The 72,089-nt window shown below is 36.2% G+C and overlaps 2 protein-coding genes across 2 annotated transcripts; both read right to left on the minus strand.

Annotated features, from left to right (window-relative positions):
* Positions 1-6,630: 6,630 nt before the first annotated feature.
* LOC113199053 (E3 ubiquitin-protein ligase makorin-3-like) lies at positions 6,631-22,411 on the minus strand. The gene is made up of 2 exons (XM_026411934.2): positions 22,023-22,411; positions 6,631-7,415 (listed from the first exon to the last, which is right to left on the minus strand). The coding sequence occupies exons 1-2, from the start codon at positions 22,325-22,327 to the stop codon at positions 7,367-7,369; spliced, it is 354 nt and encodes a 117-aa protein (XP_026267719.1). The 5' UTR covers positions 22,328-22,411; the 3' UTR covers positions 6,631-7,366.
* Mkrn3 (makorin ring finger protein 3) lies at positions 20,801-21,952 on the minus strand. Its single transcript, XM_026411927.2, has one exon. The coding sequence runs from the start codon at positions 21,950-21,952 to the stop codon at positions 20,801-20,803; it is 1,152 nt and encodes a 383-aa protein (XP_026267712.1).
* Positions 22,412-72,089: the final 49,678 nt, after the last annotated feature.

Raw genomic sequence — 72,089 nt, forward strand, 5'->3', positions numbered from 1 at the left:
AGGAAATCACACAGAAGAGGCATTCTCCAAAATGGGTGAAAATATTCACAAACTACCCATCTGCAAGGGGTTAATGTTGAGAATACATAAGGAACTAAAACAAAACAAAACATAACTTCATCAGTAAAACCCAAATAATTTGATTTGATAAATAACCTTATTTTAAAAATATAAACGTTTCTTTGCTTTTCATAGAGGTGTTTGATTTCCTCGTATATTAGATCACTCTTCCCTCTCTTTCTTTCTTGATACTGGGGATTGAACCTAGGGACAATATATTGCCTAGGTACATCTCAAACACTTTTAATTTTTATCTTTATATAGGGTCATGCTATGTTGTAGGGGATGGCCTCAAACTTGCGATTCTCCTGCAATTCTCCTAGCCTGCCTAGTTGCTAGGATTACAAGCATGCACCACTACATCTGGCTATATTGTATATTAACTCAGTTGTAGAAACTCAGTTGGGGTAGGTGTGGTGGCACATGCATGTAATCCCAGCAACTTGGGAGGTTGAGGCAGGAGGATTGCAAGTTAAAAGCCAGCCTCAGCAATTTAGCAAGGCCCTAAACAACTTACTGAGACATTGTCTCAAAATAAAAAGAAAAGGGTTGAAGATTTGCTCAGTGGCTAAGTGCCCCTGGGTTCAATCTCTGTACAAACAAAACTTTAAAACAAACAAAAACCCCTCAATTGGCCATATATGCATGAAGTCATTTCTGGGTTCTTTATTCTGTTTTATTACTTGATGAGTCTCTTTTTATGCCCATATGCTTATGTTTTAATTAATACTGCTTTGTAGTATTGTTTGAAATTAGGTAGTGTGATGTTTTAAGCTTTATTAATTTTGTTTATGATTTTCCCTAGCTCTTTTTTTCTTCTTTTCCTTTGCCTCCTCCTCCTCCTCCCTCTCCCCTTCCATCCGCGTGTGTGTGTGTGTGTGTGTGTGTGTGTTTGTGTGTGTACTTGGTAGCTCCCAGGGAATAATAGAGTAAGAGACTGATGACTCTAGTAACTTCCTACAGTGTGCTCTTATGTGAACATGCATTTAGATTATGTCCCAAACATAAAGATGTTACAAGGAGCTCAAAAGACAATAAGTAGCAGGATATAATCAGGAGGCAATGCTACAGTAAAAAGTTATGTGGTTATAGGTCTGCTGAAGCATAAGAGAAATCATAGTTTTGCTGAAGGATAAGTGTCATGAGCCACCACCTTCCCCACATGAATATAAATGTTGGTGGCATTGATACAAATCCATTGGACCAGGAAAGGGCAATTAAATGTGTTATTGTGGAAATTAGTTATATCTCATGGAAAGCCTACTGGAAAGGTGATTTGAATGAAGAGTCTTATAGTAATCTTAAATAGTCTTATGGTAATCCCATCAGGTGGATGTCTCTGTAATAGACTACAGAGAAAGGGAAGGTCAGGAATAGAGGAGTTGAGACTGCATTGTGGGGGTGTATTGAAAGGTCTCCCCTGTGTGGTGAAATTTAAGACATACTGTTTGGTTTTCAAAAGAATGTAAATAAAGTGTAAATGGCTCTGCAATTAGCAGGTTTATTACTCACATTTTGGCAAACTTTTGAAGGGTAGGTAGTTGGAACTAGAGTCTAGCAGTAAGCAATTTTAGATAGGTAATAATCCAAGGATTCTTTCTTCCATAGGTCCAAGCACTGGCACAGTTCCTGAAGCAAATCTGTATGATCCACCACTGATGATGTGTGAGGCTTACTCTAGGGGACAGTTGTAAGGTGTCTGCCAGGATCCTTAAGGTGATATGAGTTTATATGCCTAGGACCATTGTGTGGGGCACAATTTCCAGGTACAAAGTCATCTCCATCAGGGACCTCTATGGCCAGGGTTCTGTTGGTTGCTGGAGTACTGTTCTATCTTACATCCAGCATATCTTTACAAGTGTGAAAAGGCCTTTGTTGCCCCCAGCCTAGATAAACCTGTGGTCTCCACTGATAGTTGGCATTTTGGCCATTACAGTATATCAATGGAAGGGATGTTTTATGGAGTCCTTCTCAGAAATGTTGGAATGTTTGAACAAAGTGTGTCTAGATGAGAGGGTTTAATTTGGTTACATTAAGAAGGGCATTCTTGGAGAAAAAATAACTAGATTATGTGGTGGAACATAATTGGGCACTGTTACCACATGTGCTATTTGTTGTGGAAGGCAGGCTCTTCTAGTGATGGTAAGATGGCTGGAGAAAATTGAGGAGGGAACTTCAATATTCTGTCTTATGACTCAGTGGTACAATGTAAGAAGTGCTGGCACACAGCATTGCAACTAAGGACAAGCCTTAGGGACTGGTGATTAGCCACCGCAGCCATTCTGCAATAAAAACTAAGACCCTAAGCCAAGGTGAACATATCAGGGGAGAGAAATCTTTTGGGCTTTGGTTTGGGAGAGGAACTTGGAACAGTCACTGCAGCTGTCTGTTCATCTTCTCCTAGGGCAGGTGTCAGACACATGTCTAGGGTCTGTTTGATCATGGGTGTTTCTCACGTGGGGTGTTGAGAATTTTGTTTGTAACAAGCCAAAATCATGGGACAGATGATTTCCTAATATGACTGATAATCACTAGATATTCACTAGACATATATTTCCTAATATGACTGATATTTACTAGATGGGAATTTATATTCATCTCTGTGACATAGATCACTCCACTGCGAGTATTTGGAACCATGATCTCCAATTCCTGTCTTGGGTTCATTAACCAGCTTTTAGATGCCCAAAACTTAGGTATTCCGTGTACTAGGGGCAGTTTGTTCTGGATATGAATATCAACCATAAGAAGTATTAATTTTATTTCAATTATTTGGAATTCAGATTTTAGCATTCATCTGTGATCAGGCTGCCAACATACAGGGTTTGGTGGAATGCTAGAAAAATTAAAAAATGTAAAATGTTTTATCTAGGGAATGAATGTGGATGCAGTCCTTCCCCACACCGAATTAGGTAGGTAATTAATGTATGCCAACATGTGCAGTAGTGTGCCAATAACACATTTCTTACAGAGAACTATAACTCAGAAGAGAATGGGAGCTAGGAGCTGAGGTTCAAACTTCCATAGGAAGTTTGTACAAAATAAATACTTGGATCAACCACACTGCGAAACTGAGAGGGGGCAGAGAACTAGAAACTGTCAGGGACTTGTATATGCTAGGCAAGCATTCTGTGGATTGAGCTACATCCAAAGCCCAGACCTGTTGTTGTTTTCTAAATCTCTTCAATAGTACTGAAATGAGCTCCCAGGATATAGTGACATTTAGGTAGAAAGTACATGTGATATTAAGGTATTCCAAGAGACCTTGTCTTGAGATTAAAAGGAATGTGGTAGTTTTGACCACTGTTGGTGAATCAGTAGGAATGTGAAGCTCTGCCAGTCCATTTTTGGGGTATCTCTTGGAACCAAGCTGGCTGGAACAAATTCTGCTAACAGGGTGGACCAAGGATGCAGTTCTCTAGTACTGAGATTTGAGGCAGGGTGGTGAGTGTGCTATGGTCCTCCAACAGGCTACATGAATACAAATGCAGGTATTACCATCCCAAAACTCTCCCCATGACAGACTGTTGGTCCCAAGGGGTATCCCGTTTTGGGAGAGGTGGTGATTAGGCAGTCTTTCCCTGTTTAGGTGTAGCAGCCATAGGGCTAAGCTTTGAGGAAGACTTTCCCTCCAAAAGTGGCCTCTCATGTAATGGTATAAATAGGCCTAAATAATAGAGAACAGTCTGTGTTGCCTCCAGGGCATGAAAAGCCCCACATGTTATAAAAGTTATGAGTTCTCTTTATTCCATCTCTTTGGAGGTTCCCTTAAGTAATATAGTCAAAACAATGCCAAAAATTGCAGTGGATGCATATAAAACTCTAAATCATTCTGATGAAGACCATGCACAAGGACAGTATTGTTAAATTATCCCATAGGCAACTGTGTGAATGTATATTGTGTTTCTTTGGAAGTCAAATTGACATTGATAATCCATGTCAAGAGGATTGAGTAAAATGTGCCAACTAAATTGATGGCTGTGAATCATGTTTTGATTATTATCAATTACAACATTTGAAGTTGAAGCCATTATTATTATTCTTATTATATTATATTCTTATTATTCTTATGGTACTAGGGATTGAACCCAAGGGTGTTTAACCACTAGCAACATCCCTAGGCATTTTTAATATTTTATTTAGAGACAGGGTCTCATTGAGTTGTTTAGGGCCTCATTAAGTTTCTGAAGCTGGCTTTGAACTCTCCATCCTCCTGCCTCAGCCTCCTGAACTGCTGGGATTACAGGTGTGCACCACTGCACCTGGTGGTGAAGTTGGAGCCCTTATTAACTCAGCTTTTCAACTATGATAGTCCACGGTTAATCATCACTCATTTGTAGAGTCTTTTACTACAGGCCAGATGGACTATTAAAGGGTAGGAGCAATGATACCCTCCTTAAGGAGGCATAAATGACAGGGTATAAGCCATAATTAGCCTCTTTTAGCTGATATTGGTTAGTAATAATTCTGATCCATATTAAAAACATGTGAACAACAAACTAGCCCCCTTATCTATTGTGAATTTCCTATAATTTGGTCTTGATTCTCCCTCTGGAGAGTGGCCATGATTCTAGTCCAATCCTCACAGAGTTATAGGAGATTTGGCTGTGGATGTTTATAGTGTACCTGTCATAAAATACTATATTCTGGAAGGCAGCTTAAGTGCCTGACCAGCTACCCATGTATCTCCCATAGACACATATCACTTTGTGTGTGTGTGTGTGTGTGTGTGTGTATGTGTGCGCACGCGTACATGCGCGCATGTGGTTCTTTTATGATCTATGTCCATTCTATTCCTACCAAGATAGCCATTCTCCAAGAAAGCCATTCTCCAAGAAAGCCTTGATCAGGAGTTAGTGTTGAGTATGTTGTTCAAGTAATACAGAAATAAGGCTGTAAACAAAACACATGAAATAACAGAAGCAGAATTTATTACTTACGGATCCCAGAGAGAAGAGGGCAGCATGCTCAATAAGGCCAAGGAAGGAGGAGCTGTCCAGACACGTTGAGTCAACCAGCGTGAGGAAAAGGAGGGGCTGTGGGTCAAAGCCTTTATTTGATTCCAGGATATTATACAAGCAGGTTTTCTGTGGGTATCGTTAATCAGTTGGCTGACAAAAATCAAGCACAATTCCCAGGAGATCATGGTGAGACTGAAAGGTAGTCATCATGCCATATCTGTATTGTCCACAAGTGGTGTAGAGGCCAGTGGGGCAAGTAGGCTGTATCTAGTTGTTCCATAGGAAGTTTGTACAAAATAAATACTTGGATCAACCACACTGAGAAACTGATAGGGGGCAGAGAACTAGAAACTGTCAGGGGTGATTGCCTTTATCTTGTATGATATTCACATGGATACCATGACAACATAACATTTTAAGAATGCTTTACATTTTCACTTTTGCTTTGCCCAAGATCTCTAATAAGAGTTATTTGGGTTTCTATTTGGGTTGGCAAATGGACTCTGGGGAACAACGGACTCTATTTTCAAAAATCCACAAATTAGAGTAGGAGTCTTGGCAGAACTCAATAAGGTACCACCCAGAAGTGCAGAGCAGTATGACCCAACCTTAGCAGGCCACCCAGTCTTAGTTACTGTGGTTAGAAAGTTAGCCAAGAGCAGTCAGAAGGAATTCCAGGGCATCCCTCATGACAATAACTGCATCATCCTTAACTGACAATATTGCTTGTGATTTATTAAGTGAGCTACTTAAGTATGGCTTGGTGTGGTCAACTGCTGCACAATTAGGGATACTCAGATGGAACGGGCAAAACATTACTTATAGATATCAAAGAAACGGGGTCAGGGTATCTTAGAGCAGAAAAGAGGGGTCTGTTTGGAACATGTGTTCAACAGCAACTGCAGAGCAAGAGGGACAGGGAGAATCCTATGATCTGAAGACTTTATTGGGGCTCAGAGTGTTATGTAGGTGAGTTTCCAACAAGGTTACACTGGTTAATTTGGGGGAGATCAAGAGCAATAGTGTGGCATTCAGGGGTTACAGTATTGTATTCACCAGGCTTAAAGCAGAAGTAAAGAGGTAAAGCCATTCAGGGTATATGGCCTTTTCTATCTAGAACATAAAAATGAGAAATGCCTGAAAATATGTAGGCTAAGTTTGACAAGCCAAGCACAGGTCAAGTTGAATGCTAGGTCAGCATTAGTGTGAATGAATTATGACATCCCATCTCTTAAATGTTTAATTATGAACACAAAATGTAGTGACTTATTACTATAGTATTTATGTATTACCAGTTTTACTTTACAGAATTTAAGTCAAAGGGTACCATGGAAAAAAGTAAACATCACCTGAGGGCTTTCCCCTTCTCTTCTGGGGAATGGACTGCTGCATTTTCAGTTGTATGTACAGTAGGGTAGCTGTATCATATTAGGTGGAGCATGACTTATTGTCTTCATTTAGAGATTAATTGTGGTTTAAGGAAATGGGTAGGAGAGTGGCAAGTTGATGCGGTGATCTCGTGATTGTTAATTTTAGGTGTTATCCTGATTTCCCCATGGGGTGTTCAGGTATTTGGTAAATATTTTACTGGATATGTCTATAAGGATGTTTCTTGAAGAGATTAATATTTGATGTGTCAACAAAGTAAAACAGATTGCCCATCCCAAATAGGTGCAGGCCTTATTGGATCCAGCTGAGAGAAGTCTTATTAGAAGAAAGGCAAGGTAAAAGATAATATTCTTTCCCTGCCTGTATTCATACGGGGACATCAGACTGCAACTGGTATCATTGGTTTTCCTGGTTCTCCATCCCTTGCACTTGGACTGGAACTATACCAACAAGCTTGTGGGTCTTCAGTTTTTAGACAGAAGATCATGGAATTTCTCAGCCTCCATAATATCACCGTGAATAGCAGCACAGGTGGAACATTTAAGACTTTCTGGTTCATTAGATGGTCATATCATCTACAAGAAGTTTAATTCACCAAGGGCACTAGCTACAGTGATCTAAAATCTTTGATATTTGTGCCGTAGTCATATTTCTCATGGCCTGTTCCCAGCTATGACTGAGTCTGACTAGGCCTATTTATGACAGATGGAGGACTCCAATAAAAGGATATCATGGCTTAGCAATACATGGATGGCCTTGCTGAACTTCCATCACAATGCATACGTCCAGGATGCTTCAATCTTGCTTTCCTTATATATTTATTCTTCACTCATGTCAGATTTGTCTTGTGGTTTGCAGTGTTTCCAAGCCTTCCTGAACATTTTCTCTCATGTAAACACTCCCAAATAAAATTACTGCATACACTGTCTTGGTGTCTGCTTCCTCAGAGAATCAGACTACCACTCCTTGTTAACGATTTGGGTGACCACGTTGAAATGAACAATGCTGGAAGAAGCAAAGCCACAATTACAGAGGCTGAACCACTGACCCAGGGGAAAAAAAGGTGCTTAGCAAGAAGAAAGTTGTTGCACAAATGTGAGGAATTAGGCCTACTGTAGGCAGTAGAACAAGTGGCCCCTCTAGAGACAGATGAGATGGATGATAAGATTTGAAGAGTCCAGCAGGTTTTTTTTTTTTTTCCAGAAACTCAGGGATGCTCAGCCCTTGTTTCATTTTCTACAATGAAAGAACATATATTTTAACCAAGTAGTTTTTGGTAGGTATTATGATTTAGAAATTAGGTGTCCCCCAAAAGCTCATGTATGAAATAAAACAAAGTTTCAAAATGAGATATTTGGGTAAGGATAGTTTTAACCTAATCCGTGCATGTGCATTAATCCTGAGAGGGTAGAAACTAATGGCAGGTAGAGTATGGCTGGGGATTGGGGTGTGCCTTTAGGATATATATTTTGTGCTTCCTTGGTGCTAGGATCTAAGCTGCTTTCCTCCACTCTTCTGTCATGATATTCTGCTTCACCTTGGGCCCAGACAATTTGAGCCAGCTGCTGTGGATAGAGACCTCTGAAACTGTGAGCCTCAAATAAACTTTTCCTCCTCTGAAGTTGTTCTTGTCATGTTTTTTGGTCACAAAGACAAAAAAAAAAAGGTGACCAAAACAGAAACTGGCACCTAGAGGTCATTGCTGTGACTAAGTTGACCACATGGTCAAGAAGCTCTTGGAGCTTTTTGGAGTTTATGGGAGGAATTTTGCAAAGTTTAGAGATGAAGATTGAAAATCTTTAGATTGTTCTACAAGATGCTTAATGGCCAATTCTGGTAGGACCTCAAAGGAACAGAATGCCAACATAGCTGTGAATGGTAAAGACAGGGTTAATGCGATTTCACTGGAGGAGAACTCTACTGGAAATTGGATTAGAAGACATTCATGTTACATACTGCCTAAGAAGTTGTCTGCATCTTGACTAGGTCTTGACATTTTCTGTGAAACTAAATTTAAATGTGGTGGACTTCTTATATATGGAAGAAATTTCTAGATAGCACAGTATTTAGGCGGTGGCATGGATATTGGTGGTGGTGTTAAACCAAGTTTTTCCTGCTAATCAGGAATAAGAAAGCAAAGTATAAAAGCAGAATGATTTGAGAAACTTGCAGTTTGGTCAGAGAACTCTGATTACAATTTGGGTTAATGAATGTGTGGTTAAGACATTATAGCCACTAAAGAAATGCTAAAGACTTTCCCCAGAGACAATAAGATAGTCTGAGGGCATCTCAGAAATTGACCTTGCCCATTGCAGAATCAAGGATGTAAAAGTAAAAGTTCCCCTGAGAAGAGACCAGTGAGGTACCCTGCTTGTGCACTAGAAAGTGTTTCACCATTGGGGCCTAGGAAGTGTTTCACTGTGCTAACCCATGCAGGGATTCAGAAGCTGCTGCAGCCATGGCCCCTGGAAGCTTGGCTACTGGTGGAGATGGTGGCAGATCTTGGCATCAACCATGTGGTGCTGGTTCGCAGGAATGCAACATGCTGCAGTTAGGGTGTCATGAAGCCTTCCTCCAAGATTTCAAAGGAGACCAGGCAAAGTGAAGCAGGGCTGGAGTCTCTGAAGGCACACCTTGTGAGAGCAAAGCCTGGAGACGTGAGGAGGAAGCTGAAGCTGCAGAGGAGAAGCCCAGGATTAAGAAATTCCAGTACAATGAAATGTCTGCCAAGGAAAGTGCAGGAATTGAGCAAAGACAAGACAAAAGAGAGGATTTGTGCGCTGCAACCAGCAAAGCCATAGGGGTGCACAAGCCCTTTGGAGAGAACATCACAATACCATGACACCAGCTGCTGGATATGGTGCTACAAGACTTGTTTGCTCAGCTGGATTTTGGTCTTGCTTTGGGCCCATCCTTTGTCTCTAGCCCCCAATTCTCCATTTGAAATAAAAATGTATAATCTGTGTCTTTATATAATGGATATATTTAACTTGCTTTTGATTTTTGCAGGGGTTAATGCTGAGAATTTGCCTTGAGTCTTAGAGAACACTTTGGACTTGGACTTTTGTGCAGTCAGGGGAACTCTCTGCCCAACTCTTCCCACATTCTAGAACAAAAGAGATGGATGATGGGAGGAGGCAGTCAACTCAAGTGTTCTGGATTAGACAACTCAGATTAAAATGCCACTTTTTGGATATGGGCCTGTCCATGTATAAATTACTTATTTCTGCCCATTTTCTGATCTAGTTAATGAGAACAATAATTGAACACTGCTCTCTGTGTTATGTCAAATAAGATCATCCTATAGACGTTTCTGCACATTCCCTGCTACCTGCTCAACATATTTTATGGTATCCTGCTATCTAACTAATGAAATGATTTGAAACATTTGGTGGGTGCAGGGCACTAAATATGACAATTAAATTCATGGTTTTCACTGTAATTCTAATCATCTCTACCCTTACTGCTTTTAAAGTAAGTGAATGTATATGATAAGTTAAAAATATATGCTGAGATTGTAGGATCTTGAACATCAGTTTTGTTATTTCTTTGTATATTTTGAGGCTATGTAATTCTGTGAAAACAAATTTAAAATGCTTTTAACTTTCTAAGACACTGCAAAAAAACCCCTCACTTTTAGGGAGTCAGATGAATACAGAATAAAAATGAATACAAAGACCTAGGTATCTTTGTACTCAAATTTATTATTTTAATATTACATGGCAATACCAGATAGTTCTGAGCCTTATCAGTAAAACAATATCTATATCTGTGGGTGCCCTGGATCCAGATTTTTTTTAATTTTTTAAAAATTTTTATTAGTCAATGATGGAATTAATTAATTAATTAATTTATATGTGGTGCTGAGAATCTAACCCAGTGCCTCACACATGCTAGGCAAGTGCTCTATCACTGAGCAACAACCCCAGCCCCCCATGGATCCAGTTTTGTCCTTGAAATGATTAAAACCTATCAATCACTGTTTAAATTATTAATAATTGTTTAAATCATTTAATCCAAATATCCCTGTGATGTTTCTCACTGGAGATTCCTCAACCATATAGTTGCATCTTCACAAAACTCACACTTCTAAAGGAATCAAATGTACTATCAAAAACTGACAGTTTTGGGTTCTGCACGAATACACACACACACACACAGACATACTCACATACTTGTCCATATTCTTATGTGTAGTCACTTATAAAGTTATGTATGTATACATCCGTATAAATATACATTTTACAAATTTTGGGTTTTCTCTTTTTGGTTTTGTATTTGCTAGCTTGATTTTTTTGCTCTGAGATTGCTCATGTCAAATTTGTAAGGTTTATTTTAAGGTGGTTATATTCGTAAGATGATGTAGTGGCTAAGAAGTCAGACCCTGGTGTTTGATGGATTGCCATTAACCTTATAGCCATGGGCATATCTTGTCTTGGTCTCTCAGCTTCTACAAGGTATGATTAGGATGATTGGGATAATTAAATGAGATACTATATATTGGAACAAAGTATGGCCCACATTAAGCTACATGCAATTACATGCTATGGATATTCTAAATTTTTTAAACATTTGTTCCAAATATGTCATAGAAAGGCATTCTTGACTATAAGACTTTAACATAATATCCTATGTTGTTGCTGTACATTTTTGTTTCATATTTATATTTGAAATTTTGCTGTGCTATCTATAATGGTGTATAAAATCTACATATCCCACATACTTGTTTTCTAGATGACTTCTGAACTCACTCTACAACTTTTGTTAAATAATCCCAATTATTTTTTCATCTTTATCATAAAATCAATTCCAACAAATGTGACAATTAACGAACCTTTTCAACATACATCTTTGATATATTAATTCAAATGCTACTACTTTCCTCTTCATGTTGCAGCTTTTGGTTTGGAAGATTCATCGACTTGTGCGTGTGTGTGTGTGTGTGTGTGTGTGTGTGTATGTGTGTCAGGGTCTCACGTTTTTGTCCAGGTTGACCTCAAGAGATTTTCCTGCCCAGTAGCTGGGATGACAGGTATGTGCCATAGAAGCCTTTGAGATTTTTAAATTCTAAAATACTCAGGTTCTACTGGACATTTTTCTCTTCAATAAATGAAGTGTCATAAGTTCCTTTTCTTTTTTTAAGTATGCCCACTTTGTACTTTATTAGGATATTGTCAAATACATAATTGACAAATTGATGCTACTGAATTTCTCTATCAAATTTAGTGGCATATATTTTCATGTGTTGTTTAAATTCCCAAGTGTGAAAGTTTCTTTTTGTAGCGTTTACACACTGATACTTAGTTTATTCCTATGAATTTTATTGTTGCCATTACAAAAATAGGTCTTCCAGGGCTGGGGTTGTGGCTCAGTGATAGAGTGCTTGCCTAGCATGCATAAGGCAATGGGTTCGATCCTCAGCAGCACATAAAAACAAAATAATGTGTCCACCTAAAACTAAAGATACATAAATAAAAATAGGTCTTCCATTATATTTTCTGTGTGGTTTGTGCTTTATAGCAGTTTATTATTATGCAGATTTTTCATAGTACCTTAATGATTTCTGTTTTGAAGTTTTGCATTTTCAACACACAATACATCATTTGCTGAGCAATGAATCTGCCTCCTTATTTGAAAGACCTCATTTTTTGGTCTCAAATGCAATTTTGTTGATCAATATATCAAAATAATGGTGACTGATAAGAAAGAGACTTTTTAACCTTATCAAATAAATGATTATATGATCATTTACTTTTGATTTAATAAAGGGATTAAAATGATAAATATGATTCTCATTCTATTTCTTTTTGCATCACTAAATTTGATCATTAGTTCTTGTGCATGTTTGAATATGTATGTTACATATGGTTAGAGTTACTATAAATTACATCATTCCTATTTTATATGAAGGTGCATCGTGTTTTAATTTGCTGATTTCTGGATTATATATCACTAAAAAGACTTGTTTCTCTGAAGATTTTATGATAATTCCAATTTTTAGGGAAAATTATGACAATTATTGTCCTGACTGTATGTTAACAGGAAGGCTTCTTTTTCATAGATTTTATAAGCAATGATTGATAAAAGACAATAATTAGGAAATTACCCATTTTCAGTTGATTGTCATCTGGTTGAGCAATAGTAATGCTTTATTCTTTTGTTTAATAGATTCTCTATTTGTAAATTCTTCCTACTGGATATGTTGTGTGTGTGTGTGTGTGTGTGTGTGTGTGTGTGTGTGTGTATGTGTGTACTTTTTGTTTTCATTTTTTTTCTTGATACCAGAGATTGAACCCAGGGTCATAAAATCACTGAGCCACATCCCCAGCCATTTTTATATTTAATTTGGTGACAAGGTCTCAGTGAGTTGCTTGCTCAGTGCCTCGCTAAGTTGCCTATGTTGGGTTTGAACTTTCAATCCTTCTGCCCCAGCCTACTGAGCTTCTGGGATTACAGGCATGAGCCACTGCACCTGGCTCTTCCTCATTTTTTAAATTAAGTTGTATATTTTGTAAATTGTTTTTAAAGACTCAGACTTTATATTTAATCATTTAATTTCCCTCTATTTTTGTTTTCATCTTTCTTTGCTTTCCTAAGTTACATGCTTCATATGTGCATTTAAAAAGAGCATAAATCGGGGCTGGGGATGTGGCTCAAGCGGTAGCGCGCCATGCCTGGCCTGCGTGCGGCCCGGGTTCGATCCTCAGCACCACATACCAACAAAGATGTTGTGTCCGCCGAGAACTAAAAAATAAATATTAAAAATTCTCTCTCTCTCTCTCTCTCTCTCCTCTCTCACTCTCTCTTTAAAAAAAATAAAAAGAGCATAAATCAAAGCAAATATGTATGCACATTTATATCCCATTCATCTGTAATATATATACATATGCATATATACACTTTAAGAAATCCTTATAGTCTATTTTTGGAACCACTAATTTTTGCATTAATCTTTTTTTCTTCTGCTTACCACAGCTGTGTTTGTTCATACTGTGGTATTTTCTAAATTTTAAGATGTGGCTGCATATTATGCTCTTAGTAACACACCAAGTAAAAACATTATAATAGCAGAAAAATAAGTAAAATAGATGGAAGAGAACAGGGGAAGGGAGAAGGGCAGGGAAAGAAGAAGTATTGGTGACTGAATTTGAATAAATTCTATTCCATGTGTTTGTAATTATGTCAGAATAAATCTGGATGCTGTGTATAATTAAAATAACCTATAAAAGAGAATGCATATTAGAATTTAAAATTAGGAGTTTTACTCTAGCACAGATACAACAGGTATGATGTTGGTTAAGGTAGCACAATGTCATTATCATATTCTATCCTGCTAAATGATATTGAATTCACACTTATCAAGTGATAGTGGCTTATTGACTTCAGAGAATATTGTCTATATACTCATAATTTCTCAATGTAACTAAGAGTTACACTGTAGTCTATTACATAAATTTTTGCTAGTGTTTCATCTATACTAGAGAATGTGATATATATGCTATATATAGTATATATATACTAGAAAATGTTATACATTTTTGACATGTGTTACTTCTTTCTGCTAGAGCTGGATTATTTCCCAGTGATTCCTTTTCCCAGCCCCAACCCAACTCCAACCCATACTGAGTGTAATATGGCATCAGCTGTGGCATATGCCTGTGTGAGGTAAATAATTTTTTTAAAAATTGGATTTCTTGTTCCCTCCTCAGTTTACTCAAAAAGAGATCAAATGATAGGTTCCACTTCCACTATGACTACATGCAATGTTCTCAACTGCTTTCCCATGAAGGCAGCCAGGCCATTTAAAAGCTACTACTTATTTTTATTTGAGTTTTTTCTTTTTTACTATTATATATTTGATCATCATAATAATCCTGCAGAACAGGTACTACTGTACTCATTTCTCATATGAAGAAACTGAAGTGTACAAAATTTAACCAACTTGCTTAGAATGAAAGGCTGGTAAGAAGCATATCCAGAGAAATCATACTCCCAAGTGTTTATAAAAGTGCTAAGTGGAGGTGCATATGGATACTGATTACGTCCTAGAAATGTTTCCTTTTAAGTCAATGAAATTCAGTAAATGGATTTACTGATATGGGAGCCATGACACTAAGTGGCTTCTTTATCTTCAGGAGAGTGATTATTAGGAACATTTCCTTTAGCATATTTGTATGTGTGCACATCCACCAAATTTACACACATGAGACATAAGCAAATTAACCTTGCTTCACAGGCTTTTTTCTGTTACAGTTGGAGTGATAACTTCTGTATGAACCCCAGGACAAAATTCCTGAGTCCTTGTGGGGATGGGGGAGAGCACACACTGTGAATCACTCACAGAGCAAACTCTGTGTGGCAAGGGCTCCTTTGTTCCTGACTACAGCAGAGTGGCCCAGCAGCCATTATGTCATCTGTCATTTGACCTCTCTGAATAAGCTGAAGAGGAAACAAGGAATCCCATGTTTTAAAAATATCTTCTTATTTTTTTGAATAAGTATATGTCACAAATAATATGCTGTTTGCTATATTTTAAGTAACCGAATAGCACATTGACTTTTACATATATGATCTTTGCTAAAAATAGATTATTTGAAATTATTAATGTGAGGGTACTAGGTATTATTATGTCCCCTGCCTACAAAATAATCAGAAAATAATAACTCTATCTTAACACCACTTCCAAAGATTCCCCCAAAGAAAACTTGGTGGAGCATTAGTTCTTGAATAACAGCTTCTTAGGTCTATAAATATTCACAAACTCCACCTTTATACATAACATTTTAATACATCAACTATGCTTTAAGTTTTTTGTCTATTCTATATTTAGTCATCACAATAATCCTGCAGAACAGGAACTACTGTACCCATTTCTCATATGAAGAAACTGAGGTGTACAAAATTTAACCAACTTGCTTACAACCCATGGCTGGTAAGAAGCATAGCCAGAGAAATCACATTCCCAAGTGTTTATAAAGGTGCAAAGCAGAGGAACACTTGGATACTGATTACGTCCTAGAAATGTTTCCTTTTAAGTCAATGAAATTCAGTAAATGGATTTACTGATATGGGAGCCATGACACTAAGTGGCTTCTTTATCTTCAGGAGAGTGATTATTAGGAACATTTCCTTTAGCATATTTGTATGTGTGCACATCCACCAAATTTACACACATGAGACATAAGCAAATTAACCTTGCTTCACAGGCTTTTTTCTGTTACAGTTGGAGTGATAACTTCTGTATGAACCCCAGGACAAAATTCCTGAGTCCTTGTGGGGATGGGGGAGAGCACACACTGTGAATCACTCACAGAGCAAACTCTGTGTGGCAAGGGCTCCTTTGTTCCTGACTACAGCAGAGTGGCCCAGCAGCCATTATGTCATCTGTCATTTGACCTCTCTGAATAAGCTGAAGAGGAAACAAGGAATCCCATGTTTTAAAAATATCTTCTTATTTTTTTGAATAAGTATATGTCACAAATAATATGCTGTTTGCTATATTTTAAGTAACCGAATAGCACATTGACTTTTACATATATGATCTTTGCTAAAAATAGATTATTTGAAATTATTAATGTGAGGGTACTAGGTATTATTATGTCCCCTGCCTACAAAATAATCAGAAAATAATAACTCTATCTTAACACCACTTCCAAAGATTCCCCCAAAGAAAACTTGGTGGAGCATTAGTTCTTGAATAACAGCTTCTTAGGTCTATAAATATTCACAAACTCCACCTTTATACATAACATTTTAATACATCAACTATGCTTTAAGTTTTTTGTCTATTCTATATTTAGTCATCACAATAATCCTGCAGAACAGGAACTACTGTACCCATTTCTCATATGAAGAAACTGAGGTGTACAAAATTTAACCAACTTGCTTACAACCCATGGCTGGTAAGAAGCATAGCCAGAGAAATCACATTCCCAAGTGTTTATAAAGGTGCAAAGCAGAGGAACACTTGGATACTGATTACGTCCTAGAAATGTTTCCTTTTAAGTCAATGAAATTCAGTAAATGGATTTACTGATATGGGAGCCATGACACTAAGTGGCTTCTTTATCTTCAGGAGAGTGATTATTAGGAACATTTCCTTTAGCATATTTGTATGTGTGCACATCCACCAAATTTACACACATGAGACATAAGCAAATTAACCTTGCTTCACAGGCTTTTTTCTGTTACAGTTGGAGTGATAACTTCTGTATGAACCCCAGGACAAAATTCCTGAGTCCTTGTGGGGATGGGGGAGAGCACACACTGTGAATCACTCACAGAGCAAACTCTGTGTGGCAAGGGCTCCTTTGTTCCTGACTACAGCAGAGTGGCCCAGCAGCCATTATGTCATCTGTCATTTGACCTCTCTGAATAAGCTGAAGAGGAAACAAGGAATCCCATGTTTTAAAAATATCTTCTTATTTTTTTGAATAAGTATATGTCACAAATAATATGCTGTTTGCTATATTTTAAGTAACCGAATAGCACATTGACTTTTACATATATGATCTTTGCTAAAAATAGATTATTTGAAATTATTAATGTGAGGGTACTAGGTATTATTATGTCCCCTGCCTACAAAATAATCAGAAAATAATAACTCTATCTTAACACCACTTCCAAAGATTCCCCCAAAGAAAACTTGGTGGAGCATTAGTTCTTGAATAACAGCTTCTTAGGTCTATAAATATTCACAAACTCCACCTTTATACATAACATTTTAATACATCAACTATGCTTTAAGTTTTTTGTCTATTCTATATTTAGTCATCACAATAATCCTGCAGAACAGGAACTACTGTACCCATTTCTCATATGAAGAAACTGAGGTGTACAAAATTTAACCAACTTGCTTACAACCCATGGCTGGTAAGAAGCATAGCCAGAGAAATCACATTCCCAAGTGTTTATAAAGGTGCAAAGCAGAGGAACACTTGGATACTGATAGTGCCCTAGCAATGTTTGTTTTCAAGTCAATGAAATTCAGTAAATGGATTTAATGATATGGGAGCCAGGATACTAAGTGGCTTCTTTATCTTCAGGAGAGTCATTACCAGGGATGTTCCCTTTAGCATATTTGTATGTGTGCACATCCACCAAATTTACACACATGAGACATAAGCAAATTAACCTTGCTTCACAGGCTTTTTCTGTTACAGTTGGAGTGATAACTTCTGTATGGACCCCAGGACAAAATTCCTGAGTCCTGTGGGGATGGGGGACAGCACATACTATGAATCACTCACAGAGCAAAACTCTGTGTGGCAAGGGCTCCTTTGTTCCTGAATGCAGCAGAGTGGCCCAGCAGCCATTATGTCATCTGTCATTTGACCTCTCTGAAAAAACTAAAGAGGGAACAAGGAATCCATGTTTTAAAAATATCTTATTTGTAATTTTTCTTGAATAAGTATATGTCACAAATAATATGCTGTTTGCTATATTTTAAGTAACCGAATAGCACATTGACTTTTACATATATGATCTTTGCTAAAAATAGATTATTTGAAATTATTAATGTAAGGGTACTAGATATCATTATGTTCCTTGCCTACAAAATAATCTGAAAATAATAAATTTATCTTAATACCACTTCCAAAGATTCCCCCAAAGAAAACTTGGTGGAGCATTAATTCTTATATAATAGCTGATTAGGTCTATAAATATTCACAAACTCCACTTTTATGTATATAGAATTTTAAAATACCACCTATGCTTCAAGCTTTTTGCCAGACTATATTAGATCCTCACAACAATTCTATAAAAGAGGTGCTATTGTACCCATTTCTCATATGAAGAAACTGAGGTAAACAGAATTTAAATAACTTATACCATATGGCTGGTAGGAAGCAAAGTCAGGATTTTAATTGTCCTTTATCTGCCTCCCCAGCCCACTTTTTCTACTGACAGTTGATTCACTATATTCATAAAACCTAATTAAGATTGTCTGGTTTGAAATACTATTTGAGTAAAACATGATATTTCATGTGGTTGGGCAGTGTACATTAAGGATAAAATTTCTAGAGTTCCCCAGGCTCAGCTTAGAAACACCTTCCTGACAGCTTAGCTGCTACCAAAGCTGTTTTGAGATTTTAGTATCAGTATGGTTTTTGAAAATGCTCCATCAAGTCCCAATTTTGATTGCTTTGTTTACCTGCGATCTTCTTTTCCCACATGGATGAGGAAATAGGTGAAACAAGGAATCACATAAGGTAGAGGTAATGTTAAATTATGGGAGGCTGAGGCACATTCAGAAAGTAGAATAAGAAACACTGAGACTGGCAGCCTCTTGATAAAATAGCTAATTTATGCTCCCATTTGCCCCTCCTAGCTGAACTATCTAGACTTACATGCTTTATATACATTGCTACATGAAGCTGGTCAACCTGCTCCTGTGTAGGGGTAGAGACAGCAGGGGAAGTCAAGCTCTAGAAATTACCATTTGAGTTTCACCCCTTGTTTTACAAATTCATACCTACTAAGTTTTACCTTATTTACCTCTTAAGTATGAGAAAATTTGTGATCTGAAAATTAAATCAGTATTTTTAAATATGCTTAGAACATGAAATAAATTCTGTAAATGTGCCTGGCTTTGTTGGATAGTCACGGCAGTCTGAAAATCCTCAAGCTCCCATTATATTTTTTCAGCTATCTTAGCCAAGAGCCAAGGTAGGTGTACTCTGCAGTTTGTGTATTGTTATGTATTATTCTATACAAATCAATTACATCAAGTACTTAAAATTGTGTTGTCTAACTCTTTGATAGTCTTTGCTGTTCAGTTACTAAACTATGGATTAAATTATCCAATAAGCATTTGATTTTTTTGCACTTTATATTTTTTTTTATCAATTATCTGCACACTTAGCACAATGTTATACTACTAGCACAAAATTTGAATATCATATATTTCTGGTGAATTATAACTTAATGTTTATACATCATTCCTCTTTATTTCCAGCAATGTTTATGCTTAATATAAATCTGTCTGTCATAAAGAGGCACAGTACCTGTTTAATTTTTTTTCTAGTTTGCCAATATGCTTCTGTATTTTATACTCTTAAGTATGCATTTTAAACAGCATGTTGTTCCACTTTAATTTTAAGCACTTTTTATAGCATTTGATTTTTCACATTTAAACAACTTTTATTTAATGTAATTATAGCCTGTATTAAAGTTTTTCTAAATTTAATATTTGGTCTTTTCTTCATTCTTTTATTTTTCCATTCTTGCATGCTTAATGGTTTCATCATTTTCATTGTTTTTCCTTTTTTTTTCATCTATTACTCTTATTTGTAAATTCCATCACAAGCCAGTGACTTGGAAAGTCTACAGCTATCTAGCTATTCATAAGATATTAAATACAAAGAACTGTTTCCCTGAGCCCAGAATTTACTGTCAGTAAGAATCATAAGATTGTGGTTAAATTGCATAGAAACAGACATTCTGTATTTATAAAAGCATAGTATGCACTTAATGCCATCATAGGCATTACTAATAAAATGCTTTCTAAGTCCTTTAAGATTTCAGTGTGTTAAAATTGGCTGGAGACACGGAGTCATTTTCATTAGATGCTAATCACTGACATCTATGCAGGGACAGAAAGATTATGCACACAACTCACACAATAGCCCATATTGCTAGCCTTTGATTTTTAACTTTCATCTCTGCATTTATTTTATTACATAACATATATATTATGGGGTATATTATTTTATATATATTTTCAAATACATAACTTTAATACTTATACACATATTGTATATATATATGTCATTCTTAAATATATACTTCCAAATATAAATAATTTCACATCAAGCTAAACAGGATAAAAACATGTAAACATATGCACTTGGGTTTGGTCAAGTAAAACACGAAATCACAAAGTAACCACAAGTTAACAAGTGCACTTGAAGAGGAAAGAGGGAAAAAACAGACATGTAAACAAGACAGCAGCTGCAAGGCCCTGCAAGGGTGCATTTTTTAAGGCTATTGTGGCAAAAAGCTCCTAATTCAATAAGACTTCTCTTTTCACACTGTCACAATTATTCTTGAGGAACTTCACAATGAGTAGAAATTCTGTAAACACTACACTATAACTGAGTAAATACTGTTGGAAACAGACATAACAAAACAAACCATCAACTGACAGAAATATTCATTTCACCAAACAGTAACTGTAAGGACATTTTGTTATTTTTTTTAACACAGAAAACATCATAATCCTTGTGGGGAGAAACAGGGAATAGACAAGAAAACAGAGAAACACTGCATAAAGATTGCCTCAATAGCCCCTGAAAGCAATAGGCATGTCAATCAATAAAGGGAGAACAGGCAGCAGAACAGCAGATGACAGAGCCTCAGCAGACTAGACCATGTGCCACAGCATGATACTACGGATTAAAATTGAAATATTCTTCCAGCTGATAATAAAGCCAAGACCACTGATCATCAGAGAAAGGAAAACCAACTCTCATTGCAAGAAACCGCTTAAACAACAGATTGGCCAGGCAACGTATGACAAGCTCCTTTTTACTGCTTTTAAAGAGCATGTTGCTCTCTGACACCCGCACAGGCTCCAAAACTTGATGCCAGTATATGCCGGATGGGCCACCACCTCGCCTATGATGGCCCCAGTGGTATGTATGCTTGTAAAAACAGTTCTCTCCAAATGGGCAGTAACCCCTGCCATGAGCAAAATATCTGCAGTCCTTCTTTCTCATTCCCTCCTTGTATCGCTGAATAAGTTTCTCCTTCTCTTCCTCATCCTCCACCCAGAACTCACTGGGAGTGACAAAGCTGGAGGGCACCCTGCACTGTGGGCAGGACTTACTGATTCTGTTCTCAAACTGTCTGACACTTCTCCACCTGCGGATACATTGAATACAGAAGGTGTGGTTGCAGTTGTAAAGGATGCCAAAGCGGCGGTCGCAGGGGTTGGCTTTCTCATAGACAACCTCCATGCAGATGCCACACACTTTGTCCATGCTGCGCTGCACAGCAAACGAGAGCTCCATATCTCTCTCGTGTGCTTCCATGCAGGCACTTATATGAGCTTCCCGCTGAGCAGCATCCACGGGGTGTAAGGCCCGCAGCCCACACATGTCGCATATATCTCCGTGGAGGTAAAAACAGCTCTCCCCATTAATGCATCGTCCCCTGGCAGCATAGCGGCAAAGCTGCATCCCCATGCCCACAGCCATCTGCTCTCTCTCAGGCACAGGCCTCTGTAGAGGAGCCTCGGGACCATACGGTGGGACCATGCGGCCTCGGTAGGGCTGCCCAGGAACAAACTCAACGGCACCCTCCCAGCCTTGTGCACCTGCTCCTCCGGCAGCTTCAAGGCCTGCATTGTCTGTCTCAGCTTCAAAGAAACCCCTTTCAGCAGCCCAGCCAATCAGAGGCAAGGAGCTTGAGGATGCAGCAGGAGGGGCTTCCGCCACTTCCTGAGTCGGGGGCTCGCTCTGCGCAGCCGCAGCCGCAGCCATACTAGGTCCTCTGTCTGCAGAGGCCTCAGGCGGTGAAACGTGGCCCTCCCTGGCCATCTGCCGCACAGAGGGGTCGTGGGAGTAGCGGCAGTTCTCCCCCTCTTTGCATTGCCCATGCAGATAATACCTGCAGACGATTTGCTTTCTCCAGGCGCCACTGTTCGGTTCCGGAAGAGGGTTGGGGTTGGCCCCGCCCCCCGCGGCCTGGGCGTGCCCCACAGCCTCTGTGCCGGGGTGAGCTGGGCCAGGAGCCACAGGGAATGAGGCCAGGCCCGAAGGCACGTCGGGAGGATTTACATCTAAAGTTGCAGACTCTCCAGAGACCTCAAACCCGGGGAGGCCCGGCCCAGACACACCCTCCCCCGCTGCCTCGGCACCTGCCTCGGCCCCATCTGCCTCGCAAGTTTTAAAGGGAGCTGCAGCCTCTTCCATAGCACCTTCTTGTCCCCAAAAAGGCTCCAGAATGTCTCTAGTTGTTTTAGGTTTAAAATTTGAAGCCGGGAGCTCCGATCGAGCACGGTGGCTTCTCTAGAAGAAGTGTTCACTTTTTTTCCTTCCCCCCTGAAACCTGGTCCCTGTGAACTTTGGTTCCTACTGCTTGTTCTGTAGGAAGTGTGTCGGACACTTCCTGTGGTGACACCACTTGCATGCTATTGGCTCTGCATTGTGGATCTCCAAGCTGACATTTTTCTTTTTGTTCTTGTGAGCTGGAGCGGCTACAGCCCCCTTTGTATGGCGTTTGCCACTCCTCCGGCTGTGTTCAGGCAGACCCTAATCCCCCCATTCATCACCGTTTTCTCCGGAGAATGAGGTTTTAATTAAATGTATTCAAGTATCCATTGTGCACATTTTATTTGATTATTTTTCCATCTGTTATAAAAAAAATCATAATCTTTGCTTTCTCCCTTTGTTCCTGAAGCATTTCATTCACAAACCCTATAAATTTATTTTTTTGTTCACGCCATTTTATGTCTGTGGCTTTATTATTGTATTTTATTATTTCATTATTTACTCCGTGACTCTCCAGTGTTAGAAGATTTTTCTTGTTTTGTTGTGTTGACAAGAGAGCATTCCTTTGGTCTTTATTATTATTATTTTTTTAACTTTAGGGGCTTTCATTGTGGATACGCTTTTCACTAGCAAGGCATTGTCAGCAGGGAGCCGTTCTTATTCAAGGCTTGTCAGTGCTTGTCAGATGTCTTCCTTTGTTATAGTTCTTAACTCTAGCTTCCCCCAAAGTGTAGAAGCCGCAAATTTGTCCCGTCTTAATGCTGTCTTAATAAACCACTCTGCCCTGTGGGACCCAGGCTTTTTATTTTTCCTGTTGATTTAATTCATGATGGTCCATTGTTTCCCTTCCTTTCATCTATGTCCATACTCTGTTGCTGCAGTGCAGCATCTCATAATGTATTCTTTGCCATACTCTCACAAGTGTTAATTTTTAATTTCCAAGAGAGAGCATCCTTTTGTTGTTTTAGATATATTTTATTAGATTAATAATTTCCATGTGTATTTTTAAATTGATAAGAGTACTTTTGATGATATCTCAAGTTTTATCCTGTAGTTTTCAGCATTTTGGGGAGATAGAATTATTTTCTCTCCCTTCATTTTCTTTGCATGATTATTTGAACTTTAAAGTCTCAAATATTTAACTTACTAATTATTTCCTAAGAATAAACCCTTATGTGTTTTTATGTCACCACTTTATATATTATTGGATCTTGTTTGCTAAAACGTGTACCTTATAGGGATTTATAACCTGAATTTACATTTAAGAGTGGACAGAAGTTTAAATATTTATTATATATTTTTTAGGTCATTGTATTAAGTCCTAATTAAAGAATTTTTTTTAAAAAAATCATAAGCAAAGAAAGCAGAGAGTAGCAAATAATAAATATAGAAAAGCAATGAATTAAGAACAATAAGCATAAAATGAGGGGGCTAAGTCAAGCAAAATCCTCTGAAAGGATTTTTTGAAACTCATAAATTTCTGGTGCAACTTATCAGGGTAAAATGAAGAAGGCTTTAATAACCAAGATTGACAAAGCTCTGTAATTTTAAAAATATTATCACTAATTAATAACAAATACTAAAAACCACAAGATGATATCAGGAACAAGTTTGACAATTAAACTTTAAAGTTGAAGTAGTCATACACCTATAAACAAATCTATTAATAAAAATGTCAGGTGCAAAAAAGAAATATAAGGGTCTATTAAGTCAATTTAATATGCAATTAAATTTATTCTCCAAGTAAAGCTTATACAGCTTTCTCTCTTACATAAATATAAAGGCAGAAAAGCCTTTATTTATATTCTAAGTCCTGGCTAGCACATTAGGACAAGCAAAGGAATGAAAGACATTAGAATTGTAAAGAAATTATTGGTGGAAAGCATCAGAAAATTGAGAATAATTTCAAGGTAAAATGCTGCATTTAGTAAGCATACTTAAAAGGACATTGGACAGAAATGCAATGAAATATTAGTGCTCTCTCTGTCTCTCTCTTTATCTCTCTCCATTCTATATAAGAAGTAAATTGGACATTTAACATAAAAGCATTTTGACAGCATTGAAATTTAACTATCTGAGGTATTAAAATAGTTAGTACAGTACACAAGAACTCATGTGTACCAATTTCTCCACAGATTCACAAACACAAGAATTCTGAATATGTATAGATATATACTATCTGTTTAATGTTTAATGTTATATTCCCAGACCTATGTCTAAGTCATGTTGGATCCTATATATATATATATATATATATATATATATAAAATCTGTGCAGTAGAATTCTCTGTGATTAATTTATTTATGAACCATTCTGTATAATATCCATGACCTCTTATGGCTACTGAGAAATTGAAATGTGGCTAGAACAACTGAGGATTTGAATTTTTATTTTTTAATTAAAAATTTAATAGCCACCTGTGACTATTTGCAACAAGATTGAACACTGAAGTTCAATATAGTATTTGACCATCACAAGCCCTCAAATATAGGAATCTGAGAAATAGAATGTTTTCTAACCTGCTCAATGATATACACCTAGGATGAGCAATATCTGCTTTCACATCTTCACTCTATGGCTCCTGATTATGTTGATGTCCTACCATCTCATGTTTTTTGTATCTCCTAGTTTTACTTTGGCAATATTTCATATGTAGTATTATAAATATAATCAAACCCCAATATTTAAATATATGAGACCAAATAACTAAATATATTGGGTAGTGCATCTTGTGAGAAATAAACAAATATTTCCCATCTTAGACAAAGTGCTATCCTTAGAGAATTTTCTGTATATACCTTTGTCCATATTCATACTCTTTATTCATGATAAGCATTCATGTTTTCACATGTTTTGGAGGGGAGCACATTTGTGACATTTCTTTAGTTATTTATTTCAAAAAGCCTTCTTCCCTCAGAAAAAAATTGAGATTCCTCAGGGACTGGAACTTGGCTGATGAGCCACTTAGATAGTCAGCATTTGGGGTTCCACAAGCAATAAGGGTAAACAAAGCTCCTACTGAAGGCTCTGCTAAAGCACTCACATTACCAGGACATGTAATAAAAACGGGGAAAGTGATTTACAGCTTTTCAGAGTGGAGGCACAGTCCACACAGTTTAACAATAGCTCAGGAGGTGGTAGGCTAGTTCAGAAGTGAACTATAGGGATAGGATATGAAAAAAGCCAGATGGTTCTTCAGTCTTTTCCTACAAATAGATCACGCTGCCTCCACATAATTAATATGTCCACATTGAAAAAAACATGTAATGATCTCTAAGCAATTTCCCACATAGCACAGACAGATGCTGAAGAACAAAGGTTTAGGCACTATGGGAAGGGGTAGAGTTGGAGGAGAGATTAAATTCAAGTGGACAGAATTAAACATTATGGTTTCACATTCTTTATTCTCCTCTACTCACTTACTGGGATTCCTCCCTTGCATACATTAATTATGTTCCTTTACCTCATCTAGCAAACAGCATGAAAAATAGCAGTAATAGTGATAATGACTGGTTCACAAGTTTGCTGTGAATATTAAATGAGATAGTTCTAATAAAATAAATGGAATAATATCTGTTACTAGATTCAATATATGAGATATCTATAAGTGTCTTTGCTATCTTGGATTTAATCAAAGAACCCTGTAACTTGTTTTTATTCTCAATAAGTGAAACTTATTGCTATCTGCCTAGAGGGTCCCTGGAATTTCCTGGAACATGAGAAGCAGAAATTAATGCTTATTGTCTAATATTGATGACCAAACTGATTGTTATTTTGAAATTTAAAGAGCAAATTGTTTCTGCTTCTAATTCAGAAGATCAGATGTAGCTTATTTGAACAGTATTTTTTGTTTCCTCATTATTGTGATTATTACATCCTATTATGATATTATTGTGTTCTGTTATGACAGAATAGATATCCTTAGCTCATCATGGGAGAGGGTATCCTGTGGGTTATTTTAAGGAATCTGCATCTGGTCCCCCTAATTGTATACAATAAAATTATTTTAAAATGTCTTAGTTTCAATATGAATATAAAATAAAGATACAAATAATTCCACAGCTACTCATATATTTATTTTATTTAATATAATAAAAGTAGCATGATTGTAAAAATTATACTGGCTTATCTATTGTAATCAAATGATCAAAGTGTCAATAAGTCTTCTGGAGGATTTCGGTAAGTGTCAAAAATTCAGCTACATTTCTACATTGTTGTAGTTAACAGAATTTTGTCATAATCAAATTGATAACACAAAACATATTTAAATTTTAATTTATAGCCAAATGAAATAGCTTCTATCAGGCCAATATTTCCATCTATAGTATTTATAGAAACTGTATGAATCCACAAAGTAACTGTTTAAAGTACTTATAAAACATCTATTGTAGTAAATTCTTAAAGGGTAAAATTTAGAAGAGCATTAACCTAAATAGCCAAAAGGCAATAGAAGAAAGCACAAAGAATATAAATACTTTCAACTGCATGATAGTAAATAGGTCACATACTAAAACATTTATTATGCACTGAAAGCTCTGCTTAGAGACAAAATTTTCATATGGTAAAATATAAGAATGGAAAAAAATCCATCTCCCCAAAGTAGAAAAAAAAGCCAAACAACAAAAAGACAGGGTGGGAGGAATGTCAAATAATAATTTTGAATTCATCTTTCTTTCTTTCCCTACAAGAAGAGTTCCTGAGCGGCATTGTCAGATATAAAAAACCTGTGCCACCTGTAATCTTATACAGATATGCTGGGCCAGAGAGGAAAAAAGTCAGTTAACCTGAGTTTTGGGTCCTTAGAGATAGAGTGCATATCATTTCATAAAAGAAACAAAAATATTCTGGTCATTTTCCATGTTCCTTTTCTTTTTAAAATTATTTGGGCATTAACTGAAGAGAATTGTGAATAATCACACTTAAGTGAATATAAGATGTATGTCATCTTGTACCTAAAATTTAGGAAAGTCTGTTAATGCTTATGACTACTAGGAGGAGCAGAAATAATTGACTGAATAGCAGAGAGAAAAAACTCCACAAGGTTATAAAAATTTTGACACTTTATTAGTTCTACTGATATAATTATTATATGTAAGAATAGTATACCCATCAAACCTAGAGTGCAAATTATACTTACGATGCAGGACAATTTATGATATATCATGCATAAAGTATGTCTCAACATTTTCAAAACATTGAAATCCTTCAGAATATATTCTATCTCCAGACTGAATTAGTCAGAAATCAGTAACAAAATGTAAATGCAAAATCACTCAAATATCAGGATATTAATAAGTAGATCCCTAAATGATCCTCTAGCCTAAGGGGAAAAAATCACAAATTTAGTCAAAAATATAATTTTGAAGCTGTTACACATCCAAATTTATATTCTGGGTGGAAAATAATATTTCTTACAGGAAATTATATGTCTTGAAACATATAATGTGTTTTTATAATATGTAATGATTTACAACAGGATAAGTTATTACTGATGCAATCATTCAATTAATGTAATTACAAAAAAGATAGAAAACTTAACCAAAAGAAACTATTCAGGACATATAAAAAATGAGAACAGAAATTAATATAGGAAAATAAACAGATAAGGAATGGAATAGCCAAAGATTGTTTCTTACTGTGTTTAGCAAAACTGATGATCTTCTGATGAGATTCTTTGGGAAAAATAGGTGAACACTCATTTAACCAATATCAAGAATAAAAAATTATAAAGTTCATAACCCACTTGAATCAAATGTATGAATGACGATATGTCATGAGCTTTGTAATGTTTTGAACAACCAATAAAAAATTCATCATATATTTAGAATTTAAGGATGCCATAAGAAGATACCATAAATAACCTAGGCCATTAAATAAATATGGAAATACAGTTGAAATGAAAACTGAAAATTATAAAAAATAAAGTGAAAGCAAAATATGAATAGCTAGTAGAGAAAATTAATTATAATTAAAAACTTTCATACAAAGAAAACTCTAGGACCAGAAAATTTTTAGTCAATCATATTACATTTTTAAGAAAAACATTAATAGACCATAATCATAAATAGATGTAAATCAACAAAAGATTTATTGAAGTACAAAAATATAATAATAATACTTTTTAAAAATTCACACAGGAACATGTAGGAATTTTACTTAAGGTCTATTTATCTTTTGTGCTGATAGGAAACAAGTCAATCTCCAAGTATAAATCCCCACCCACCAAAAAGAAACATAACATTCAATTATATGTAAAAGAATAATACAAAAATGACAAAAAGTGTTCATTCTATTACTTTAAATTAATTCTATGTTTGAAAATCATTATTATAAACAACCACATTAGTGTATTAAAGGAGAAAAATTTAAAAAGTGCACAATATTTCCATAATTTTGTTAAAATTATATTTATGATAAAACTCAGAGGAAACTAGGAAGAGAAAATAATTTCCTTGATCTTAAAAAGGACATATGTCTTGGGGCTGGGTTGTGGCTCACTGGTAGAGGGCTTACCCAGCATGCATGAGGCACTGGGTTTGATTCTCAGCACCACATAAATGTAAAATAAAGATATTGTGACCACATAAAACTAAAAAATAAATATTAAAAATACTATATGTCTTTTTCACATTCACTGAAATGTTGGAAACTTCAATGTTGTTTTTATTTAAAACAAATAAATTATCAAGGATAATTTTGAAAAATAAATGAAAGTTCTAAAATAAGTTCCTTTTATGAACATTTCTCTGAATCTGTTATTTCAACCTTAGTCCTCTCATAGAATGCAAGAACAGAATAAAAATGACCTTATCTTTTTTTAGAGAGAGAGAGAGAGAGAGAGAGAGAGAGAGAGAGAGAGAGAAAATTTTAATATTTATTTTTTAGTTTTTGGTGGACACAACATCTTTGTTTGTATGTGGTGCTGAGGATCGAACCCGAGCCACACACATGCCAGGCAAGCGCGCTACCGCTTGAGTCACATCTCCAGCCCCTGACCTTATCTTAAGATAACAATTAATAATATTAGAGAAAAAATTTTGTTAACACTAAAATTAAAAGGATTATAAATAATGAGTCTAATATAGCACTATGTGAATCTAAATGTTATTTTAAATTCATCTCAAACATATTTAGATATTGTTCTTTAAAATGTTTTTATATTATTCATAGACCATATTCATATTGCTGGGTGAACTTAGGAATAGAATTTCTTATTTTGTCACCAGATAAAATTTTAAGAGCAACAATAAGTAAATCTTTGTAAGTACTACTAATATCCATAACCATAGAAAGCCTCTGTATATTCACATTCTATTGGGTACATATAAAATTTACAGCATTTTTGTATATTTAAAAACATTACTAGCAGAATTTTCAAAGTAAAATAAAAAATTATGCAAATGTCTATTGTACATACACACGTGTACATACACACACACACACACATTCACACATACACACAACGGGAAAATATACCTATAGCAAACCTAATAAACCTATCCAAAAGGGAAGAAATATTTGTATTGGGTCTCTGCAATAACAGAATACCATATACAGGGTGACTTAAACAAATACAATTTATTTCTCACAGTTATGAAAGCTGAGAAGTCCAAGGTAAAGACATTTACAAATCTAATGTTAATGAGGGCCCATTTCTTGGTTTGCAGATGGCCACTACCTCCCTTCTATTTCTTATAATAAGGGTAAAAAATTCAATTATGGGGCTTAGTCTGCATGACCTAATCACCCCCAAAGGCACCATCACCTAATACTATATCAGTGGAGGACAGCATGCAACATAGGGATTTGGAGGGTGACATAAACATTCAGTACATCGCAAATAGTAATAATCTAAGAGCCTCTGAGAAGGGATGGAGTGTATCATGCATCCAAAATGCCAACCTCTAAGTGTCCTTCACTAGAAAAGAAAAATGGCTTAATTCAGCCAAGACAATTTGGGGAGTAAATATTTATCAATCTTCTCCTCCTCCAGAAGCTGAAAATCAAACATTCTATGTCAGAAAAACCTATCATTCAAAAAAGAGTAAGAAATAAAGATTTTCACCGAGAATCAGAAGCTGATATAGTTCATGACCACTACATCTGCTTTACAAAACATGGTATAATTCTTTGATTTGAAATGAAAGGATACTAAACAGCCACACATAAAAGTATAAAGTACAGGAAGGAAATATGTATATTCACAAATACATCATCTTGAACTACTATAATGGTACTGAGTAAATAAGTTTTAATTTTATTCTGAAAGTTAAAAGACAAAAACATTAAGAATATAATCACAAAAATATGTTAATATCATGTATGCACATATAATATAAAATATGTGAATTGTGGCATCGGGAATGTAAAAAATGTGCTGGGAAGAAGTAAAATTGCCGAGTTCTTATTTGTGTTTAAAATTAAGTTGTTATTAAGTTTAACAATGAATACTGATTATAACATGTTTTATACAAGCCTCTTGGTAACCACAAAAAAAGATACCTAAAGAAAATATGCAAAAAGAGGAATTAAAACACATCATTGTGAAAATACAATGAAACACAAAAGAAGAGAGGAAAAGAGGAACAGAGAACTACAAGACTGACAGAAGATAATTAAAAACATGAGATTATTATGTACTTTAATACCAATAATTATACAAAATGTAAATGGATTAAATTTCCCAATCAAAAGTCATAGTGTAGCTGAAGAATTAAAAAAACAAAATTCAAATACATGTTGTCTTCAAGAGATTAGATTTAAGGATAACATAGACTGAAAATAAACAAGTGGTAAAAGACATTCCATGTAAATGATAAACAAAAGAGGCAAAGGTAGGAACTGTCATGGGAAAATGAAAAATATTATATAATAATAAAATTCTCAGTTTTTCAGGAACCATAACATAGCCAAGGGAACTACTGGGAGGTGGTGGAAGCTCTAAGGAGGTGGGGAATATTTGGAGTATGTATGTTACTGGGGGCATGCCCTTGGAGACTATATTTTCTCCTGTCCCATTTCTCTTTCCTTCTTTCTCTTTTCTTTTTCTCCCTCTCTCCTTCTCTTCCTCTCTCTTTTATTTTTGGCTCATGTTCAGAGCAAATTTCTTATATCATTCCTTTTAGCCATGATGTTCTGCTTCACCTCAGATCCAAAGCAATGGGCCCAGCTAACTACAAAATGGACTGAAGCCCTGAGACTGTGAGCCATAATAAACCTTCCAACCTCCAAGTTGTTTTTATAAAATAATTTTTGTCACAGTAACAAAATGGTGACTGTCACAAACAATGCCAAATATTGATGAGAATGAGAACATGAAGCAACATGAATTCTCATTCATCTCACTTGAAAAGATAGTTTGGTGACTTATTATGACATTAATTGTGCTCTCACTATATTACTCTTATCAGCAATTTTTATTCCTAAAGGAGTTACAAATTTATTTCCACACAAATATCTGCACAAAAAATGTATAGGAGTTTTATTCACAATTGCCAAACTTAGAAGTAACAAAGATATCCTTCAGTAGGTGAATGGAAAAAAATAAATTTTAGTATCTCAAATAGTGGAATATAATTTGATGCTTATAATAAAATAATTTAACGTTATAAAAATACATGGAGTAGTGTAAATGTGTATTAAAAAGTATTAGATATTTCTTCATAGAGTTTGAAGATCAAAGGAATACTAGTGTACAAGTGTTAATTCCAAATGGCATATTATTCATTGGAAAGACAATGGGAAGAAGGATCCCTTGGCATCCTCCATTGTCTGAACCAGATTGAGGTGTCCCTCTATCACCTATAGACCTTGGTGCCACTGGCAGCCACCTCTTGAGACATGTTATTGAATTAGTGACTCTTACCAATGCAAAGTATTTAAAATTTCCTGTGATACTAAAAAAGTGAGTGATACTGTATTGAGGACTGCTGGTTGTATTTGTTCAGATTGTATTTTTTATTTCATATGATGGGTTTATAATCATTCAAAGGAAAATTGACCTGGTTGTTTGGAAACCAAAGGTATGGGACCCTCCTTTTCGTTTGGACCTAACCAGAGACTCATGGTGTTTGGGTCCTAAAATGTGCTCAAGGACTTGAAAATTCCAAATCAACTTATATATGGGTTCTATTAGAACAACTGGCATTCAGAGGGATATAAGAAACTCACTGAATCTACATGGGTTTTGCATGAAATATGATGGGGAGGAGATGTTGACCAACATTCCTTTGTCAGGAATGAAGAGGATTGAGCAAGGCTCCTCTAGTAAACCTGTCTCTTGTGTCTTAAAACTGACAGCCATGCTATACACTTTTGATTGTCAGCCGACAGGGGCCTGGTATTTTTGATAGAGACAGAGATGTTTCTAAACAGATTATAGAACCCTGGGGTAAAAGTGATCAATTTATCAATCCATTTAACTTACCCTTCCAAAGAGGCCCCACATTGGGCATCAAAAGATGAAACTGGAGTTTTGAGATAATACTTGATTCAGTGCTTCAGTTGGCAACAGGTGCAGTATGTATAAGCTGCAGGGCTTTGCAGCTGAGAAGTGTTGCAACCCTTAATGGTGGGCCATGTTCTTTTCTCACGAATTCAAAGAATGAAATCCACAGATCAGGATGGGAGGGTGATATAAGAGTAGAATTTAATGAAGTAGATACAAGAACAGAACTCTTGAAGTGCAAGAGGGGACTTGGCAGGGGGCTTTCTCTATCCAAGTGTGCTGGCTTAGGAGGTTATATACTATTGGTTAGGAGGTTCACTACTGTTGGTTCAAACTTATGCTAATTAGGGTTTAGAATTATACTTATGCTAATTAGGGTTTAGAATTATATTAAGTTTCATTCAAGTCTGCCCCACTTCCATTTTCATGTGGCAGGTAAGGAAGTGGGAGGTTGAGGTTACTGTAGCAGGCATCATAAATATGTCCAGGCCTGGCAGTGGAAAGATGACTGGTGGGTGTGCCTTGGCTCATCTGAGTGTGGGCTCATGGTGCCTGCATGGTGGGCTCTATGTGGCCATGGACAGTGCTTGCTACCAGTGCTCTGACCCACCAGGGCCACCACTCCTCTAATATACTGCTATGCTGCACTTCTCAGTAGGGACAAGTAATCTGGCTTTGCAGCTTGACAGCTGGGGAGCCATGTCAGTATTTAGTAGTCTTGTTTGGTATCATTAACAGCTATTCCTCCATATGGAATAAGGGATGTCTTGGCAATGCATTGTACTAGGCCCTTAGGATATGTAAAGTTATATTATCATAATTTATATTTTAATTATATGTGAAGCAAAACATACCAGAGTTCTGTAATATGAAGCTGACAAATCTTAGACAATAGCCCAACATTTTATAATAAATGTAGATAGGGGGCCATTGGTTGGCTAGGGCATCCAGTACAGTGATGACTGCATGACTGCTGTAAGTTTGGCTTATTTTTTTGACCCTTGGCACCTGTCCTTTCAGGATGTCCTGGCTAAATGAGAGAAAGAAGCAACATTCCACTGAGATCCATCAATTTTTTGGTGGTTTGGGATTGCCACTCAGACAGTCCAGGAGCTAACAATGATGATCACTCATGAGCCCCCAGGTAACCAAAGGGGTCAATTTTATGGCATCTTACAAGGGACTGAGAACAGAACTGGCCGCATAATTCTAGTAGTGTAGTATTCCAAAGGACTAGATTTGGCTCTCATCCATATGAATCTTCCCGTTAATAGCTGTGCTGATCTTTTTGGGGTACTGTTTACATGACCGAAAGCATAATGGAAATCTAGGCATGGTGTACTATAAGCTTGAGGTCTGAAAGTCTCTCCTTCCAGAAAAGCTAAAATCTATGGCCAGATATTTTTGATTTAATGATGTAAGGTATTTGAGGTAAATAGAATAAATTTATTGCTTCAGAACCTGTTGGGAAATTTATGATCATCATAGATGATCCAGAATGTGTGAGAATAGGTTACAAAAGCCTCTTCATTGAAGGCAGTTGCAGATGTTACATGTGTACTTTACGTTTACACGTGTAAGTTACAATTTACATGTGTACTTTAATTGAGATAGAGATTAATGCTGTTCACTTGAGAAGGTACCATTAAAGTGAGCATATATCTAGAATCATATATTTTATTTGAGGAATATTGGTGTTAATTCTTCTTGAAAGTCTTGTAGAACTCAGCTGAGAATCCATCTGGTCCTGGGCTTTTCTTGGTTGCTAGGCTTTTGATGGCATTTTATATTTCATTACTTGAAATTATTCTGTTTAAATCATGGATGACCTCCTCATTCAGTTTGCATAGGTCATATGTCTCTAGAAATTTGTTGATGTCTTCAATATTTTCTATTTTATTGGAATATAAATTTTCAAAATTGTTTTTAATTATCTTCTATATTTCAGACATGTCTGTTGTGATGTTTCTTTCTTCATCTGTATCTTATTAGTTTGAGTTATCTGTCTTTTTCTATGCATTAGCATGGCGAGGGGTTTATCTTTTTTATTATTATTAGTTGTTCAAAACATTACAAAGCTCTTGACATATCATATTTCATACGTTTGATTCAAGCAGATTATGAACTCCCATTTTTACCCCCTATATAGATTGCAGAATCACATCAGTTGGGTTTATCTATTTTATTTATTTTTTCAAAGAACTGGGAAAGGGTTAGCAAGAATGGTGGGATGTGATAGAATCATCATCCAAAGTACATGTATAAAGACATGAATTGGTGTCAACATACTTTATATACAACCAGAGATATGAAAAATTGTGCTGTATATGTGTAATAAGAATTGTAATGCATTCTGCTGTCATTTTTTAAATCAATTAAAAAAAAGAAACAACTTTTTGTTTTGTCAATTTTTTTCAATTGTTTCTTTTGTTTCAATTTCATTGATTTCAGCTCTGATTTTAATTATTTCCTGTCTTAACTGCTTTTGATGTTGACTTATTCTTTTTTCCTAGGGCTTTGAGATGTAGTGTTAGCTCATTTATTTGTTGACTTTTTATTCTGGATAGTAGAATAAATTCATCCTTGATTTATTCTACTATCCATTCCTCATTCAGTAGTGTATTATTTAGTCTCCATTTGTTACAGTAGCTTGTATCTTTTATTGTATTATTGATTTCTAATTTTATTCCATTGAGGTCTGATACAATACAGGGTATTATCTCTGTTTTCTGTTTTTTTTTTAATTTACTAAGAATTGCTTTGTCATTTAAGATATGGTATATTTTAGAGAAGGAGTCATATGCTGCTGAGGAGAAAGTATATTCACTCATTAATGGATAAAATATTATATATATATATATATATATATATATATATATATATATATAATCTAAATTATTGATTGTATTATTTAGTTCTATGGTTTTCTTATTAATTTTTGTTTGGAAGATATGTCCAATAGTGAGAGAGATGTGTTAAAGTCACCCAGTATTATTGTGCTGTGGTTTATTTGACTCTTGAAATTGAGGAAGGTTTGTTTGATGAACATACATGCAGTGGCAGCAGTGATGATTGCAGCTGCAAGGAAGCAGCACCCAGAAAGAAGATCATCAGGCAACCTCAGAGTGCCAGCAGAGGCTTCAGAGGCTGCAATGATGGTGGTAGTGGTGCATGTGGCTGCTAATTGGACAAGAGACTTCCTTTTGTCAGCTACAGAGACCTTGGAGGGAGCATTGGAGGTAATGGCAGCCTTGCACAGAGAAAAGACCCCCAGGCATGTCAGCCTGCATCTGTGGCAGCCCATTAATGAATTTTGTGTAATAAGTTTTATTACTTTAAGACCCTGTTGGGTCATATTCACTGTTTTAACATGTTTTATTCAATAGTTTGACTACAGTTTCATTGAGTTCTGTTTTATCAGTGTACAAATCCTAATGACTTAATGGAATTTTAATGTGTTATTGATTGCTTTAGGGCATCTGAGCTCACTGAAAAATATTAGCAAAATAGGTATTATGACATGGAAAATTTAGACAAGGCCACTGTTAAAGTGAGACATAGTCTACTTATGTTTTATATTTAGTTACTCTCCTAAGACTATTGAGGATATCAAGTTAAATTTAGTCATATTCCCAGGTAAAATTCTAATTTGAGCAGTGATGTTGATTAATTCTGTGAAACTATGTTAATTGGTATATTTTAGCAAAACCTAATGTTGATTTAGAACCTGTATTTTAGAAACATAAAAGCCATGCTGTGCTGTTTTTTTCATATTTATCAATTTTAGTAAATTTTGTTATATACACATACTTTAAATTTAAATTTTAATATACAGATTTTATACTCTCAATTGGGACAAATTATGAAATTTTTTTAGATGTTGATGGACCTTTATTTATTTATTTATTTATTTATATGTGATGCTGAGAATTAAACCCTGTGCCTCACACATGCTAGGCAAGCACTCTACCACTGAGCCACAGCCTCAGCCCCTGAAAATTATATATATATATATATATATATATATATATATATATATATATATATATATATTTTTTTTTTTTTTTATTAACCTCCTCCTATGTCTAAAAGCTTTTTTAATTCTTTCAGTTTTCCTCTTACTCCTAGTTTAGGCTTTTATTGAACTGAACCAGAGTTTTAGTTCCTGTCTCTGGCTTTCAGAAGGAAGAAGAAAGAAAATAAGGAAGGAGGGAGGAGAGCAAGGGAGGGAAGAAAGGAAGGAGGGAAGAGGAAGGGAGGGAAGGAAAGAAGAAAATTAGGAATGGTGATTATTGAGTCAGCTGTGAAATAAAGTGGTCTCAGGGAGAGACTCCATCAATGAGACTCTCTCCTTGTTTAGGATTTAGCCATGAGTTTTAGTTTCCATATAGATATAATAAGAGGGAAAAAGGAAGAGTAGAAAGAAATGTCTTCTTTCTTTCCCTCCCTTTTCCCTCTCTCCTTCCCTCATTCCCTTCCTTCTTTCCTTTCTTGTTTTCTCTGTTTGGAGTAGCTTGTATGTGTATGTGTATTCAGATTTCTCCCTTTTTTGGCTTGCTGTTTGTCCACAGGCTACCCTGATTCCTTTCCTCTTATTTCCTGTAGTTTTTTAATCTGATAAACTCCTGGAGGCCTGAGTGGCTTCTGGTATGCATATCAGTCTTCCTTTCTTTTGTATTCCAATTAATTATATAGGGACAACTGAGGTCTATATCCAGGAGAATAATAATGACCTTTCTTTTCTTCAAAATCCTGTGTTCCAAGAATGAGGCCTTTTGTAGGCTGTTAATCAGGAATGCTTACAAAAGCCCATGAGCTTTGATTAGGTGTTTTCTAATCTTTTCTTAATTGGGCCATTTCTTCAGAATATTTTTTTATTTTTGCGGGGTAGGGGTGTGGGGGGGAGTTGAAGCCAAATTATTCTTTACTTTCAATATTTTTATCAAACACTGACACACAGGTTTAAGTATGGAATCTCTTATATTCCACTCTTTGGGGGGATAAATTGCTACAAAATAATCAACAACACAAGATGTTGCATCTTGGAAAATACCTTTTGCAGGGCACCATGGTGTCTGAGATGGGACCACATGTGACTTGATACTCATGAAAACCTCAAACACTCTCCCTCAATTGAAGACAGAAAGATATACAGGTAAGCAAAAAGGAAAAAGCAACACAATGCATTTTACTAATTATCTGTGCTGCCTGATTCATTAATACACATCATTCTACCGCACTTTGAGAAAACTTGGCACCTGGTTCCCCTCTTAGGAGAATAAATATGCTTATTCTAAGAAAATTATACTGGCCTTCCCTAAGATAGTTGCACTGAAAGATTCTGTTGATTCTCCTGAAAAACCAAACTCTACTACCCCACTTTGTTTTTTCTCATATATTATTATTTTTATTATTCTACAGTTATACAATCACATCATTGCTTTTATCAGCTCAATTCACAGTAGCTAAGCTATAGATCCAATGAAAATATTATTATTTTGGTACCAGGAATTGAACTCAGGGGAGCATAAAAATTGAGCCACATCCCCAGTATTTTCTAGGTTTTATCTTTATTTTTTTGCACTTTTTATTTGTTCTATATATACATGAGAGTAGACTGTGTTGTGACAATATATATATATATATATATATATATATATATATATATATATATATTCCCTTTTTTGGCTTGCTTTTTGTCCCTAGGCTGCCCTGATTCCTTTCCGTTTATTTCCCATAGGTTTTTATTTGATAATATCCTGGACGTCTGAGTGGTTTCTGGTATGCATATCAGTCTTCCTGTATATTTGCACATACATACATACATAGAATATAACTTATTCTAATTAGGATCCCATTCTTTTGGTTGAATATGATGTGGAGTTACACTGGTCATGTATTAACATATGAATTTAGGAAAATTATGTTCGATTCATTCTACTGTCCTCCCTATTCCCATTCTCATCTCTTTCCTTTTGTCTAATCCAATAAACTGTTACTCTTTTCTCCCACCTTGTTATTTTGTTTAAGCAATAACATATCAGAGAGATCATTCAGCTTTTGATTTTCTGGGATTGGCTTACTTCACTTAGCATGATAGTCTCCAGATTAACCAGCAAAAGCCATAATTTCATTCTTTATGGCTGAGAAATAAATAAATAAATACACACACACACACACACACACACACACACACACACACACACCACATTTTCTTTATGTATTTATCTGTTGAAGGGCACCTAAGTTGGTTCCATATAAGCATTGATATGGCTGCATCACTGTAGAATAATGAATTAAAGTCATTTGGGTATATACTGAGAAGTGGGATAACTGGCTCAAATGGTAGTTCTATTCCAAGTTTTCTGAGGAATCTCCATGATGCTTCCCTGTGTGGTTGCACTAATTTTCAGTTCCACCAGCAATGTATAAGTAAACTTTTCTCCCACATCCTTGCCAACATTTACTATTACTTGTATTCTTGTTGGTTACCATTCTGAATTTAGTGAGATAGAATTTACACTTCTCTAAATGCTAGAGATATCAAACATTTTTGATGTGTTTCTTGACCATTTGTATTTCTTCTGCGAAGTGCCTGTGCAGGTCTCTCTCTCTCTCTCTCTCTCTCTCTCTCTCTCTCTCTCTCTCTCTCTCTCTCATATTTCTCTCTCTGATATATCTCTCTCTCTCTCTCTCTCTAGGTTTTTTTATTTCTTTGTATATTCTGAAGATTAATGTTCTGAGGTGCCAGTGGTAAATATTTTCTCCCATTTTTTAGGCTCTCTGTTCACATTCTTGATTGTTCCCTTTGCTGTGAAGAAGGTTTTTAATTTGATTACATTGCATTTATCTATCTACCTACCTACCTACCTATCTTTTCATTTATTTATGTGTAGCAGGGATTGAACTCAGGGCCTCTTGGTCACTGAGCCACATCCCCAGCCCTATTTTGTATTTTATTTAGAGACAGGGTCTCATTGAGTTGCTTAGTTCTCCTTGTTGCTAAGGCTGGCTTTGAACTTGTGATCCTCCTGCCTCAACCTCTTGAGCCACTGGGATTACAGGTGTCTGCCACTGTGCCAGGCATACATTTATCAATTCTTTATTTTATTTCTTGCGTTTTAGGAGCTTTACTGAGAAATTTGAATCCTAATCCAACATGATGGAGAGTTAGGCTTATATTTTCTTTTTCTAGGTGCAGGGTCTCTTATCTAAAGTGTAGGTCCTTTATCTACTTTGAGTTCAGTTTCGTGCAGGGTTGAAATAGAGGGGCTAACTTTCATTCTGCTACATATGTATTTCCAGTTTTCCCAGCATCACTTACTGAAGAGGTTATCTTTTCTCCAATGTATGTTATTCCACAACATATTATAATGTATGTTATTCCACAAATGTCTGTATGAGATAACTGTACTTATTTGGGCTTGTCTTTGTTTCTTCAATTCTGTAGCATTGCTCTTCATATCTCTTTTGGGAACAATGCCATGCTATTTTTGTTATTATAGTTCCATAGTAGAACTTCAGGATTTGCATTGTGTTGCTTCCTGCTGTGCTTTTCTAGTTAATAATTGCTTTGAGTGTTCTGAACCTCTTATGTTTCCAAATAAATTTTCTGACTGTTCTTTGTATTTATATGAAGACCATCACAGGAATATTAATAGGAATTGAATTTAATTTGCATTGCACTTTTTGTAGTATGGCCATTTTGACAATATTAATTCTATCTACCCAAGAACATGGGAGATCTTTCCACCTTCCAAGGTCTTCTTCAATTTCTTTTTAAGTGGTCAGTAGTTTCAATATAGAAACCTCTTCTGTTAGACTGATTCTCAATTATTTTATCTTTTGAATTAATTGTGAATGGGATATTTTTTCTAATTTCTGCTTCAATTAATTTATTATTGATGTATAAAAATGTAGTTACTTTATTGGTGTTAAATTTATGTCCTGCTACTGTGAGGGCTATTCTCATTTACTGCTAAGTGTGTATTTTTTTCATCCCTGATTTCTTTTGTTATTCATTGGTAATATTTAGTCTCCAAGTATTAGAGTAACTTTTATTTTTTATTTTATCATTGATCTCTAATTCATTCCATTGTAATCTGATAAAATTCAAGTCATCATGTCTATTTTTTTGTATTTGCCAAGAGTTTTTGTGGCCTAAGTCATGGTTCTATTTTAGAGAAGGATCAGTGTGCTACTGAAAAGGAGGGGTACTCAGTCATGATGAATTAAATATTCTATGTGTCTTTTAAGTCTAAATTATTAATTTTATTTTTAGATCTATAGCTTCTTTTTTGTTTATTTTTTATTTGGAGGATCTATCTAGGGTTGAGTGTGGCTTGTTAAAGTCATCTAGTATTATTATGTTGTATTCAATTTGATTCCTTGAAATTGAGAAGGGTTTGTTTGATGTACATAGATACATCATTGTTTGGGGCATAAATATTTATGATTATTAGGTCTTGTTGATGTCTAATGTTCTTAAGCAGTATAAAAATTTCTTCTTCGTCCTTTCAGGTAAACTTTGGCTTGATGTCCACTTTATGTGATAGATATGAGAATAGAAACACTTGCTTGTTTATAAGATCTATGTGAATGATATATATTTTCCCACCTTTCTACCTTCAGTCTGTGAATGTATTTGCCTATAAGGTGAGTCTTTTGGATATAGCATACTATTGAATCTTTTAAATTCCAATCTGCCATTCTATATTTTTTGACTGGATGGTTTAGGCCATGTATTCAATGCTATCATTGCAAAATGATTTGTATTCACAGTTATTTTGATTTGTATCTAGTTTTAAAATTTGAATTAGTTTCTCCTTTGATGCACTATTCTAGTGTATTTCTTCCCTTTGCTGATTTTCACATTTATTTTTCATTTTTTAAATTTTTGTCTTCATGAAATATTTTATTGAGCTTGTTTTCTAGAGCAGAATTTCCAGTTTGATTTTTTAATGTTTGCTTATCATGGAAGGTTTTTATTTTGTCATCAATTTTCAAGTATAGTTTTGCTGTGTAAAGTATTCTTGGTTTATATCTATTTTATTTCAGAGCTTGGTATTTATTATTCCAAGACTTCCTAGCTTTTCAGGAAGATTAGAGAAATTGATTATGATCCAGATTGATATTGTACTAAATTTAATCTTTCATTTTCTCTGGCAGTCTTAAAGGTTCTATCCTTATTCTATGTGTTAGGCATTTTCTAAAATGTACCTTGGTGTGGGTCTGTTGTAATTTTGTATATTTGGGGTCCTGTATGCTTCTTGTATTTGATATTCCATTTTATTCTTAAGGCTTGGGAAATTTTCTAATATTATTTCTTTGAAAAGATTGTGCATTACTTTGGTTTGTGTCTCTAAGCCTACATCTATCCTGATAAATCTTAATTTTTTTTATTCATCCCATATTTCTTGAAATTTCTGTTTATGGTTTCATTAAATATTTATTTTTGTAGTTTGTGAGGATGGACTTAAGCCTGAGCCTAAGCAACTCTATTTTAAAAACTCCAGTTTGAAACCTGTAGTCTCACCAGGCACACCCACAGAGCTCTCCAGTATGGCCTTAAACAAGTTATTTCCCCTCACCCTGATAAACAGAGTGAAGACTCTGTCAAGCTATCCTAGCCTGATAAGAGGGAAAGCTGAGAAGATCAGGATGGAGACACCAGACCAGATGTTTCTGAACCCAGGGTAAATGATGTCACTGAGAAATCTGGTGGTAGCTGATAAGGATTTAAAGGGGGCAATCAAAAGCCCCCAAATTTAGTATAAATGATATAGCAAATGAACAGGGATTCAGCCATCCAAAACAAGGATGCACTTGATCTGGAGAGTCTGATAAGGACCTGACATCCCATCACTTGTCATTTCTGATCCTCTGCATGATGGTTATTGCTCTCAAACTACTGCCTCTTCTGGACCTTGGTGAGAGCCGCAACTTCTCCACACCTGGAAACGCCTGCCTTGATTCTGGACCTGATCACCATGGTCTGAATGAGTGTGCATCTGCTGGACATAAAGCCTAAGGCTTAAGATTTTTGAAATTATTCTGCGGAGGGAATGTCTGTCATTAGCCTATTATGATTAAGCATGTTTTGCAGGGCTTAGAATTAATCTAGAATTGTTTGCTGTGAATAGATTATGTCTATTGCAGTGCCTAGCATTAAGGATTATTGATTTCTTGATTAAGATCCAATTGTATTGATTAATTTGAGTGAATAAAGCATTGAAAGGGGAAGAAGTGCATGGACATTCTTTATTTCTCCCCTCGACTGCATATGTTGTAATTTTGCCCCCTTGCTACATAGTTGTATATGCACAGAATGCCTTTATTTCATTTGTTTATTTTTACATGGTGCTAAGGATCAAAACCAATGCCTTAGGCATGCTAGGTAAGTGCTCTGCCTCTGAGCTACAGCCCCAGCTCTGTTCATGCTCTCTTAACATCTTTTCTCCATGTTCAAAAGTTGCAAGACTCTGTATTTTGTCCTCTTTGCCTGAAACTCCATCTTCCAAGTGGTCTAGTCTGCCAGTGATGCTTTCCATTGAATTTTTAATTTGGTTTATTGATCCCTTCATTTTGAGAATTTCTGCTAGATTTTTTTTTCAGAATCTCTATCTCTTTATTGAAGTGACTTTGACTTCCTGTATTTTATCTCTGATTTCACCCCTTACATTATCTTTTAACTTGCAGATCAGTTGAACTATTAACATTCTAAACTTCTTCTGTGACATTTCTTCTACTGTGGTGTTTGTAGATTCTGTTATTAAAGCAACCTAGTTTGTTTGGGCCAATTTGTTATTTTCATATTGTTCTGGTGTATACCCATCTAAAAGTATGGATCTGAGGCAGTATAGTTTCTGCACTGTTGACTTATAGTGTTCCTGAAGTTTTCCAGTACCTCACAGTCTAGGAGGAGACAAATAATAACAACAATTGAAGCAAACAGTACACAACATTAAATCAAATAGTTCCTGCTGTGCCATCTACAGTGTTCATTTTCACAATAAACAGAAATGATGTGTTCAGTTATTGCCCACAGGAAAAACAGTAAGTTTGCAAATGGGTTTAAAATTTCAAATGGTGAACATTGAGAGAATAGAAGTGTTGTAGAATGTGATAATTATGAGAAAGGAGATAAAATAGAAGTAAAAAGAAATGAAAGAGAGTGAAAGACAGAATTATAGAGTTTGTCTTTTAGTAGAAGAAGAAAATAGAGAATAAAGGGAAAGAGATAGTGAGAGAGAAAAAAATATATAAAGTAAAAAATTTTAAAGATTCATAAAAAATAATAAATTAAAAACAAAACTGGTATATACTAACCAAACATCCTAGTCCTCAAATACTAATCCATGAAAAATAACTGACTCCAAAAATGTTAGAAATGAGAAAAAGCACTTTCAAACACTTTTCTGGCCAAACTTCAAGTTTTAATATTTTTCTATTGTGTTCCTGATTATCAGAATAAACCTTGCTAAAATCATTCAGTAATATCGTGTCACTGCCTGAATGTTACACTGACTTGAAAATTTTCTACCAGATTAATTTGTCCATAATCTTTAAATTCAGACTCAAAAAAGTCTCAGAACATGAGCAAAATGTAGACAACTTCTTTGCTAAGATGTAACATGAATGGCCTTTAGTCCAATTCTCATTAGAGTACCCACACAATCTTTATTGTTTTAATTTCTATTAGCATTCTTGTCTTCTGAGCTCCCACCATAATCACCCATTATGATCTGCTTATACCATACTAAGGCTGTCTTTAGCTTGCATCTCCAAACTTTTCCAAACTCCTTCCATAGACTAGTTCTAAAAATCCTATGAACCATGAAGTCATGTAATCACAGAAACAACCCCAATTCTGGCAGCAGTTTTTAAGTTAGCTTTTCATTGTTGTGACCAAAATACCTACAAGAACAACTCAGAGGAGTAAGAGTTTATTTTTGTTCATGATTTTAGAGGTTCAGTCAATGATTAACTGACTACAGTTCTCTGGGCCCAAGGGGAGATAGAGCAACATGATTGAAGGATATGAATGAAGAAGTCTGCTTGGCTAATGGTGGCCAGGATGTAGAGACTGAGTAGGATGGACTAGAGACAAGATATATAATCCCCAAATTATACCTCCAGGCCCCACTGTCTCAAGCCATGTCTCACCAGCCTACATCTACCTCCCAGTAATCCATTCAAAGTATTAATCCATCAGATAAGTAATTCATTGATTATGTTGCACCTTTAATAATTTATTTTTCCTCTTGTATTAACTCAGGATGTTTAGGGGGATATCAAGAGCCATCTGAAGGCTATGGGGACACATTAGCAATGCAGCCTACTGAATAGAAGAATCTGGTATTTGGTAAATTCCAGTGGAAATTTACCCAGGCCATGACCATCCAGATAAATTGTGAGCCCTATCCAAGCTCTGCCTGGTCCCACACAGCACTGGAGATGGGGTGACCTGCTTCTGTAGCCACACAGCCTCTCAGAGATGGGTATGATCTGCCAAGATGCCAATCAACCTGTGTTATAAAGCAAGACTCCACCCCTTAAACCTTATCTCTGCCTTTGAGAAACCCCTTAAATAAACCACAGGAACCATTTTTTAATTGTCCAATTCCAACTCATTTGTGGACTGGATCTATCAGGTGCTCTACTTCTAACTCTGTGTCTTTTGTTCTTCACTAATTATTTTTGGCTTATTTTCTGTTGTAGCTTACACCATTCTGTGTAGAAATAAGAACCCCCTGGCAAGGCACTGGCAAACTCCCCATAGGTGGATACCTCATATCCAAAACATAACAGTAGTTAATAGAGGTAGAAACCAGAAAAAATTGAATCATAGGCAATTTAAATAACCTCTATCCTCAATAATATTTGATAGATGAGCAAGGATATATTTCATTAGGAAAGTAAAACAAATGCCTCTGTAATTTTTACTGATTTATTTTGTAATGTATCTGGATTGTACCATGATATATGTGATATGGTACAATAGTGGTGTTGGCGACAACATTAAAGTACCTAGCTTAAATACTAATCTTAATATTATATTACAGTGCCTAGTTTAAATAATAGTATTTTAATATTACATTATAGCACCTGGGTGTTATATTAACATATTAGTACTGATATTGAAAAGCAGATATATTTGAAAATGGAGGTAAAGCATCCTCAAGGTGTAATAAGTATAAAAAATCACCAGTCTGAGGAACAACTGAATCTAGCTAGCTAAACACCAGATAATTTCTGTGCTCAATATTTCTGCATAAGATTTTCTTAAAGTACAGGGCAGTAGATCAAGGTTGGGAGAAAGTAGTCCAATCAGAACAACAATATGAAATGTATTTTAGAACACTGTTACATCAAACTTTTGAAAATAGAAGGTATCTGAAATAAAGGGCTTGCAAATGCTAGTCAAAAGTAAAAGGAGTGGTTCTGAGACAAAGTCTCTTAGCTATCATGGCCAGATAGAACAGCCAGATAGAAGTTGGAAAAATGTCCAATTGACCTAATGATCCAGGGGATTTTATAAAAAAAATTAGGATAAGAAAATATAAATCACTCATATTAAACCTACCCAGATTGTAGATGAAAAGGAGAAAACAACATGAAGCAGTAAAGTCCTTGAATAGGATATTAGACAATAAAGAGAAGTTTTTGCTGCTTTTTTCTTTTTTTTTCTAAAAGCAGAATATGATATTATCTTGATGGCTTAATTTTTAACCTAAAGGAAAGAAATTTGGAGAAGATTTCTTTTTCTTTATTCAGCTCAAAGTTAACATTTAAAATAAAATTTTCTAATCCTTCCTTTTATCCTCTTGTCTGTCACTTATTTTGTACATCCAAAAATTCTTGTTACTTTTATAGGACAAATTAGTTATTTATTTAAATTCTCCCACAACCAGCACTGACTTCTTCAAATATTAGGTATGATTACATTGGTACTATTGATATATCTTTTCTATACATGCCACATCAATGTAAATTCTCCAATAGATATGATCATATTACTTTAAGGGGTCTGAGTGCGGAAGCCAGGGTTTGGGCTCTGAAATAATGAAACTTGTAGTATTGGTCTGGTCCCCAAGATTCTGACACAGAGTGCCTAAAACCATTATAATTTATGAAGTGATATGAGATAGAGGAATGTTTTCTTGTAATATTTGGTCTTTGACTCAAGTTCTTGACTCATGTTTCCTGGGACTTTTGCAATTTAATGAGTGAAAGGAACATTTTATTTGTTCTGTGGCAACTATTGGTAAACTCCTAAATGGGGATGGGGAATCAGAATTTTATGTCATAATTAATTAATATCTTGGAAATTCAGCCCCACTCATTATTTGGAGAGATGGAAGACATGCTGAGAATCAAGCTATACTTGACTATACTTGTTGGGAAAAACATACAACGGCAGCAGCATCCCAGAGAAAAACCCCAACATGGCGTCTAATGCCCTCTTTCTCCTCTTTGTTTCTTTCACTGTCTAGAAACGTTCCCGCCGGCGCCAATGTTCGAACCCTGCTGGTGGGAAGCCTTAGCCCCAATAAAAATTAACATCTTGGGCTCCGGAACTGACATATGGAAGAGCTTGCCAATAAACGGGCGACCTGTTATCTACCTCAGCCCTGCTACCTCTCCTTAGACCTATATAAACACACAGCCTTTGGTAATAAAGTGGGAACCTCTTTGGTGATCTGTGCTGTGTGGTGCGGCATCTTCCAGTCTTACAATACTTGCATGATGAAGCCTCAAAATATGGGGCTTCAGGAGCTTTTGGGTTGTTAAACAAGAATGTATTGACATGCTGTGAGTGTGTCAATGAGAATAGAAGCTCTTGCAGGTGGGACTTCAGTCTAAGTATCTCTTAGACTATTCATTTGTGTTATTTAAAATATTTTATAATAAATAAGAAATGTTAAATTGTTGCCAGCTGGCTGGACTGGAAGATGAGCTGGTTCCAAAGGAGCTGGCTGTATCAATAACTAAGAAAATGGTGAAGAAACCATGCAGCACACAAACATGTGTTTCTAAGATCAAGAGTGGGACTGCTCTGTGGCCCCAACGGTCAGCTCCACACTGGGCAGTGCTGGAAAAAAGTGTGCACCAGGATTCCTTTTATTTTATAGGGGAGACACACACAAGGGAGGTTCAGTGGAGTGTTCTTCACCAAATAAGGCAAGCAATAGGGGTTTGAAGGTGAAGTATTGCTTTGTAATGTCTTGTGGTCAGCAGATTGATTGACATCTTGGCAAGACCCATCTCAGATGCTAAATGGGATCAGAGACAGAGGAGAGAAAAGGCACATTTGTATCACACAGTACAATCAGTGCACAATGCCAGACCAGTCCCCTCATACACTCAAATACCCACAGCTCACACACACAGCTGCAACATTAAGTAATCTGTTTTCCTGGCTTCTGTGAACTACTTTAGCAAACTGAACATGACATGGGAATCACAGGAACCCCTAAATTGTTACATGGGAACCATGGGAACTTCTAATTTGTAGCCAAGTTGAGCAGAGGTTATTGATAACTTGGAAACCTACTGCTTGAATTGACATCTGAAGAGAGTAGAATATTCTTGTAGGATTAATCCTTTAGCCATAAAGTCTGCACTAAATTCAATATCAGAATTGAATTATGCCAAGAATATAAGTAAGAATAAATGTTGGCAAGGAAGTGGAAGAAAAGGAACACTCATATCTTGTCAGTTGAACTGCAAATTGGTGCAACCACTCTGGAAAGCAGTAAGGAGATTCCTCAGAAAACATAAAATGTAACTACCATTTGACCCAGTTATCCTACTCCTTAGTTTATACCCAAAGGACTTAAAGTCAGCATGTTATAGTGACATCATCACATAAATATCTATAGCAGCTAAATTAAAAATAGCTGAGCTATGGAAGCAATCTAGGTGGCCTTCAACAGATGAATGTGATTTAAAATTTTTCTTATTTGAAAATTAAGTCAGGGGCTGGGGATGTGGCTCAAGCGGTAGCGAGCTTGCCTGGCATGCGTGCGGCCCGGGTTCGATCCTCAGCACCACATACCAACGAAGGATGTTGTGTCCGCCGAGAACTAAAAAATAAATAATAAAAATTCTCTCTCTCTCTCTCTCTCTCTCTCTCTCTCTCTCTCTCTCTCCTCTCTCACTCTCTCTTTAAAAAAAAAAAAGTAAATTAAGTCAGGTTGACCCTATTTTGCTCAGACATCTCACTCTGCACAGAATTGGCTCCCCTTTCTGCATAAGACCACTAACATAGAAGCTGACATTTCCACCCTCACCCACTTGTGCCCTGAACACAATGTCTTTAAACTTTGAAGCTAATGCAAGCTTGTTTCTGAGAATGTATAAAAAGGTGCCAATTCTGAGAGCTTGGTGCTTTCCACTTTATAAAATGTGTCTTATGATTGTACTTGTTTCTCCAATTCCCCTTCTTTGTGGTTTTTATGTTTTTAAGCTGCCCACCCCCCACACGCACACCAGAGTTCAGTGTCTTGGGCTTCAAAATTTTGCTTTCTGATCTCTTGGCCCTAGACAGAATAATTCTTTTGTCTCTGTTTCAAAAGACCCACAGTTTTTTTTTTTTTGGGGGGGGGTGAAACAGTGTCTTAACAAATGGATAAAGAAATATACAAAATGGAATATTATTCAACCTTAAAGAAGAAGGAAATTATGGTATTTGCCAGTAAATGGAAGGAACTGGAGACTATCATGCTAAGTAAAATAACCAATCCTCATAAACCAAAGGCTGAATATTCTCTCTGATATGTGAATGCTGACTCACAATAGGTGGGGGTTATGGAGGAAGGATTGGAGGTTCAGTGGATTTTACTGGAGTGGGGGTGGGGTGGGGAGTGAGGGGTGGAAATGGGAAAGACTGTAGAATGAATCAGACATAACATTCCTATGTTCATGTATAAATACATTACAGTGTAACTACACAGCCTGTACAACCACAAAAATGAGAAGTTATGCTCCTTGTATGTATGATATGTCAAAATACATTCTTCTTCTGTTATGCTTGAATTCTGGACCCCCCAAAAGACCACCAGAGACCAAGATTGATGTAAGCAGCAAAGAGCTGTTTATTGCAAGCTAGCTTGGTCCTCTGTGCACACACAACAATTGGTGATGCTGAGAGGCCCCAAGCCCAGGGTTTGCAGCAGTTTTATACTCTCTTTGGGGAAGGCAGGGACTTCACATACATCATAGCATCTCTAAGCAAATCATCACACACCACGGGAAAATCATAAAACAAATCTAAAACATGATTAGCACATTCTCTGGTGGGAACAAGTTGGGTAAGGGTGATTGGTTAGTACAAGAGGGGGATTCGTTTGAACTGATTGGTTTAAGCCATGAGGGGAGTACATGCTGAAATACATGGTTTCCCAACATGTTATCAACCACCATAAACTACTGGGAGGATCATCTGGCATCCCAGGTATTTTCCCTGTCTCATGCAGATTGGTGGTTGCTAAGGGGTTGCTATGGAGCCTCACCTAGCCTGACTGATCTCTCCTGTTATTTGTAGATAAACAACTCAGCAGGGTGGGTATGTGCCTAGGAGTGCTCTGTGGGTCTTTCCAAGGACAAGGGTCATGCCCCCTTCCTTGGACAGGCTTTGCTCTGAGGTAGAGGCTGGTTTCTCACTCTCATGTCTAACTAAAAATAAAAAAATAAAAATTTAAAGCAGAATTGAATTGAATTGAATTTTAGAACAACCTGTTGTTGATATACTTTGCATATGCTCTGTGTTTAGAATATATTGGAGAACACTGCTTCCCCCCCCCACCTTTTATATGGTTGTTATAAAATGTAAATGGAAAGATAGTTTTCTATTTATTTCATCTTACTTACATATCCTGACAGGAATGTCACAATTGGTAACTCTTTGTTTTGTGATAATCTATGAATCTAGGTAAGAAGAAAGAAGGAGCTGAGCAGTGACTCACTACCATAATGCTACTTACTCAAGGGTCTGAGGCAGGAGGACCACAAGTTCTAGTCCAGCTTTGACAACTTACCAAAACCCTGTCTTAAAATAAAAAAAAAAAAATGGGTTGGAGATAGCACTCAGTAGTAGAGTGGCCCTGGTTTCATTCCCCAATACTGCAAATAAACAAATGAACAGATACCATAATAATCAAAGATTTTAAAATATACTATTTATTGTGTACAACATTGAATTTTCCCTAGTGTTGAAGTGGCACCCCCTTTCTCCACAGAAAATCCCTCTTCACCATGGCTGATTTTAGGACTGTCAGCAAAAGAGTCTCTGAGAAAGAGTCCAATGTAGATAAACTTCCTATTTTCGTGTTTCCCTGTTTACTTGGCTACTGGCCGAGAAGATACCAGCACTCCAGTTACTAGTTTTTCACAAAAGTATCCAGTATAGTACTTTGAAGAAATGTGCAAACAAGGCCTCTGTCCTTGAGCTGAGTTTCACAGAGATGTCTACATTTTTAAGATAAGTTACAAATGGGCTCCATGGTAACAGCTGGCAGGGGGAGGAAAGAAAGGGGAGAAGAAGCTCTCCCCTTCTCAGGTATTGTCCTTGTTGGGTGCAGAGCAGGCTGAACTGTGTTGTCTGCAGGGCAGGCTGAACAGATGTTGGCTGCAAGATAGCCCACGCACTAAAACCCCCCTCTATCTGGTCCTTTATCACCTGTTTGTGTCAAGTCCCGCTCAAGGCTGAGCACTCAACCCCCCTTGGGCCAACAAGGCAGCTTGCAGACCCAGAGGCCCCATTAGATTTGGGCTATAAAAACTCCCTCCTGCCAGGCCCCCCTCTCTCTTGCTCTTTCTCTCTTGCTCTTTCTCTCTTGCTCTCTCTCTCTTGCTCTCTCTCTCTCTCTCTCTCTCTCTCTTGCTCTCTTTATCTTTCTTGCGAGTGCTCTCTGTCTCTCTCTTGCTCTTGCTCTCTCCCTGTTCATCTCTTCTCTTCTTTCTCTCTCTCTCTTTCCTTCTTTCTTTTCTCTTTGTTGCACTGCTGCAATAAAGATCTTTTGGTTGCTCCGAGTGTTGTGGTCACTTTCCTTTCAGTCCTTGAAGAGTTAACTTGCCCAAAACAGTGAAAGAAAAAGCTGCTTTTATGTGAACTTCTGCAGATTGTGAACTTCTGAGCCCCTCCCCTTACATGCTGGGTATAAAACTCTGAAACTTCCTGAATTCCAGGTTCAGGGGATTGATTGATTACAGCAAAGGCTATACCCTCTGAACCTGGCTGCAGCCAAATAAAACTGTTTCCTGCTATCTTTGGTCCCTTGCCTCATTTGTCCCTACAACAATGTAGTAATGTTGCAATTTCAAAATCTCATTAAAGCCTAAAATCTTGCATTCTGAATACATATTTGGTTGCTATTACTGAATATCCAAGACTGGGTAATTTATCTGAAAAGATTTTTTTTTTCTCATGGTTCTAAAGGCTGGAAAGTAAAAAAAAAAAAAAAAAAAAGCATAGTGTCAGCTTCTGGTGAGGGTTTTCTCTTGTCATAATATGGTGGAAAGAATGGAAAGACAGAAGAGAGCATTTGAAAGAGACAAAACCAGAAAGACTGCCTTGCTTTATAACAATTTCCCCTTGTAATAACTGATCTAGTCCCATGAAAGAAAAATTCACATTTGAGAATTAACTTAGTCCTATTAGAGTGAGAGTAAGCCCTCAGACCAAGCTGTAACAGTGGTCCACTTTATGCTTTGAATATAGCCCTGCCAGTACAACTTACTTTTAAAATGAATGCATTTCTTTCTCTACATCTCCCCATTACCCTCCCTAATCTCTCTCCCTTCTCAATCTCAGGGAAACAGAATTACTTTTCTATCCTTGAGTAAACACTCACCACAGGAACCAAGTAATCTAGATTTGAGGAAGGTAGAAGAAGACCTCAGAAGTGATTATCTCCCAAATTAACAAGTGAATTACAACTCCAGATAGGTAATACATAGAATGCAATCTCTTTAAAAGCCCCCTGTTCCTGCTAATGGGCAGAATCACAGCCTTTGGGACAGAAGTACCTGTGTTCCTCCTTTGCTACCAAAGCAATAATCCCTCTTTTCCCTTTTTCTCAAAACTGTGTTCTCATTATTGGATTGGTATCAGAGACAAGGACTGAGTTTTTGGAAAAAAAGGCACCCTTTATATGTCCCTTCAGTTATCCAACAGGAAACAAATTATATTCAAAGCTTAGCATTTTCTCCCTATCTTTCCAAATTCATGTCCTTATCACAATGCAAAACATATTCATTATATTCCATTTTCCCCAAAGGTCTTGACTGACTCCAGCATCAACTCAAATGCCCAAAGACCTATTTGAATCAGCTATGAATGAGACTCCATTAACGATTTATCCCAAGGCAAATTCCTTTCTAGTTATGAGCCTATAAATTAAAACAAGTTACATCTTTCTAAAATGCAATGGTGGGAAAGGCACAGGAAAGATATTTGTTTTATAAGAGATAAATGGGCAAGAAGAAAGGGACAACTGGTTCCACACAATTAAAAACAAAACCAGGAGGCATTAAATCTTAAAAAGACCAGAATAATCTTTAACTCTGACACTTGAAGAAGTCCAAGCATGCCTCCAGGAAGAGAAAAAACTCTCAACTTGATACCAGACATGTCAAGAATTTTGACTTGGTAATTTTAGAAAGCAAAACAAACCAATGGAACAAACATATATGAAAGGCATTTATTAGGGACTTGGCTAAGGGAACATTGACCAGAGTAACAGGCTGGCTCCAGGAACAAAGAAAGTTAATTTTATTCATTTTAAAGCACTGTTTGCAAAGGAGAGCAAAGGGTGAGGAATGCTAATTGTCTTTAAATATATGTCAAAATGTGTTTATCTTTTCCTTGAGGGCATTTTAACTCTGAGGAGGGCAAGGTTAATAGGTCATCTTGGAGCCTAGTTTTTTCCATATAAACACCATATTTTGAATAAATATCTCTGCCTTGTGATAAGAAGGAGTTGCTGTAGTTGTTTAGAGAACACCCAGGTGGCAAATTGAAGAGAAAACAAATCATGGAAAATCACCACTTTGATGATTCCTCAATGGTTTTCATCCTTTATGTTGTTTGTCCTCAGAAAATCATAGTATGAGTAATCTGGTCCTTATGATACACCTGGTCTCTGAAACTGATAAGGTTGTTTCAGGGGGATGTTTAAGGCATATAACATTTTTTAAAATACCCAATGACCTATTGATTAAGGTAGAAGAGCAGGGAAATAGAGCTTACACTATTTTTTTTTTTTTGCTACTGGGGGTTTCAAAAATCCTGGGGCATTTTATCATGGATCTACATTTCTGATCCTTTTTATTATTGTTTTTAAATTTTTGAGACTAGTCCTTACTAAATTGCTGAGGTTGGTCTCATACTTGTGATGTTCCTGTCTCAGCTTCTTGATCACTGGGATTACAGACACCACCATGCTCAGTTTATGTTTAACTTGTAATGGTTGTCAGGACATGAGATAAAGCCCAGGAGTGCATTGCAATTTATTCCTATGGTGGTCTCTTTCAAACTCAGCTCTGACAGTTCTGTAACTTACACTGCAGAAAGGAATTTCAGGATATGTCAAAAGAGGCACAAGTAGAGATTTATTTAGGAAAGCTAGTATGTTTATTTAGGGAAGAAAGCAATAGACCAAATACACACACAAAGGGAGAGGAAGTGCAGGCACTGAAGTGTAAGATGTACTTTGGGACCTCAGGCTTCTTTTAAAAAAAACTTTGTAAATGGTAAAGTAGAGGTATGTGAGGTGGTGTCAGCTTAATGAGCTCAATTCTTTCGATGATGAAGCACACACACAGAGCAGGAAAGAGTGGTCTGGTTTTTCTCAGAATCTTTAGGCTGATATTACATAGTTAATAGTGTTGGGGCTATATTCATATCATTTTAACATTTTTCTCTTGCTTATATTTTGAGTATTCTCTTTTTCCCCCTATTTTTTTCTTAATCAGTCTAAAAACATTCTATAAGTTAACAAGGTATATAGGTACAAAATTAAGTGGACTTACAGTACTCTAATTTATTGAATCATTTTCAAGTTCAGGCCCAGAGGAAAGCAGGTATGAGTAATGAAAATGAAAGTGTTCATAAAATTTTTAGATTTTAAAATTACTTTCTACTTATCCGTATTTATTCTGTTCTATTCTACCTTAATTCCATATGCAACTTCTGGGAAACATTGAGGAAACACTGGGAATTTGGGCAATTAGATCCACAATCACTAAGGAGAATGTCTGTGATGGAAGGGTCCCTAAGACAGTTTGTGCTTGTGACCCCAGAACTTCCAATATGTCCTCTGAAATCTAGAGAGAGGAAGCCATGCTCCCTAGTACTTGCATTGAGCATTATTGGAGAATTAACACCATGTGGATGCAACCACAGCTTGCAATTTAAAACCTCTTAAACTGTGGCCCAAGTTTACATGGCTCCATATATATGGGTGGAACAGCTGAGACACACTGTGCTGAGATGTGAAGCAGGCAGTGATCCCTTTCTTCCCTCCAGGCCATGATATTCTGATCTCTCTCTCTCTCTCTCTCTCTCTCTCTCTCTCTTCATTTTTAGTTATTTATTTTTATGTGGTGCTGATGATCAAACCCAGGGCCTCACTCATGAAAGGCAAGTGTTCTGCCACCCAGGGAGCCACAACCCAAGTCCATATTCTGATCTCCTGATGGAAAGGGCATCCTTGAAGATCTCTGAAGTGTCTTTGAGACCTTTCTTTCATGGTTACAATGAATACAATGATTCTTTTCCATTCATGCTAATCTCTTTAGGAAGTAGTTGCTTGGTTGAATTCTTAAAGACCTTTTCCCTCTTTCATGGCCAGACAGCAATTTTTCCAAACTTTTTTGTTCAACTTCTCTTTTATTACAAATTCCATCTTGAGGTTATCCCTTTGTTCACTTATCTTAGTGTGAATGACCAAAAGCAGCCATGCATCAGGCTGAATTCCTTTCTCCTTAGATATTGCTTCCACTTTTTATAGGAGTTCATTAACCAGAGGTTGGATAAGGGGGACAATTGTGCCCCCAGCCAGAGGGCACAATTCCTCAAGGCAGTCAGTCTTGGAAGCATTGGAATAAGCAGAGTAACCTATGAGTCAGGCTACCAGGCCTTTTCCTGAACTTGTTTTGTGTGTAACAACCTAAAAGGACAGCACTAAGAATTTTTAGAGGTAAAAGCTAAACCCATGGCTTTTGGTAACTAGAATCACCACTCCCTGCAATAAAAGGGCAGAAAATGATGCAATGGGATAAATACTGGTGATTCTACTAACATAATACTCATTATACTTTAGTGAAAACATTTCATATTTTAATTTAATTGGAAATCTCAATTTACTAATATAATTATATATCAGAAAGACAAATTGGTTGAATTTTATTCCTGTAGAGCATAGATTCTAAATTAACTGAAGCATTGACTAAAATACACCAATTAACAAAGGTACACATAGTTAACAAATTGTGGGTACCAAAGTAGAGATATGACTGGATATATCATAAAATTTAAGCAGCATATCTCAAAATATTTAGGAGAATAATTAAATGTAAATAGAGGATATAGTTATAAATCACTGTTAACTAGGTCCTTGTCTATTTTACCACAGCTATAAAATTTGCTATTATTTTTATATGTTTTATGTGTATCTCCCAAGGATTCATGTTTTAAAAGCTTGGTACTAAGTGCAGCAATGTTGACAGGTGGTAGGGCTTAGTGGAAGTTGGTTAGATTATTGAGAGTGCTGTACTTGGAAGAGATTAAAGTACTTCTCTTGGAACCCTGAGTTAATTCTCATGAGTGTGAGTTATGAAAGAAGGCCTGATGCCTGGATCTCTCTCTGACTCCCTGTTTCACCATGTGAGTACTTCCTTTTACACTCAGAAGTACCATGATATCATCTACCATGATGTTGAAAGAGGAATTTGGGAACAAAGGGAAAATATATTGAGTCACAAAGGAAATACCCAGGAAAATTGAGATGCAAAAATAATGCAAGTACAATTATCTCCTGAATTTGTGTGCTTCACCTGCACCCCAGACGTCTGCCCTTGTAACATGAGGGCAATGTGCAAGCATAGAGAAAACTGACATGAAATTGTGTAGCCCCTATTTACCTGTTGTTAAACCTCAGGGGGAAAAGGCTTATAATAATAGATTACTAAAACTGAATGCTGTAGTCTCAAATATTAATATCCTCATACTTAATACCAATATTATTAAAATTAATGATTCTATTCAAAGTTAATAAATATTTTGCTGTTATAATTTTGGCTAATATGTCCTATTAATTTCCAAGTTTTAAACCTTTCAGCCAGTTTGTATTCACCTCTACAGTGAAACCATACACCACTTGCAGGGTAGTCTTGTTATATCTCAGGAACATTGCCATCACATACAATCATTATAGACAAGATATTAATGGCATCCACCTTTCCAGGGGTACACATATGTCTTGGTCCATTTAGTTTTCTACAACAAAATATCATAATGTGGGTAGTTTATAAAAAGTGGACACATAGGGGCTGGGACGTGGCTCAGTGGTGGAGCACTTGCCTAGCATGTGTGAGGCACTGGGTTCGAGCCTTAGCACCTCATAAGATAAATAAAGGTATTGTTCATCTACAACTAAATAATAAAAGATATTTTTAAAAAGTGGACACATAATTCTCACAGTTATATAGGCTAATAAGTCTAAGATCAATTCATTAGCAGATTTGGTGTCTGGTGAAGGTTTATATCATAGTTGACAGATGATACCTTCCTACTTTATTTTATTATGGGGAAAGAAGTGGTTTATATCTCTAGAGACTCTTAGAAGGCATTAATCTCACTCACAAAGGACATTCTCTTCTGACTTAAGCACAACCCTAAGCTCCTTTCCCTATTACTACAACATTTTGGAATTACAATTTAACCAGGCAATTTTGATAGGCATTAATACCATAGCATTCTGCCCTAGTCTCTCAAAATTCATGCCCCTTTTTCTCACATTCAAAGCACATTAATTGCATCTCAATAAAATAAGAAAAAAAGTTTCATTCTTTCTAGCATCAAATTTACAGTTTAAGTACCAGGACTTGTGTAAATATTATCTAAATAAAAGATAATATAATACAAGTTATGGTTTATTCTAAAGAAAACTGCTTTCCAGCCGTAAATCTGGGAAATCAGTAATGTTGCATATTTCTAAAATACAATCGTGGGACAGGCACAGAACAGACATTCTTCCTTCAAAATATAGAAATAGAAGAGAATAAAGGGATAACAGTTCCCAAGCAGGTCTTAAACTTAAGGCTTAAGGATAATCTTTTTTTGAAAAGTACTATTCAAATAACTTGTTCACTTATCAATTGGATTATTGTTTTTCATTATCATGTTTTTAAAAAACTTCTTTATTCTGGATACTAACCCTGTATGAATGAAGTCTTTTTCCAATTCTTTAAATTGTTTCTCCACTCTGTTGATTTTCTTTGTTGTGCAAAAGCATTTTAGTTTGATTTAATATCATTTATCATTGTTTTGCTTTTATGTCCTGTGCTTTTGGGGTCCTATTTATGAATAATAGCCTATACCAATATTTTGAAGTATTTACTGTGTGTTTTCCTTCAGTAGTTTCAGAGTTTCACTCTTTACATTAAGGCCTTTGATCCACTTTGAGTTGACTTTTTAAAAAATATGGGTCAGGTTTCCATAGTCTGTATGTGAATATCTAGGTTTTCTCATAGCATTTGTTGAAGAGGCTGTTCTTTTTCTAATGTATGTTTTTGGAAGTTTGGTCAAGATTCATTTGGCTGTAGATAAAAAATTTTATTTTTGGATTCTTTATTTTGTTCCTTTAGTCTATGTATCTGTTTTTCCAGTAAATATATAAAATAATATTAGGTATCAGCAAATGCAAATTAAAAGGATAATAAATTGGTGAGGTTATAGAGGAAAAGGAATTCTTACACATTTTTGGTGTGATTATAAATTAGTACAGCCACTATAAAAATAGTAAATGAAAGTGGCCAAACCTGATTTATTGGGATCCTCAGAGTTGGACTCCTTTCCTAGGACTGTAATGCCATTATTTATGTTATTGCTGTTGTTTGAAAATTTCCTCCCAAATGTGTTTGTGGTAAAGTTAATTCCCAATGGAACAATGTTGAGAGATGAAATCATGAAACAGTGAATAGATAATGAGAACTCTGCCATTATAAATGGATTAAGGTCAGTATCATAAGAGTCGCTTAATTATTCTAGGGGTAGTTTGCTGATTAAAGAACAAGTTTGGATGCCATCCTTTCTTTCTCAATGTCTATCACCCCACTCTCATTTTTTCACTTGCCACTTACCTTTTATTTTGGTATCAATCAGCAAAAAGGTCCTTGTCAGATATGGATATCTTGAATTCTCAGCCTTCAGGACTGTAAAAACTAAATCTTTAAAAAAATTATCAAGTCTCACATATTGTCTTATAGAAGCACAAAACAGATTAAGACACAAAAATTGGAACTGATAAGCAGAGTTATCTATCTCTTTTAAAAATTTTTCTCAGTTGTAGATGGACACACAATATATTTATTTATTTTTGTGTGGTGCTGAGGATCAAACCCAGTGCCTCACACATGGCAAGGCAAGCACTTGACCACTGAGCTACAGCCCCAGCCCCAGAGCTACCTCTTGAAAAATCTATGTGGAAACAGATTTGGAACTAGGAAATGAATAGAGGCTGGATGAATTTGATGAGCAGGATAGAGAAAACCTAGATTACCATATGTGGAGTATTAAGGATAATTCTGTTTAGGGCTCAAAAGAGAAAAAAATGCAGAGTAATTCTAGAGCACTTTAGAGACTACTAAAGTGGCAGTGATTAAAATGTTGGTAGAAATATGGATGATAAAGGCCATTCTAGTTTCAGGTAGAACAAAGTACTGGAAACTGGAGTGAAGGTCATTATTGGTATACACGTTCAAAGAATTGTGCCCATGTCTGGGGAGTTTCTGAGAATCAGAAATTAGAATATCCAGTGGAAGAATCTCTAAGAAGCAAAGTGTTCAAAGTGCTGCATGGTTTCTTTTGGCTATTTACAATAAAATAACAGAATAGAGATTATTTAAAGACAGAATTTGTAATTGAATAAAAACAATATAGAACGATTTGGAAAACTCTCAGCCTAGTCATATAAAAGTTTTTAAATGGCATGCTTGGGAGAAAAGTCTAAGGGTATGGCCAAGTGAATATTTGCTAAAGAGATTGATATGGACAGAAAGAAGCCAGAGTTCTACTCATCAAGACAATGGGAGAATGACCCTGTGTTATGGTTTGGATATGAGGCATTCCCCAAAAGTTCTTGTGTGAAGCAATGCAAGAAGGTGTAGAGGAGAAAAGATTCGGTTATGAGAGTCTTAGCACAATCAGTGAAGTAATCCCTTTATGGGATTAACTAAGTGGTAACAAAAAGTGGATAGGGTGTGGCAGGAGGTGATGGATCCCCTGGGGGCATGCTTTTTTGGTATAAATTTTTCATCTGGAAAGTGGAGCCTCTCTCTTCTTCTTGACCATCATGTGAGCTGCTTCCTTTTGCCACACTCTTTTGCCATGATGTTCATTCTCACCTTGAGTCCTGAGGAATGGAGCAGGCTGTGTATGAACTGAGATCTCTGAAACTGCAAGTACTTAAATAAAGTTTTTCTCCTTTACAATTGTTCTGATTGGGTCCTTTATTTATAGCAGTGAAAAAGCTGACAAAAATACCAAGAAAGCATTCTTCAGGGCAAAGTTTGCAAAGAGGTGCTCATGGAGCTCAGCATTTGCTCAGCATTTGCTGCCTTGAGACATGTGAATCTGCTTCCTGAATTGTGGCACAGTATCCCTTTTCTAACCGAAATGTGGCTCCAGAAGGCAGAGTTGCAGCTTTGCCATTCTCCAGAATGTACAAGTAAAGGGACTTTATAGTATCTCTATGGTGTTGATTTTGTAGTTTTATGGAGTTCATGAGTTATGGGGCCATGGTAGCCTCCAACATAATTTCAAATGATATGGTGTAGACCTTGGGGATTCAGGCAGAAACTTGTCACTCAGCAGAGCTGTTGGGCATAAACAGTGGCGTGAACTTCAGTTCTTGGGTATTGTGCTTTAAGATTAGGGCACTACACTGGCACAAAAACAGAAGTACATTTTCAGAAGGTTTATCAAAAAGTGAGAAGATAGCTAAACAAATCAGTAAGAGAAATGTCCCTGCCCTAAAATGGTTAGGCTTTGGGGTTGTCTATAGAATAGTGGGAGGAACTTGGGGTGGAAGGAAAGTGTTGGTAGCCGGTAGCATTTGTGGCTCAGTTTGTGTGCAGCTTCTGCCCTCTTGTGGAAATTCACAGGAATACATAATGTGAAGCCACAGCTTCACATTATTTTGTCCTTTCTGTCCTAGTGCAACAGGTAGAAGGACATCTAGTGGCCAAAGGGCACTCAGAGTGGCTGTGGGTACATGCTCCATGTTGAGAACACAATGTAAGTCAGTTAATCTGCAAAAAAGGTGATGGGGCCCTTGTAGATTATGAAGGAGTCTGTGGTGGACCATTTATGATTCGAATAACCATCTTCCCAGAGGGATGTCCTTCATAAGCCCATCCATAAAATGGAAAGTGGTCTTTATCCTTATATTGCCTCCTTGCAAGATGGCATCAGTGCAGTATGGGCAATAATTCCTCCAGGTCATTTGCCAGTCAGGGCCCCCTTGGCAGACAACTCCTTATCCCTGCCCTCCGATCCCTATTCATTTCTTACTAACTACTTACACCAACATGTCCTTCTCAAGGACTCATAACTCTTAATTCTTTTAGAGATAGCCACATCCTGAATAAAGACAGAGCTGAGAGTACAAATATTGATCAATGATTTGGCAGGACTGTAATTGTCATGAAAAGTGGAGGCCAACAAATCTGGGGGATAAAATTGTTAACGGAAAGCTATTGGTACTGCTTAGGAGTCAGGGCATATTGTAGCATAGAGATGAGAAATTTAGGGTGTTTAGGATGAGAAACGAAAAGGAGATGAACATTAGGATAAGAAGTAAGAGACCTAAAGAGGGAAAAATGTAGAACAGGAGAAAAGGAGACCAGGAAGTCAATTTATCAAGAGTCTTAGTCTTTATGGTCTGTACAAGGAGACCATTGATGTTTTGTTGCCTCGATAGTTTTCTGTAAGTGTGGCCCCTGGCTGCATCTAATCTAACAGGATTTCTGTTCTTTGTTTGATTTCTCCTCTGGAGATTTAAAGCAAATGGGATATCTGTTGTATGTATACCCCATGAATAGACATTCCTTAGGGTTTATCCCCTCTTTTTTAAAAAAATATTTATTTATTTATTTATAGTTATTGGCGGCACAACATCTTTGTATGTGGTGCTGAGGATCGAACACGGACCGCACGCATGCCAGGTGAGTGCGCTACCTCTTGAGCCACATCCCCAGCCCGGTTTATCCCCTCTTTATATACCATTATCTCATATAATAAATGTACTGTACTATTTGATGGACAATCATGGACTCTAATTTTGGAGATCACTTCCCATTGGCTAAAGACTCTTGTCTATTCTCCAGTAATACCCCTGATCTGCTAACTTATTATTCATCCAGGTTGAATTGGATGACATAAATATCCATGTGTCTCACCTCTTGACAATGGAGAAGTTTACTTATGAGGCAGAGAAATAATGAAAAATATGATTGACTCATTTTCCTAATGTTATTGTTTAAACTTTCATATTGCAGACAGCCATCTTTTAGGTTCAGTGCATGAGCAGCTGCTGCCCTCTTGTGGGAATTCACTGTCACTTGCTTGTGTCATATGAGAACTGAGAGCAGGAACTTACTGTGGTCATTTTGCCCTTCCTGGAAGAATGTCAGAATGAAGTATAAAGCTCATGTGTTAGACAATGCAAAAATGCTCAGAGATGAAATTATTGGAACACAAGAGATTCAAAGATTTAACTTAATCAGTGGACTAGTCCACTGATATATATTAACTAGATATCTGGTAACTGTATGCAAATAGGCTGTAGTTGGGAGAAGGTAGGTTCATAGGGGGTGCATCTTTGGGGGCTATAATTTGTCCCTTTTGAGAGGACCTCTCTGTGCTTCCTGGCTTTACAACTGAGCTGTTTTCTTTTGCCATTCTCTTCTGTTTTGATGTTTTATCTTACCTTGGGCCCAGAACTATGGAATTGGCAGATCATGGACTGAATCTCTGAAACTATGAGCCAAAACCAACTTTTCATATTCTACATTGTTCTTTTCAAGGTTTTCACTCACAGCAATGAAAAATCTGACTAAAATACAAGGAAATGGTTTATACACTATAATCTTGTGGTTGCATAGACAAAGCACAATTATGAAGAGGCAGATCAGGTACTTGCAAGAGTCTGGACTCCACCACCAGCTCAAAAGACATGAAAATGCTGCTCATATGTAATGGACACCAGGCAGAAGAATGAAGTCTGTAGTGTAAAAACAGATCTGAAAATTGTTTCTCTACTCCCGAGGTGGGTGAGAAGAAAATATACTTCCTGCTGAAATCTTCCTGCCATCTGAGTCACAGCACCAAAAGTGTTGCCAGAGGCTGAGTATAGACACCAGAGTGAATCTTGGTTCTTGGGCATAATAGAAAGAGGCAGATAATACTCAGAGCAGGTTTATTACAAAATGAGGAGATTGTGAAAAAATGCAAAGATAGATCCCTGAAAGCAAGGAGGGTGCAAATCCATAAAGGGTCCAAATTCCCCAAAGCGGCTAGACTTTGGGTCCTTTGTTAGAATAATGGAGGGAAATTGGGGTGAAATGAAACTGTCATACTGCAGACAACCATCTTTTAGGTTCAGTGCATGAACAGCTGCTGCCCTCTTGTGGGAAGTCACCGTCACTTGCTTGTGTCATATGAGAACTAAGAACTGAGAGCAGGAACTTACTGTGGTCATTTTGCCCTTCCTGGAAGAATGTCGTATGACCAACTGCCTTATGAGCTGCTAATGAGTACATATTCACCACCATGATAACATGACATGTGCCCATTAATCTACAGAAGAGAGTTACAGCCCCCTTTTTGAAATGTGGAGGATACTGGTGATGAGATTTGGGGTTTGAATAGCTTTCCCACCTTCCAAAAAGGATCTGTTTTATAACCCCCCACACATAATGGAAGAAAAATTTATATCCTTATGTGGTTTTCTCTTTTACAAGATGGACATTAATTTCTCCAAGTCAATTTAAATCAGGACCTCCTTGAAGGATGTGGAACATGGATTCACATAAGATTATTTTCCAGTTTTGAGACTTAATGCTATTTTTTCCAGTTGAGTTATGAGCTTCCTTAGGTTCAGTTATATCTTCTCCCTTTTGAAATGAAATGTTTATCTTTGTCCCACCATTGTACTTTGGAAGCATACACCTTGTTAATTTCACAGGATTGTAGTTGGAGATTAATTTACCTTAGAATGAATTATGCATTAAGTCTCACTCATAGCTTACATAGATAAAACTTGGGACTTGGGACTTTTGATGCTGGGATAAATTAAGGCTTTGAGAACTATTAGAATGGAATGAATGTGCTTGACAAACAAGAAGGACATAAATTTTGGGGACCAGGATTGGGATGCTGTGGCTTAAATGTGTTTTTCAAAGTTCAGATTAAAGAAAATTTAATCTCAATAGTATTGAAAGGTGGAATTTTAAGAGGTGATTATGTTACCATTACTTCAGAATTGGCTTAATTATCTTGTAAAATAGTACTTGATAAAGTGATGAGTTCTGCTACCTTACCTTCTTTCTTGCCTGTCTGATTTCTGCCATGATATGTTGTGGCAAAAAGACCATCTCAACATAGGAGGCCCCCAACATTGGACTTTGCAGTCCCCACAACTGAAAGAGATCTCTATTCTTTATAAATTATTCAGTCTATAATATTCTGTTACAGCAATACAAAATGAATAAAATAAGTTACAAAATGACAAACTGGTCCCTAAAGGTCTCCATTTTTCTGCCTCCCAATTTTAATCTATTTTAAGTGAATACTACTACCCACTTACACTGAAGAACTCAAAAAACTTAACACCAAAAACATCCCCAAATAACCAAAATCAACAAATAGGCAAAACTACACCGACACTTATCAAAAGTAGAAATATGAATGTTCAACAAATATATGAAAAAATGTTAACCATCTCTCACAGTCAGAGAAATGCAAATTAAAACTTGTGAGATTTCATCTCACTCCAGTCAAAATGGCAATTATCAAGAATAAAAATAACAATAAATGTTGGCAAGGATGAGGGGAAAGGGTACACCCATACATTGTTGGTGGAACTGGAAATTGATGCAACCACTCTGGGAAGCAGTATGGAGATTCCTCAAAAATCTAGAAATGAAAACACCAGTGGATCCAGCTATCCCACTCCTCAGTATATATCCAAAGGATTTGAAATCAGCATATGAATATAGTTTTCAAGATGGTAGGGATGCTCAAAGATGGTGGATTAGCATGAGGCAACATTTCTCTTAGCTCAGCTACCCAGAACCCAAACAGTGGGAATACCATGTATTTCCAAGGGTGAAAGTGAAAATTCCTCAATTTGGAGGGGCAGTCTGCCCCTTGCTGAACCAGAGACTGTTTGACTAATTGATCAAATATTAAAAAACAAACAAATTCGAAGTATGTAGAAACTCAGGTAAGCACCCTCTCCTCAAAAGTACAGACTGCACCCGAATTTATATATATATATATATATAATATATATATATATATATATATATATATATATATATATATATTGTGTGTGTGTGTGTGTGTGTGTGTGTGTGTGTATAGGGGAGGTGCATTTTTGATAACCTGATATAAAAGCACTCTTCCACAAAAAGTCTATCTGCTTAAATTCTTACTAAAATAGGAATTCAGGGAGAAGGGACACAACTTCAGGGAGAAAGGATGCAGCTTCTACAGTTTTTAGAAGTGGTTGGGTAATTTAAACTGAGCGGGCATATTCCCCACCACAGCCACACCACATCTTTGCAAAATGCTGCTAAAGAGAAGCCTATCTTGGGAAAGACAAAACCCAGTAACCATGGAAATTTAGAAAGCTGGGCCCGACAGAGTACCCTAACCACAGATTGCAGCAGGATCTCTAACCTGCAGGAGGAGCCACTGGCAGCGTCTGTGTCTCTTAGGAACCCTGAAAAAAACATGGTGATTCTAACTAACTTCAACTTAGTGTGATTCATCCTTTCCCGTGATTGGTCTCTCAATAGCTAAAGCCCGCCTTTTGGGCGGAAATTATTTGCTGTGGACCAGAGCAGCATAACCCCACCTCCCCACTGGTGCTGAAACTTGCAGCAAGGAGCCAGCAATAGGCAAGGAAAAGCAGCCTAAAAAACACCGCAGCACTGCCGCAGGGGTATACAAAAAAGGCGGGGTTACATGTTGGAGGCAGTAGTGGCTCTAGGGCTGGGCCAAACAGCAGAACTATATTGAAAGAGGTTCCCAGTACGGTGGTGCCCAAAATAAACATGGCCACTCCCAGCCTTAAGGCACCCAAAACAAACATGGCCGATTCGGGCCTACAAAGTTCTGCCAAAGCTTAACTTCAGATGGGCAAACACAGGAAACACTCAAGGCAGAACAGCACAGGATGCAGGCAGAATTTTGGGTAACACAGAGAGCACAGGGAAGTGATTCTGGCCACATGGTGTTTCCCTACAAAAGAGACTCCTTTTGTGCGGGTTTCTTCCAAGCCCTGCCTCCGGCACTTTCACATTTTCATGGGCTTCCTCTCAATCCCTCCCACCATTGCTTGGGTGGGCCTTCCAGCCCCGCCCTCCTGCTTTGCTGAGCTTGCGTCTTACAGTCTTTGTTCCTTAAAGGCAAGTGCCCACCTGCGAACACTTCTTTTATTTTACAAATAGATACTCAAGAAAAAAAAAGTCTTTACAGACAAAGTCCAAACCCACTAGCTCTTGTGTCTTTGGCAGCAGCTCTATGTGCTTAAATTTCTCAATGATAGGTTAAATAAAATAGAATTCATAATTCCATTAACAGGTTTCCCCAATGAATTTTCTTTACAGCTATACTACTAAGGAAAAATTACAAAAATTAATTGTAATGTTAACAAGGATATTCTACTTATCTTCTATCACACATTATTTTATCTTTTAGGGATATTACCAAAGGGTAAATTTGACAATTAGGAAAGCAAAAGCTGGGAATCTGAGTGAGATTTTATTTCACAATGTTTTCATAATTGCAAAACTCTCATTTCTCTGATTTGTAAATGTGTGTACACAGATTATATTTTACTAACTACATTACATAAGGTCAAAGTTTAAAGAGGTAAAACAGTGCACTCATAATACTTAAATGACTTCAATATTAATGCACATTTTCCCAGCTGTTTAAGAGATTTATATAGTTTCTAATTTATAGAATAACTAACATGTATGTCTATTTACTTCAAACAATTTTTCTTCAATAGGAAAAACATAGCTTATATTGTTATTTACATTTACTTGCTTTCTGCCTTCTGCAGTCAAAAATAAATATATTGAATTTAAGGTAAATGTAATTAATCATGTAAATACTTATTTCAGGAGAAACTTATTGACATATAAAGTTAAGATACTACTAGACATAACATCAAGTAATTTTTAAAAAAAATATTTATTTTTTAGTTATAGTTAAACACAATACCTTTATTTATTTATTTGTTTGTTTGTTTGTTTGTTTATTTATTTATTTATTTATTGTTACATGGTGCTGAGGATCAAACCCAGGGCCCCTGCAGGTGCTAGGCAGTTGCACTACTGCTAAGCCACAACCCCATCCCAACATCAAGTAATTTTAACTCCTTAAATGTCATAGGATAACATTTAATATTATTGGTATTTTCTTAAACTAATAAAAAAGGAAATACTTATAATTTTCTTATGCCATCAATAAAAACAAAGTACAACAGGTCCCAACAGGTACAATCCTATGTACATAAACATTGTTTATGTTTTCATAAAATGGTCAACAGATATAATCCTATATCCAAAAATGTCCAAAAGTTTTGATTACATTTCAATTAAAATATTTCTCTTTATTAAAGTACAATAATTTGTCTAGATTCAAAGATTTATAAGGATTGTTCCAAAATATAAAAACAGAGGATTTTACAGAGAGGAAAGAAAGACTAATAATTTCTAGAAAGAATGAAGAAAAATATTTCTGGGTAAAAAGGTCTTTATGTATTGAAGGCTTTGATAGTTGGAAGGAAAAGATTTTTATGGATAGGAAAATCGATATGGTTATATATAGGAAGGTCTAAGCTAGTGATATAGAAGGTTAGGGTATGTAAAAAAGCAAGTTGTAAAACTAACATTCAACATTGGTACTGATTCCACTTTATAATTTTGTTGCTCAATCTATTACTAGAGACAAACTTAAACCATACATTTGGTAAAAACTAAGGTTTCCTTTACTGTAATGCCCTTTTCAGTTCAATAACATTGACTTGAATGATATCAACTTTTAAATTCAATTTTAAATAAGAAAAAAGAAAAAAATAATACCCTACATGTCTTCACTAAATCTCAAAATTATTTCAAAAAATTTATTTAAATCATGTTACTAAAATCTCACTGCTTCTTAGCAACACATGGAGCAATAGTGTAATTCAGATTTCAAAGGATAGAGTCTATACTTGTCTATTTCCAGAAAAATCATCATGAAGACAACTGAAAATCCTGACACTTCAGGCTGAATAGATAGCTCAACAAAAGGAAATTAAATCTCCAACCACATTTTTTTTATAGCCATGCTGGCTTTGTTGAGCTGTCAGGTAAGTAAAATCTACGGAGAGACTTTAGTGGACCTATTCTCCAGATACACCTTTAATGTACCTAGTGATGTGGAGTAGAGGATTTATGCCAGTATATACTAATGATACTTACATGATGGGAGAATTTACACATAAACATTACACTTATTAATGATGCTGGATTTCATTATGCTGGCTAAGTAGGAACCTGACTATATGTTGGTCCTATGGTGAATATGCTGATTACTTGAAAGTAGCTTTTGAGGCAAGGATAGCATAGGAATGACGTAGTCCAGCTAATCATACTGGTCCTTAGAAATTAAGATTAAATGGGAAAACTATTGAAATGAATTTTTTCATAACAAGCAGTTATTTCCACAGACTATCCACCAATATTTTACTGCCCTAATCATTCTGCACTAGAATTTGGCATCTTTCCTAAATGAATAAAATTTACAAATGCTTTGCCAGTGAAACATAAAATCTCTAGTAGTGATAAATAAATTTTGGGTTGATCTTCAAAAATTAATAAAAAAGGCAATCATATAAACATTCCACTTCCTACAGAAAGTCTAAAGCCAAGAAGGCTTAATATGAAAGTGCTGTTACTAAATATGTTTCATTTACTTCTTAGGAGAAATTTGTAAGCAACCATGTTTAATTTAGATACTTAATTTAGTAAAAGGTCTACAAAGCTAAAAATATAATTGAGTTATCTAAAACTATTTTCAGAAAATAGAAATAAGATTAGATATACAATTATTCTGATTCTGTAAAAATTCATATGATTTAGTTTGCTGCATATTATTTGGGTATTACTTTATAGACATGTAATGAAGGCCAAATTAAAGCCTGGCAAATGGGTTGATGTTACACTAGAAAGATCAATAATTCACATTTAGATTTATAAGAGTTATTCCTTATTTGATGATATTTTGGGTCATAATCAATTCTCTTATGTGATATGACCCCTGAAAGTTTCATTGGTATTATTCTAACTTTGAGGGAGAATGATATTAAAAAATATCTATGATATTTAATTGTTGCCTCAGATTTTCTCCATCCTACAAATGGCACCATACCTAACTTTATAGGCAGGAACCACAAGGAGGGTTCCTGCTATGGCCTGCAACCCTATATTCAATCCTCTTATGTTTTAATTATTGGAAATATAAGAATAAGAAAAAAATGGGTGATAGATATCCAATAAATTGTAAAAAAGGTAATATAACTAAGTACATTTTCTTAATAATTTGGCTCAAAATATTTCTAAATTACTATGCAATTAGGTAAATATTGACAAAGAGATTAAAACTAAATAAAATATGTTGAAAGATATTATTACAAATATTAAAAATGAGGTTTCTGCTCTCAAGTTCAAACAAAGGCTTAAATGCCATGCTAAATATAAGTATGCATGTTTTACTACAGCTAAATATCATACTTCCCTCTGAAATTTGGAAAAAATTAGAAATCAACTGATGGATGTTTGACATAACAATAATAATGGCTTAAACCTCATGGGGATACATCAGAGCACCCAAGTACTTAAAAAAGCAGGACCAATCTCATGGGCGCTGCATCTCTAGCTGATCAAATACTTTATAAATTAATTGGCTCCCATCCTGAAAACATGTTGAAACATTCTACATGATATGTTATTGAAATGATATGTTTGGTACTAATACTTTTTATATCATAATAATAGATTATAAGACCCTCAGATCAAGGATCCAGTGACTCAACATAATTTATCTCTCATCTGCATTTATAAATTAAAAATGGAGGAGATATTGAGAGCCATCTTGGGCTATATATGGACAACATAGGCAATATAGCTAGTGAGGGTTAGTTAGGTCTGGCATTGGGAACTTCTTGTGGCACCCTCACAGGGCTAGAACTCCTGATGAGGCAAACTTCTCCCTCATTTCTGCCAAAGATCCCATACATCACCTGAGATAGGTTGCCCTGCTCTAGCTGCACAGCCTCTCTGAGATTGGTGTGAACTGCCAAGATGCCAATCAACCTGCAGACTGCAAGACATCACAAAGCATGTCTCCATCCTTGAAACCTTATTCCTGCCTTTGACGAACCCCCTTACATAAACTACAGGAGACATTTTCTAATTGTCTAGCTCCAGCTCCTGTGTGGACTGGACATATCAGGGGCTTCACCTTTTTGAAACTGTCTTTTTTGACTTTTTCATTTGTTCTTAACTAATTATTCTAGGCTTTAATTTCTTAGGTGGCTTACAATGGGAGGCAACCAACACCTCATTAGGGGGTTCTTCTTGGCAGGAAGAAGAACCCCCTAATGAGGTGTTGGTTGCCTCTCATAGTAAACCATTTTGCAAAGTTACTGTTTTAACTGTGGACAATACCTGATCACATTATGTCTTTTTATTGTGACAATTAACATTGTAGATGCCATAGGAGGAACTATTTGGTTTAATGCTGTATATTGTTTTGATTGGTTGTTGTTGATATTTGTCTCCCCCTAAATGGAGAGATAATGGAAACTTTCAGGGACACTATAAGACCATGGACAGCAGAGGTCTCTATCCTCACATCAGATAAAGAAACATCAAGCCAAAGTTAATAGCAGGGATAAGAATGGTCATTTCAGACTGCTTAAGAAAATTATACATTAACAAGACCTAACAATCATAAGTATCTATGCCCCAAATAATGAAACAACTATGTGGATCAAAGAAACACTTAACAATTCCAAGAATCAGGTGGACCACAACAAAATAATAGTGGGTGACTTTATCATGCCTCTCCAAGGAAAATGTAATTAAAGAAGATATAGAACAAAAATGCAATTAATAATTTAGCATTAACAGACATATAGAATATTTTATTCATCAATAACTGAATCCACTTTCTTCAAAGCAGCATATATAACCTTTTCTAAAGTAAACCATATCTTAGGCTACAAAGCAACTCTGAGCAAATACAAAAAAATGGAGATAATACCTTACATTTTTCACATCATGATGGAATAAAATTAGAAATTAATGATTAAGGAAAAATAGAAGTCACTCTATGCTTGGCAGCTAAATAATATGAAATTGCCTAAATAATGGATAGCAGAAGAACCAAGGAATAAAATTTTAAAAATACTTAGATGTAGGGCTGGGGATGTGGCTCAAGCGGTAGCGCGCTCGCCTGGCATGCGTGCGGCCCGGGTTCGAACCTCAGCACCACATACCAACAAAGATGTTGTGTCTGCCGAGAACTAAAAAAAAATAAATATTAAAAATTCTCTCTCTCCCTGTCCTCTCTCACTCTCTCTTTAAAAAAAAAAATACTTAGATGTAAATGAGAATGCAAAACAACATATAAAAATCCCTGGGACGCTATGAAAATGGTTCTGAGG

Source organism: Urocitellus parryii, chromosome 6 (genome assembly GCF_045843805.1).
Source record: "Urocitellus parryii isolate mUroPar1 chromosome 6, mUroPar1.hap1, whole genome shotgun sequence".
NCBI classification, from domain to species: Eukaryota; Metazoa; Chordata; class Mammalia; order Rodentia; family Sciuridae; genus Urocitellus; species Urocitellus parryii.

Bases quoted from the DNA above. Each gene is read 5' to 3' on its own strand.
- LOC113199053 (XM_026411934.2), bottom strand. From the start codon at position 22,327: ATGGAAGAGGCTGCAGCTCCCTTTAAAACTTGCGAGGCAGATGGGGCC. The intron at 7,416-22,022 runs GTATTATCTGCA...TGCTTCTTCCAG, and splicing joins AGAAAGCAAATCGTCTGCAG to CATTGTTCATTTCAACGTGG.
- Mkrn3 (XM_026411927.2), bottom strand. From the start codon at position 21,952: ATGGCCAGGGAGGGCCACGTTTCACCGCCTGAGGCCTCTGCAGACAGA.